This window comes from Lolium rigidum, chromosome 6 (assembly GCF_022539505.1).
Source record: "Lolium rigidum isolate FL_2022 chromosome 6, APGP_CSIRO_Lrig_0.1, whole genome shotgun sequence".
In the NCBI taxonomy this organism is placed as follows: Eukaryota; Viridiplantae; Streptophyta; class Magnoliopsida; order Poales; family Poaceae; genus Lolium; species Lolium rigidum.
The window spans coordinates 200246454-200318542 of record NC_061513.1 but is presented as its reverse complement, the minus strand read 5'-3'; the positions used below and the strand labels follow the sequence as shown (position 1 = coordinate 200318542).

The following is a 72089-nucleotide window of genomic DNA, read 5'->3' as shown; positions in this document are numbered from 1 at the left end:
CAAGAGTAGACTGACCTCAACCCCAATCCTGATCATGCCCGACATCACTAAGCCCTTTGACGTATATTGCGACGCCTCCAAGATTGGTCTTGGATGTGTGCTTATGCAAGAAGGCAAAGTCATATCCTACCTTTCAAGACAATTGAAGCAACATGAGCAAAATTATCCAACCCATGACCTCGAACTTGCAGCCGTTGTCTTAGCCCTGAAGGTTTGGCGTCATTACCTCATGGGTAATCGATGCGAGATCTACTCCGACCACAAAAGCCTGAAATATATCTTCACCCAGAAGGAGCTGAACATGAGGCAGCGCAGATGGATTGAATTGATCAAGGATTACGACATGGAGATTCACTACCACCCCGGCAAGGCCAATGTGGTAGCGGATGCTTTGAGTCGACTGCCGTGTCAGTTGAACTCCATGATCGCAATCGAGCAACCCAGCCTGTTTCAAGAGTTTGAACAGTTTAGACTTGAACTTGTTAGTGAAGGATTCCTAGCCAGCATTGAACTTCAACCCACCTTGATCAGCCAAATTAAGGAAGCCCAAATAGGAAATGCCAGCATCGATGGAATCAAGAAACAGATCGCCGCAGGAAAGGCACCAGGATTTACCATAGATGAAGCCGAAGTTCTTTGGTACAAAGGACGCCTCTGCGTACCATCGGACTCAGACTTAAAGCAAGTCATCCTGCAAGAAGCCCATGACACCCTTTACTCAATCCACCCCGGAGGTACCAAGATGTATCAAGACCCGAAGGAGCAATTCGGTGGCATGGAATGAAGAGGGAGATCGGAAGCTACATCGCCAAGTGTGATATCCGTCGAGAGTCAAGGCGGAACATCGGCGACCCGCAGGACTCGCTACAACCCTTGCGGATTCCAGAATGGAAGTGGGACTCGGTAGGAATGGACTTTATCACCGGACTGCCCAAATCCAGCAAAGGCAATGACTCCATATGGGTAGTTGTCGATAGACTGACCAAGGTAGCTCATTTCATCGCTGTCAAGACCACATACCAGGGCCCAAAGTTAGCTGAACTATACATCTCCAGAATAGTCGCCCTGCACGGAACCCCGAAGTCGATAGTGTCGGATAGAGGATCACAATTCACCTCAAGATTCCGGCGAGAAAGTGCACGAAGGACTAGGAACCCGTCCGAATTTCAGCACCGCCTATCACCCTCGGACCGATGGACAGACTGAGAGAGTCAACCAGATACTGGAAGACATGTTGAGAGCATGTGTACTGGAGTACGGATCCAAGTGGGAAGACTGCTTGCCTTATGCAGAATTCTCTTACAACAACAGCTACCAAGCCAGCCTGCAGATGGCCCCCTTTGAAGCCTTGTACGGAAGGAAATGCCGTACCCCTCGAATTGGTCGAAGTCGGAGAAAGCCAAGTCTTTGGCCCGGATGTTCTTCGTGAAGCCGAAGAGAAAGTGCACAAGATCCGCGAGTACCTCAAGACAGGCGCAATCAAGACAGAAGAGTTACGCCGACAAGAGACGTCGGGAGATGACCTTCGAGATCGAAGACTTCGTCTATCTCAAGGTATCCCCCTTGAAAGGAATGCAGAGATTCCAGCTGAAAGGAAAGCTCGCACCCCGATATGTCGGACCCTTCAAGGTTCTGAGTCGCCGAGGTGAAGTATCTTATCAACTGGAGTTGCCGGAAGAAATGTCAGCTGTGCACGACGTGTTTCACATCTCACTCCTCCGGAAATGCCTGGAAGTCCCTGAGAAGACCGAAGTGTTCAAGAACATCGACCATCGATCGGTGGATATCAACTAGGACTTGACATACCGCGAAGTGCCGATTCGCATCCTGGAAGAAGCTTACCGAACCACCCGCACCCGAAGCATCAAGTTCCTGAAGATTCAGTGGAGCAACCATACTGAGGATGAAGCTACTTGGGAACGCGAAGATGTCATGAAGAAGGAGTACCCAGATCTCTTTAGTACCTAACTTTCTTTTAGATCTCGGGACGAGATCTTTTGTAAGGGGGAAGGGTTTGTAACATCCCAAATTTCAATAAAAGAGAGAAACAAATATTCCAGAGATCAAAATTTCAAACCAACAAAAACTTTTCTTTTGCATATAGTACCCTGCATAGGACTTGTGCATTTGAGTGATATGCCATGATGATTGTTAATATGTGTTTGTGCTATGCTCTAAAACCCTAAGGTGATCATGTGAAGATCACCAACCAAATAAATCAAAAAGAGAAAGAAATCAAATAAAAGAAAAACCCTAAAACCCTCACATATGCTCTATGGCATTTTTATAAATTTTGACCCTAGTCAAATTTGGTCTTCACCATTAGTTGAATAATGTTATTAAACACTTATTACAACTTTTGGAATCAAAGAATTACAATTCAAATGGTTTTTTAAATATAATTTTGGCTCACATATGATAATGGCCAAAACTGCCATTTACAATCTGGTCACCACTTTGAGCCCTTGCATTTCGAAATTTCCAACTAAACCTTGTCAACTCTTTGCACCTCATCCAAGTAAACATCAAGGTGAACACTTTTTGTAAAGATCACCATGCCAAATTCTTTCTTGATCAATAGCTATGCTCAACCAAAGTTGCAACTTTTTATTAAGTTCAACAATCCCACACTTGTCAAATTTTGCAAATCTTTGAATTCAAAATTTCCACCACCACACTTCACCACCTCTGGTCATTTCTAACTCATTGAGATGATCACAACTCAACACTTGCAACCTTGTGAATTGAATCAAATTTAAATAAATTTCACAAATAGCCTCTATGTAACTATTTGACACTATTTCAAATAGTGCTCTAACCTAACCCTAACCACACCATTTTCACCCTACTGTAACCACCGCCTCGAGCACCCCCTGGACCCCCTGCGAGCACGTTGAGCACCTGCGTGACACCGCTATGCCGCCAGACACGCACGCAGCCCAGACCCGTGCCCGCCGCCGCCGGAGACGGCGACACGATCCCGTGAACAACGCGCCAGACACGGACGCAATGCGTCGCCCACAGACGCCGCCCGACCACGCCGTTGCCACCTACAGACTCGCCTAGACGAGGAGAACGTCGTAGCACCCTCGCCTAGCCCAACCACTCGCCGGAATCGCCGCGCCTCGGTCGACTTCTTCACGGCCCCGCAGCACCCTTGGCCATCTATAAATACGGCGTTCCTCGGACGAAGCCGAGCACACCATCTCGTTCCCCATCCTCCACTGCCTCTCCTCCACCCCACCACTCGCTCGATTGTCGCCGGAGCTGCTCCAATTTGAAGACCGGAGCCCGCCAGTACCTCATCTCGCCGCCGTCGATTGGGGCCGTTCCAGGAGGAGCCGCCGGTGCCAGGAGCTTCCTCATCGACCACATCTACCCCGAGCACACTGCCAACCACCGCGGGAGCCCTGGTTCGCCCTCCGACCCCCTAGCGCCGCCGTGCCCGTAACCAATTCTCGTCGGAGAAGACGACGACGGTGAGCCGTTGGATTGCCTTCTAATCCAACGAGCCGCGTCGCTCGTACCGATTCGGCGTGTAACAGCCGCTGACTGGTGGCCCCTACACTGTCAGCAGGCCCACTCGCACGAGTTGCGCTGCTGGGCCGTTTTTCCCTTTTTCAAACCGTTTCGGCCCAACTCAGTTTCCCGCCGGCCCTATTAATTCAAATTCTGTTTAATCAAATCCAAATAAATTTCAATACTGCCCAAACTTTGAATTTGAATAGATTCATTTTGGCTTAACCAAATTCAATGAATTTTATATGGTTGGAAAGCTAGTAAAACGATCTACAAAATGGCACTGGTCCCATGACCAGATTTGCTGTAGAAATAATGTGGCAAAAAGAACAAGCCAGGGACTTTTGCACATTCAAATAATTCTAAAAAATCAACCAAAATAGATATTTAGTTAATTCCAACTCCACTAGCTCACATTTGACTTACACTAATTGTTTATGCAAGAAAATGGTGTGGTCACTTTGCATGATCATGCCCTAGTTTAATTAGTGGACAATATGGCTATTTTCTCTAAGTGATATTGTCCAAAACTATTATGCAAATTATATGAGGTGTTATACTTCATTTAAATCTTGTCCCAAATGAATTCATGTGATGTTTGGACCCCTGGCCAAACTCACCTATATGAAATACTTGGAGATTTAAATCATGTGTAGGATTGATAAATAGTATGAGGTGGTCTACCTCATTTAAATCATTTTCTCAAATGATGATAATGAATGGTTGACTTAGGTCAATACAAATTCATGTATGATTGTTTGAGAAATTAAATCTTAAGAAGATTTCAATGAGAGGAAATTATTTCTCAAGAACAACATGGAAACTATCATTTACATATATAATGAGAGGAAATCATTTTTTCCTCAAGCAACACAACCAATGCACCTTAATTGAATTACTTGTGTGCTTAGAATAGTTGTGTGCATATATGTGATGTTTGGAATAGCCATTGAATTAGTGAGTGATTATACTCGTATTCAAATTTAGACGCTAGCACCGGAGAATACCAAGAGGAGGAGGGATTCTACCAAGAGGAGGAGGAGGAGCCCCTTGAGAACTATCAAGGCAAGCTAATACTCTTGCAAAGTGCAAAGCCCCTTGGGGCATGGCACCATGATTCTTACCTTTCTTACCATAAGCCTATCCCAAGTTTCTACCTTACAAGTTTTTACTTGTTTATTTAAAGAGTTGCTTTTATAGTTAACTTTGGTCAAAGTTAAAGAAGGTTACTAGAGTAGCAAAGTGAGTCTCAAACTAGCCAAGCAAGATTAGCACCCCTAATGATTAGTGCTAGTGCTAAATAGTAAAATTTGACTACTCTAGATGGGAGCATATGATTTTGAACAAGTTTGAAACCTTGGAATGATGAAGTCATTCCATTGAATGATTTTTGAAGGTGAATATGACCAAGAGAATATAAAACTGATATTGGTTTGAATGCGATACCTTTCCAATTTTGAGTACCCCCACAATACCTGATTATGGGTAGGGCTTAACTGGAAGTTTATGCATCTTAGTATGGGTTCCCTCTGAACACACATCATAGGGGTTATGCCGAGGCTGCCTCCGTTGTTGAGAAATGATGTGAATTGAGGTGAATTGTACGGCCAAGCCCCGTGCAGTTCCCAAGTTGACAGTTGGTCTTCACTGGGAGGCCAAGCTCATGGGGAGAGGTGCTCATACTAGGGTTTGTAAGTGAAAGGTTATGGTTGATGATCTGCGTATCGTGTTACGATGATTCGGGAAATCCCGACGGATGAAATCAAATGTTGTGGCACAAGTGTGCAACCTCTCGCAGAGTGTAAATCTATTCGAATAGCCGCGTCCACGGTTACGGACGGTTGGAAAGGCCATACTGTGTCCAATGTCAAATCTTTGAAAATGTTGGTGAAATGAATGGTGAATTGGTGACTTGACTTTGAATCGCAACAATGTTGTGGGAATGACACTAATGTTCCCACTTGAGTTAGTCTAGCACTGGAATAAGTTTTCTCAAATACTTATGAACCAAAATTGGCTTTATGCAAATAAACTAGAGCTTAGCACCCCCTTACTAGAAATGTCTAGCACTTACACTAGTATTAGTTTGCAAGTACGTGAAGTACTTACGGCTTTGTCCCTGGCTATTCAAATGGCCAGAGTATGAAGATGAACAGATTTACCAAGGTGATGACCAGCAGGACGCCTATGACAACTAGGAGTCTTCCAACGTCAAGCGTTGGCCTGTGGACTAGAGAGTCCTTGTATCTTACGCTTCCGCTATGAACTGGTGTTTGTTCGTTGATCAATAGATCAACTATTTGTGTAATATGGATCATGTGATTCAAGTTGTAAGACAATATGGTTTGTAATAAATGATGACTATGATATTCAGCTATTATGCCTCGCAACAACAATATTCCTGGGATTGCGATGAATGACATAATAGGCATCCGGACTTAAAAATCCGGGTGTATTTCAGATGTAAAGAATGGACCGGGGTCCACAGTTCACTAGAGGTGTCTCTCCCATAAGATAAATAGCATGTTGGGTGAACAAATTACAGTCGGGCAATTGACAAATAAAGAGAGCATGACAATGCACATACATGATATGATGAGTATTGTGAGATTTAATTGGGAATTACGACAAAGTACATAGACCGCTATCCAAGCATGCATCTATGCCTAAAAAGTCCACCTTCAGGTTATCATCCGAACCTCTTCCAGTATTAAGTTGCAAACAACGTACAATTGCATTAAGTATGGTGCGTAATGTAATCAATAACTACATCCTCGGACATAGCATCAATGTTTTATCCCTAGTGGCAACATCACATCCACAACCTTAGAACTTTCTTTCACTCGTCCCGCATTTAATGGAGGCATGAACCCACTATCGAGCATAAATACTCCCTCTTGGAGTTAAGAGTAAAAACTTGGCCGGAGCCTCTACTAATAACGGAGAGCATGCAAGATCATAAACAACACATAGGTAATAGATTGATAATCAACATAACATAGTATTCTCTATCCATCGGATCCCGACAAACACAACATATAGAATTACAGATAGATGATCTTGATCATGTTAGGCAGCTCACAAGATCCGACAATGAAGCACATGAGGAGAAGACAACCATCTAGCTACCGCTATGGACCCATAGTCCAGGGGTGAACTACTCACTCATCACTCCGGAGGCGACCATGGCGGTGAAGAGTCCTCCGGGAGATGATTCCCCTCTCCGGCAGGGTGCCGGAGGTGATCTCCGAATCCCCCGAGATGGGATTAGCGGCGGCGGCGTCTCGGTAAGGTTTTCCGTATCGTGGCTCTCGGTACCGAGGGTTTCGCGACGAAGGCTTTAAGTAGGCGGAAGGGCAACGCGGGGGCCACACGAGGGCCCCACACGCCGGGGCCGCACGGCCAAGGGCCGAGCCGCGCCGCCTCGTTGTGTCGGCGCCTCGTGGCCCCACTTCCTTTCCCCCTCGGTCTTCCGGAAGCTTCGTGCAAAAATAGGACCCCGGGCGTTGATTTCATCCAATTCCGAGAATATTTCCTTTGTAGGATTTCCGAAACCAAAAACAGCAGAAAACAAGAATCGGCTCTTCGGCATCTCGTTAATAGGTTAGTGCCGGAAAATGCATAAATACGACATATAATGTGTATAAAACATGTAGATATCATCAATAATGTGGCATGGAACATAAGAAATTATCGATACGTCGGAGACGTATTAGCTGCCTATCATGATCAAGATCATCTATTTGTAATGTTACATGTTGTGTTTGTTGGGATCCATTGAATATGGAATACTATGTCAAGTTGATTATTGATCTATCATATATGTGTTGTTTATGATCTTGCATGCTCTCCGTTGCTAGTAGAGGCTCTGGCCAAGTTGATACTTGTAACTCCAAGAGGGAGTATTTATGCTCGATAGTGGGTTCATGTCTCCATTGAATGGGAGGGGGGGGAAAGCAACCCCTAAGGTTGTGGATGTGCTGTTGCCACTAGGGATAAAACATCAATGCTTTGTCTAAGGATATTTGTATTGTTTACATTACGCACGTACTTAATGCAATTGTCTGTTGTTTGCAACTTAATACTGGAAGGGGTGCGGATGCTAACCCGAAGGTGGACTTTTTAGGCATAGATGCATGCTGCATAGCGGTCTATGTTCTTTGTCGTAATGCCCTAAGTAAATCTCATAGTAGTCATCATGATATGTATGTGCATTGTTATGCCCTCTCTATTTGTCAATTGCCCAACTGTAATTTGTTCACCCGACATGTTATTTATCTTATTGGAGAGACACCACTAGTGAACTGTGGACCCCGGTCCATTCTTTTACATCTGAAATACAACCTACTGCAACCATTGTTCTCTGTTGTTTTTTGCAAGCAAACATCATTCTCCACACCATACGTTTAATCCTTCGTTTACAGCAAGCCGGTGAGATTGACAACCTCACTGTTAAGTTGGGGCAAAGTATTTTGATTGTGTTGTGCAAGTTCCACGTTGGCGCCGGAATCCCCGGTGTTGCGCCGCACTACACTCCTTCACCAACAACCTTCACGTGGTCTTCATCTCCTACTGGTTCGATAACCTTGGTTTCTTAGTGAGGGAAAACTTGCTGCTGTACGCATCACACCTTCCTCTTGGGGTTCCCAACGGACGTGTGCTTCACGCGTCATCAAGCCATTTTTCTGGCGCCGTTCCCGGGGAGATCAAGACACGCTGCAAGGGGAGTCTTTCACACCCAATCTCTTTACTTTGTTTATTATCTTGCTTTATTTTATTTTCTGTCTTGTTTGCTTTCTTTATATTAAAAACACACAAAAATAGTTACTTGCATTTAATTTATTTTGTTATCATGTCTAGCCCTGTACTTGTTACTCTGCCACCTGAGGAATTTATCTTTACTTTTAAACAAGGGGGTGAGGAGAGTTTTAAAGAAGCTTGGTCTAGAATTTTTGATTCTTATGGTAAAACTGAACCTAAAATGACTCTAAGTTTGCTTCTTAGTAACTTTTATTTTGGGCTTATTGTTCGCTATAGATATGCGTTGGATGCTGTAGTGGGAGGAGATTTCCTTCACTACGATGGGGATCAAGCTTTTAATGCCATAAAAAAATTGGTTACATCATCTAGCTCCGCTAATAATTTTGATTCATCTCTTGCTAGCATTCATAATAGATTAAACACTCTCGAAACAAATATATCTTGTTTAAAAGAAGGGTACAACCAGATTCGTGAATATTATGATTATGTTCCAGTAAGCTTTGAACCTTCAATGTGGGTCCCTACTATTAAGGTTGCTATTTGTGGTGAAACTTTTTATGCCCGTTGTGATATTATGTCTGAGTTTTGCCTTATGCCTAAAAGTATTTATGAATCTTTGACACTTTGGGGACTTACTGAAGGTGGAGAAGGAATAACTCTTACTGATAATTCTGTTATAATTCCTAAGGGGATAGTTGAAGGTGTGTTCACAACCTTTCTTGGAAGAACGGTATCCACTGATTATCTCGTTATTGAATGTGTAGGGACAGGACAAATCACACTTGGAAGATCCCTGCTGAAACTCTTGGGAGCAATCGTAGATGTGGGAAAAGGCACTCTAAATTTTACCTCTACACCCGGATGCGGTCATGTATTCCCTAGACCAAAGAGTAAGAATAAGAGTTGATGCTTCTTCTCTTGATGTTACTTGATTTACACTTACTGCGACTAGTGATGTCTACGCACGCTTCTATTCCTGTAGGCAGTGTTGGGCCTCCAAGAGCAGAGGTTTGTAGAACAGCAGCAAGTTTCCCTTAAGTGAATCACCCAAGGTTTATCGAACTCGGGGAGGTAGAGGTCAAAGATATCCCTATCAAGCAACCCTGCAATTACGATACAAGAAGTCTCTTGCGTCCCCAACACACCTAATACACTTATCAGATGTATAGGTGCACTAGTTCGGCGAAGACATAGTAAAATGCAAGTGATATGGATGAATATGAGTGGTAATAACAATCTGAAATAAATATGGCAGCAAGTAAACATGCAGTAGAACAGTAAATAAACGGAGTTTCGATATTCGGAAACAAGGCCTAGCGATCATACTTTCACTAGTGGACACTCTCAACAATGATCACATAAATAAATAAGCTCTCTTCTCTTATGCTACTTCAACACTCTCTTGTTGGATAACAAACTCCATTCATTGTGTAGGGCTACAAGAGCACACCTCAAGTCGGAGTAAACAAGCTCCACAACCTCCGGAGTTCATATTTAAGTAACCTCTAGAGTGCATAATAGACCATTGCAATTTAGACCGAGTACTAACATAGCATACACACTGTCAACAATAGCTATGAAAGGGGGAATAGATCGCATCAATACTATCATAGTAATAGTTAACTTCATAATCTACAAGAGATTACAATCATAACCTACGCCAAGTACTACATGATGCACACACTTGTCAACATTACATCATGGAGGAGGAATAGACTACTTTAATAACATCACTAGAGTAGCACATAGATTAATAGTGATACAAAGCTCATGATCACATAAAGATCACATGGGAGAGAGAGATGAACCACATAGCTACGGTACAGCCCTTAGCCTCGGGGGAGAACTACTCCCTCCTCATCATAGGAGACATCAGCGTCGATGAAGATGGCGGTGGTGTCGATGGAGATGCCTTCCGGGGGCACTTCCCCGTCCCGGCGGCGTGCCGGAACAGAGACTTCTGTCCCCCGAATCTTGGCTTCGCGATGGCGGCGGCTCTGGAACTTTTCTCGTATCGTGGCTTATCGTCTTAGGGTTTTCGCGATGGAGAGGCTTTATAGGCGGAAGGGCGGCCTCGGAGGAGCCAGGGGGTGGCCCCCCATAGGCTGGCGCCCCCTGGCCGCGCCGCCATGTGGGGTGGGGCCCCCAGGGCTCCCCTCTGGTCCCTCTCTGGCTCTCTAGAAGCTTCCGTGAAATATAAGATCGTGGGCATTAATTTTGTCCAATTCCGAGAATATTTCCTGTGTAAGATTTCTGAAACCAAAAACAGCAGAAAACAGGAACTGGCACTTCAGCATCTTGTTAATAGGTTAGTTCCGGAAAATGCATCAAAACGATATTAAGTATGAATAAAACATATAGGTATTGTCATAAAACTAGCATGGAACATAAGAAATTATAGATACGTTGGAGACGTATCACCTAGCTGAAAGGCGTTAAAGAAAAGCGCTTATGGGAGACAACCCATTATTTTATTTCTGCAATTTTTGTTTTATATTTGAGTCAAGGTGCTTGTTACTACTGTAGCAATACCTTTGTATCTTTACTTTATTGCACTGTTGTGCCAAATAAAGTCTTTGATAGAAGGTTGATACTAGATTTGGATTTCTGCGCAGAGATAGATTTTTAGCTGTCACGAATTTGAGCTGTTCTCTCTGTAGGAGAATCTAAAAATTCTGTAAAAATTCATGAGTAATCCACAGATATGTACGCAACTTTCATTCAATTTGAGCTTCTTCATCTGAGCATGCTAAGTGCCTCGAAAAAATTCGTCTTTACGGACTGTTCTGTTTTGACAGATTCCGCCTTTTATTTCACATTGCCTCCTTTACTGTGTTTGAGTGGATTTCTTTGCTCCATTAAATTTCAGTAGCCTTGGGTAATGTTCAGAAGTGTTGGGAATGATTGTGTCCTCGCTGAACATGTGGATTTTTGATTATGCACTAACCCTCTAATGAGATTGTTTTGAGTTTGGTGTGGAGGAAGTTTTCAAGGATCAAGAGAGGAGGATGATATAATATGATCAAGAAGAGTGAAAAGTATAAGCTTGGGGATGCTCCCGTGGTTCATCCCTGCATATTTCAAGAAGACTCAAGCATCTAAGCTTGGGGATGCCCAAGGCATCCCCTTCTTCATCAATAACTTATCAGGTCACCTCTAGTGAAACTATATTTTTATTCCGTCACATCTTATGTGCTTTACTTGGAGCGTCTGTGTGCTTTTATTTTTGTTTATGTTTGAATAAAATCGGATCCTAGCATTCCTTGTGTGGGAGAGAGACACGCTCCGCTTTTTCATATTGAACACTGGTGTTCTTAGTTTTACTTCTAATGTTCATGGCGAAAGTTGAAAGCCGCTTCATTTATTGCTATTTGGTTGGAAACAGAAAATGCTTCATGTGGTAATTGGTATATTGTCTTGAATAATTTGATACTTGGCAATTGTTTTGAGCTCTCAGGTAGATAATGTTTAAGCTATTGCATCATGTGGTTTAAACCTATTAGTGGAGAACTACCGTAGAGCTTGTTGAAATTTGGTTTGCATGACTGGTCTCTCTAAAGTCTAGATATTTTCTGGTAAAAGTGTTTGAGCAACAAGGAAGACAGTGTCTTATAATGCTTGCAATATGTTCTTATGTAAGTTTTGTTGTACCGGTTCATACTTGTGTTTGCTTCAAACAACCTTGCTAGCCAAAGCCTTGTACTGAGAGGAAATGCTTCTCGTGCATCCAAAACCTTGAGCCAAAACCTATGCCATTTGTGTCCACCATAACTACCTACTATGTGGTATTTTTCTGCCATTCCAAGTAAATTGCTTCCGTGCTACCTTTAAAAAAATTCATTCCTTATCTTTGCAATACATAGCTCATGGGAAAGTAGCCTAAAAAACTATTGTAGTAAAGAATATGTCGCTTATGTATCTTAGTTCTTATAAGTTGCTTGTTGAGCGGTAACCATGTTTCTGGGGACGCCATCAACCTCGTCACACCTTTGTTGAATATCATGTGAGTTGCTATGCATGTTCGTCTTGTCTCGAAGTAAGGGAGATTTGCCATGAGTTAAATGGTTTGAGTATGCATATTGTTAGAGAAGAACATTGGGCCGCCAACCAAAGCCATGTATCATGGTGGAAGTTTCAGCTTGGACATTAATCCTCAAATCTCTTATGAGAATATTATCTGTTGTTGAATGCTTAAAGCATAAAAGAGGAGTCCATTATCTGTTTTCTATGTTGTCCCGGTATGGATGTCCTCAAGTTGAGATCTATCAAAATTGAGAGATCAAATGTGATCTATCTCCTTGGACCTTTGTACAGGTGGCATAGAGGTACCCCTTTGTGGAACTTGGTTGAAACATATGTAATGCAATGATAATCCATGGAAATCCGAGCTAATTAGGACAAGGAGCGGGCACTATTAGTATTCGATGCATGAGGCTTGCAACTTATAGGAGGTTTTATGCATAACACATATGAATTATTACTACCGTTGACAAAATTGTTTCCATGTTTTCAAAATAAAAAGCTCTAGCACATGAGTAATCCTTGCTTCCCTCTGCGAATGGCCTTTCTTTTACTTTATGTTGAGTCAGTTTACCTACTTCTTTCTATCTTAGAAGCAAACACTTGTGTCAACTGTGTGCATTCATTCTTACATACTTGCTTATATGCACTCATCATATTACTCTGTGTTGACAATTATCCATGAGATATACATGTTGAAAGTTGAAAGTAACTGCTGAAACTTAAATCTTCCTTTGTGTTGCTTCAAAACCTTCTATTAAGATTCTATTGCTTTATGAGTTAACTCTTATGCAAGACTTGTTGATGCTCATCTTGAAAGTACTATTCATGAAAAGTCTTTGCTATATGATTCAGTTGTTTAGTCATTATCTATTTATTAACAAACTATAGACCATTGCTTTGAATCACTTCATTCATCTCATATGCTTTACAATAGTATTGATCAAGATTATGATGGTAGCATGTCACTTCGAAATTATCCTTTTTATCGTTTACCTACTCGAGGGCGAGTAGGAACTAAGCTTGGGATGCTTGATACGTCTCAAACGTATCTATAATTTCTTATGTTCCATGCTAGTTTTATGACAATACTCACATGTTTTATATACACTTTATATCATTTTTATGCATTTTCCGGCACTAACCTATTAACAAGATGCCGAAGCGTCAGTTCCTGTTTTCTCCTGTTTTTGGTTTCATAAATCCTACACAGGAAATATTCTCGGAATTGGACGAAACAAAAGCCCACGGTCTTATTTTCCACGGAGTCTTCCAGAACACCGAAGAGGAGACGAAGAGGGGCCACGAGGCGGCCACACCATAGGGGGGCGCGGCCCCACCCCTGGCCGCGCCGCCATATGGGGTGGGCCCCTCGGGCGTCCCCCGACTCGCCCCTTCGCCTATATAATCCTTCCTTCGCGAAAACCCTAGTACCGAGAGCCACGATACGAGAAAAGTTACCGAGACGCCGCCGCCGTCAACCCCATCTCGGGGGTTCCGAAGATCGCCTACGGCACCCCGCCGGAGAGGGGAATCATCACCGGAGGGCTCTACATCACCATGCCCGCCTCCGGACCGATGCGTGAGTAGTTCATCCTTGGACTATGGGTCCATAGCAGTAGCTAGATGGTTGTCTTCTCCTCTTGTGCTATCATGTTTAGATCTTGTGAGCTGCCTATCATGATCAAGATCATCTATTTGTAATGCTACATGTCGTGTTTGTTGGGATCCGATGAATATGGAATACTATGTCAAAGTTGATTATTGATCTATCATATATGTGTTGTTTATGATCTTGCATGCTCTCCGTTGCTAGTAGAGGCTCTGGCCAAGTTGATACTTGTAACTCCAAGAGGGAGTATTTATGCTCGATAGTGGGTTCATGTCTCCATTGAATCTGGGACTGACAAGCAACCCCTAAGGTTGTGGATGTGCTCGTTGCCACTAGGGATAAAACATCAATGCTTTGTCTAAGGATATTTGTATTGTTTACATTACGCACGTACTTAATGCAATTGTCTCGTTGTTTGCAACTTAATACCGGAAGGGGTGCGGATGCTAACCCGAAGGTGGACTTTTTAGGCATAGATGCATGCTGGATAGCGGTCTATGTTCTTTGTCGTAATGCCCTAAGTAAATCTCATAGTAGTCATCATGATATGTATGTGCATTGTTATGCCCTCTCTATTTGTCAATTGCCCAACTGTAATTTGTTCACCCGACATGTTATTTATCTTATTGGAGAGACACCACTAGTGAACTGTGGACCCCGGTCCATTCTTTTACATCTGAAATACAACCTACTGCAATCATTGTTCTCTGTTGTTTTTTGCAAGCAAACTGTGGTGACCCGGCATACCACTACATGGTGTAGTATGCAAGTCTGATATAACACCAATGAAACACTGTTCCACTAGTATTATATCGCTCAGAGTGGTACAACAGAAATATATGCGAGTCCAAGGCATGTCTATAGAATTACAACATTGACTCTGTTACATAAGATCATCACAACCTCCTACTTTACAATGAGGTAAAACTGCAAATAAACTCCAGAAGAACGACTCGTAGTCTAGTCTTATCACAAACTCTATTTGTAGAGTGTTTAACTAGCTATAGAGGCTATGAATAGATTCTAGCTAAATAGGAGCTAGGTTTAGGAAACTAGTTCCTTTCTATTGCTAAGCTAGGTTTTATCCTTGTTGGATGTGTTGTTTGACTCTTCTGTCAGGTTCCTGTCCCTTGAAGTAATTGTTGATTCCTCGGTCTTCGAGTTGTACTGTAGATCCTCCTTCGATGCCTCCATATCTAAGCAGGGGATTTAAGAGTGGGATGAGTACGAGCGTACTCAACAAGTTCATTATAGGAAAGAGGTGTTTAATGCACTAGCTACGGCATTAGACCGTAAAGTCTAATACCAATGCAGGTTTTCATAACCATTTCTTCAAAAGGTTTCTTTTATTCAGAAGAACTATGTCCGTCAGCCTTCACCGGTTTACTAGAACTTCATGGAGTTCCTTTCCGGCAGCGTTCGCAGTTCCATATCCAGGAACAGGGAGTGACAGGTCACGATTCATTACACTCTGCAGAGGTGTGTTGCTTTACCCATAAGAGATCTTAACCTTGGTGCCAACCGAGCAATTTCCCCGTCCACACTTCCTTTGGTGTGAGGCCCGGTATAAGGTCTAGCCAATCATGTTCTTCCGCTACCTCGAACACCCACCCTTTGTTGCAATTCCGACCTTGGGTCCTTGCCGGCCAGCGTATCCAAAGGATACCATCCGACCTCGACTAATATCAGGCATCACGGCCTGATACCTTCGCCGGTCGTTGCAACCCATCATAGACCGCATTACCGTGGGGACTTTATTGGGACCCCCACCCTACCGCTTGTCCCTCAGGATTCAAGTGTCTACGGTAAGCGCATCCGTTGATGAACCAGAGGTGGAAACACTTTTGACTACTCTGTCCCACTCCAGATCTTATGGTTAACACGGGTATTACGGCACAAGAATCACTGGACGACATTTGTTGTTTAATCCTAGATGGATATAAACCCATTGCAATGGAACCTCCACCATATCAACACATACCATGGTTCCATTGCCCACCACATAGTCATATTCATAGTTATGAAAATAATACTTTTGCTTTTCATGCAAGAGTGATAAGTATAGTACTTTGCAAGTAATTTGGTAAAAATACTCAAATGACATGAGCAAGTGATGAACTTGCCTTTCTTGACTGCAAGGTTATGCAGGCAAAAGCTTCGATGCGGGATAACTCCAAATTCTGAAATACCATCATTGTCCGGTAAGGACAATGTTTAAAGAACTGACCAAGATGCTATAATGCAGAGTATGAGATGCAATCGCCCCGAGCGTAACATAACCCCGATGATTTAGGATAGGGTGAGTTGTAGAGATTTCTTTAGGGTGTGTTGCACTTTTAGAATGGTTCTCGAACAAGGTTCTTATTAGGGTTTGGTTATATTAGTATCATAACAAGTGATATAATGCATCATAACAATCATGCACACAAAGGAATGGTGGTTGCATATATAACAAGCCAACAGTAGTTGTCAGTTTTAAGTTCTACAGGACATGGTTGATGATTACTTATATTATACTTCAAAAGAATAACTTTTGAAGAACATGTTTCTTAATATCAAGAAGTGCTACAAATAGGAGCTATGTGCTTCTAGGGTTTAATATGATCTCCAATTTAGTTACTTAGGTAGGTATTAGATGGATCTTAACGAGGTTAGATTCATTGAGTAAGGAATAGTTGGTTCTTGAACGAAGTGGTTCAATATCCTCTAGTTATGGTAGGGTTTAGTGGAATATGAGCATATAAGGTAAGTAACTCTACATGGATGCTACTTTAGTTGATCAAGGTGGTGTGATGCTAATTATTAGTGATGATTAATGGTGATGACCTGAAACTAACAAGTTAAGGTTCCCCTGTATTAGGTACTACTTTAGGCCTTAGAGTTCATTAGAATTGTCACATGAAATGAACAATTATACTTGCACTTGTGGTTGTGTTGTTTTAGTAGAAAATGGGCATGTATTTACTTTCTTAGTATTGATCCATGAGTAAGGTTAAGTTCATATGATCAAATTTCATAAGCTCCTAGGGTTTTAGAGTGTTACATAAAATGATGGATAATGGTTATTTGGTTAGGTATCATTCTCATAATTGGTGTCTACAAGTAACACATCACTCTACCTATAACCTTCTACTTAATATCCAACCATAAAGATCCTACTTGTAAGTATCAAACATGTTCATGCAAAGTAAGTCAAACAATTTCATTTGGCTCAAAGATGTTTAAGAGTATGACTTAAAGTGTTGTTAAAGTTTTGTGTCTTTTAGATGAGAGTACCAACTTCTAATATTTTTTTATAACAGAATAAAGTTATAATACTTGATGTCATATTTAGGTTTAAGGACTTTATTTTTAAGGTTTTAAGAATTTTCTAAAGTATCTTGGATTTAATTTACTAACTTGGGTGAAGGGAAACATTCCTTACAAATATAATTCGGTACTAGAATATAATTTAAAACTAATTAGTATTTACGTTTGATTTTATGGAATTTCTTATATGCCATTTTTAATAAAAATCACATTCTAAGTTTAAACCATGTTTAAATTATTTGGAAAGTATTTATTACAGATTAAGGTCGAAATAATATTTTAAGCATTTTAGAAATTCAATTTAATACTAACATGAATAATGTTCCCAATTCAATTTAATACAACATATATTTAGTTTTAAATACTTGTTTGGTATTTGTGTAGAGAAACTTTTATAGTTTTAAATTTGTGACCAAATAATGATACTAGCTTACATTAATATAGGTATGATGCATATTATAATTTAATTAACTTAGTTAAGACACGAATATAAACACACTAATGGATTAATTATTAGGATTATAATTAATTGCCCAATTAGTATTCACGTATGAATACTAGACTAGTTCATTGGACCAGAGCTAATTTGGGTTAGTATCACACATACACGCAATGACCCACATGAGTACATGACTCGGTCATACCAGCCCATACACGAACGAGTCCAACACAATGCAACGCCTCACGGTCTCTCTCACGCTCTCATTCCTATCTCCTTTCTCCTCCACGAGCACGAACGCGACCTGGCCTCCTCCTAGCGATGCTGCGATCCAGGCCGCCGACGGCCGCATATGCCGCCGCCGGCCGCCGATTCGGCCTCACCGCGGTATCATCTACCGATTCTCGCCCGCCTTGCTGCCTCCCCGCTCAAACGCGGCCGCCCGCGAGGAAACCCTAGCCATGGCTCGGGCTCGTTGTTGCGGGCATGGTGGTTGCCGGTCCCGGCTATCGCGCCTTCTGCTGCTCCGCCAAGACGCCTCCTCGTCGATCCCTACATCGATTATCCCGACGCCGACGACCATCTCCTGGTCCCCTGCGTCGATCTGCTCGGTGTGGTGATGGTGGTGTGGTACTGTGATGCTGCTATGGTGCCTGCTGATGCGTTTACCTCGACTCCGACCTTGACGCCGGCTGGACAGCAATGGCTGCAACCTCGGCGCCTCGGTCCGCTGCCTCGTGATCTTGCTGTTGTGGTACTGGGTGTTGGTTTGCGCTGGTCATGATGGAGCTTATGCTGCTGCAACACGTACATCTCCTAGGCGCCGATGAGATGGCGCTGAAGGCGCTACCTCGGCGTCGACTACTTCTCCGATACGGCACTGTGAACTAAATCCTCCCCACTCAGCCTATGGTATGTGCTATATTCATAAACTAGATCATGAAAGCGCGCGTTGCCGCGCCCGCCCATATTTATAGAAATGATAGCTATAGCTATGGTGTACAAACATATGAAAAGTTCACCTTTTTCTGAAAAAAATGGAAAATAAATTATTTTTATTTGGGTACAATCAGGTACATCTATATTGCAGACGGGGCCTCAATCGTGTGGGCTGCCAACATACATACTTTTATACAGGGCATATAAATGTTTTATTGTGGTTGAATTCCATCAGATTATTGTTTAGTATGATTTCATCGCGTTCGCCGAAGGTGATTAGTGGAAAGATAGTGACACGTTATGCCATTCGGTTACCACTGGTTATATTCTTCAATTAAAAACAATCAATTCAGTCACAAAGTGGAAAGTATATAGTGCATTGGTTGGCTTTTCATAAAGAACATACGGCACACATTTTAAGGAGAAAAACGACGTATATTGAAGATATGGACAAAGCTGAATCTTTACATAACAGAACATCATTATTTGGCACATACCCTTGGCAAAATATTAAAGAAACTGACTAAACACGAACAACCACTTCTAACCAGTCCAATTTCGCCCTTCAGTTGGATGCATGTCTTTAACAAAGTTGCATCATGCCAAATTTAATTTTCCTTTCTTTTGAAGAGGAACATTAGATGCAAAATACATTAAAAAAATGAGCACACAAATGCAATCTTGTAAATCATGATGGCTCGAGAATTGAATCGGCCGATCCAAAATATTACACCAACTGAAAATCAATATGTATGACATTTGAAGAAAGTTCAAAACAATGGACATGCAGTCTAGGATATAATTAGTAGTGTACAACTCTTGAAGAACCAACAACTAAATAAAATCAAATGGATCTAGAAATTGACTATGTTGAAAAACATTGTTTTCGAGCAGCCAACTTAAAGTTCATTCTTAACTCAGGAACACATGACATTTAATTTTGTATGTATACTCAATATGCTGATATAAAACTAAAAGAATAATATCCGGTGCAATGTAAACCTGAAATTTGAAAAATCATCATCACCTACAGGCTATACTCAAGTGAGTTCCCCATGGTTCTGCCTGGCTAATTTAGTTGATCATACTTTTATGTATAAAAGTGGTAGGAACATACACAAAAGATATCTAGTATTTTTACATCGTTGTGGTGGAGGCTCACAATGATGCTTATTTAGTTAGTAAGTATAATATATTCACGTTAACTTGGTACTACTAATCTCTGATCAGGTCATCTCACCAAGCAAAACACAAAATGGTAAGTAGCTGACCAAGGCTGGTGTAATGCTTTGTTGGTAGATATCTTACCAAGGTTCCTATTAGGTTGAGCAAAAAATATGCTAATATGAGGGTAAGAAAACTGACTTACCTATATTAGTCAAGCTGTACTAATTTCAACTCTTACCACCAGAACCACGCCATAAGAATGCCTGCAGTAACCTGCAATGAATAGTACTACCTCTGTCCATTTTTAGATGTCAAAATTTTGTCTAAATTCGAATGTATCTAGACATTTTTTAGGCATAGATACATCCAAATTTAGACGAACCACTGGTCATCTATTAATGGACGGAGGGAGTAATTAGCTACCAACTGTAACAGTAAGAAAGAAGGATAATAAGTTGTTGGAGACTGTCCTAGGAGAGTCCAGAATATTCCAGGGAGTAATAGTATATTAGTGTTGTCCTAGGAGTGCCTGGAACATTCCAGTGAATGTTGTAGTCTAGGCTAGTGTCCTACCAGATTCTAGAGTATTCCACTGTACTAGTTAACATGTACCTAGTTCAGCTATATATATATGAGGGTGTGGAGGACCTGAAGGGGTCCGCCCAACCGTAAACTATTTTCTCCCAAAAACTACATGGTATCGTAGCCGGAGGCAACGCCGGGTGGCTGCTGGTGGTGAATCGGCGCTCGCCGGCACAAGTGTATGAGCTGGAGCTGGGGCGTGTGCTGGCCGGAAGCGAGGAGGAGGAAGGAGAAGCCCGATGCGAAGTTCTCGCAGGTGAAGTATCGACTGGTGGAGCCCCGGTAAAGAGAATCGTTAGGAGAAACGACGACCGAGCACCGTCCCGGGAGCGGAGTAGAAGAGGAGAGAAGAGCTGATTGGAGCTAGTGTGTGTGCGGCCGTGGCTAGGAGAGGAAGCAGAGGGGCATTATCCGGAAGAGGAACCCGAGTGGTAGCCGCAGGTGGTTGCGGGGAATAGGTGTGCACCCGATTTGCATTTCTCCGAGGCGTTGTGATTGTTCGGATCATGGGGGAAAATCAAGGATTGGAGAAGACACTTGAGAAACCGGCCGAGCTTCTCACGGCCAAGGCAGTGGTGTATTATCATCACATAGTACAGCTTCAGAGCGGACCCGTAAGATTGAACTGCCATCCAATGAGATCAAGTTGGAAGGCGTAAAAAACTATTTGAGCTGGTCAAGAAGGGCTTTGCTCATCTTAAGGACTAAAGACTTGGAGAGCTATGTTGAGGGTAAAGCAGTACGAGCCAGGGGACAAGACATCTCCAAAATGGAAGGTGTGGAGTACTACTAATTCGCTGATTTTTGCGTGGCTGTTAAATTCCTTATCCCCAACAATTGCAACATCTGTGGAGATCCTCTCTAGTGCAGCTGAAGTATGGAAGACCTTAAAGAAATTGTATTCAGGTGAAGGGAATGTAATGTTGATGGCTGAAACAGAGGAGAGACTGAGTGAACCGAGACAAGAGGACAAGTCCGTGATGGAGTATGTCGCCGAACCGCAGCATTTGTGGGCTGATTTAGATCACTATGATCCTCCGGAGCTCCATCATGCGGATTGCATTGCTCGCTACTAGAAAGTGGATTGAACGCAGGCGAGTGATGAAATTTCGAAAGGCCTAAACTCCGAGTTCGAGGGAAGACGTGCCGCATTGTACCATCGGCCTTCACTTCCCACTCTAGAGGATGCCATAGCAGCGATCGCACGAGAAGAGGTCGGATTGAAGTTGACAAAGAGCAACACAACAACTCCATCTCGTCCAGCCTTCGTTGTAACCCAAAGCTTGGAGACTAGGGACTGCTTCAACTGTGGTGAGAATGGTCATTTGAGCCGAAATTGCACAGCCCCACGCAGGGGAATTCGGAGTAGAGGAAGAGGATATAATAGAGACGGATTAAGCAGAGGCAGAGGCCGAGGCCGAGGATACTCAAGTGGCCCTAGAGCAAATGTGGCATTCTCCGAAGAAGAATCCTCGGGCACATCTCATGAAGAGCTAAAGAAGGAAGCAAATGTGACTAATGATGGCGGTTATGGGGACTTCGGCTTCGACAAGTTCGCTCACCTTGCCTACACCGATGAAGGTAATTATGCCCATGCATCTACATCTTTGCATAAGTCTTGTTCAAATTGGATATTAGATTCCGGTGCATCAAAGCATGTTACGGGCACATTCAAAGAGTTCGATTCTTACACCCAATATCCACCCTCACATAAAGAAACTATTCAAACCGCCGATGGAACCTCTCAGCCCATCATAGGAGTGGGAACAGTTCGAGTGCACTCCCGCAATTAAGTTATCTTCTGTCCTTCACGTTCCTCGCCTTCCCGTAAGCCTTATTTCATTGAGTGCCTTGGTTGATGATATAGATTGTCGTGTAATGCTTGACCGCAAGATGTGTTTAATTCGAGAAAGGCCGATCGGAGAGAGGCTTGGGACCGGAACCGGGCATAAGGGACTCGTGGTATATGGACCGGGAGGTGACAAACGATGCAAGTATGTACTCGTACTAGCGAAGAATCGCGGGAGAGAAGGAAGCCATGGTGATGCTTCAACATTGTAGAATGGGACATTTGTCTTTTGAGGTTGTGCCTGATGTGATGTGTGGGGTGGATAAAAACAAATTAGTGTGTGATGCTTGTGAGTTTGGGAAACACACTAGAACATCCTATGTGAGTAGGGGACTCCGGAGTATCTCGCCTTTTGTGCTTATTCATTCGGATGTCGGGACATGCCCTATTATCTCTATCGGTGGAATGAAGTACTTCGTGACATTCATTGACTCGTTATTCTCGCATGACATGGGTGTATCTTATGAAGCATAGAAATGAGGTATTTAGATGTTTCCAGGACTTTTATGCTTATGTGAAAAATCGGTTTCATACACAAGTGCGAGTAATTAGGACAGGACAATGGGACCGAGTATGTGAATAAAGAGTTTGGTGCATTCTTGTCGGCAGAAGGTATATTGCACCAAACCTCCTCGTCCGGATACGCCCTCAAAATGGAGTAGCGAGAAAGGAAAAACCGTCATATTTTGGAGGTTGCTCGGTCGTCGATGTACACAATGAATGTGCCAAAATTCTTATGGAGTGAGGCGGTGATGACGACCACATATCTCATCAACCGCATGCCATCAAGGGTGATTGGGATGAAGTCACCATGTGAAATGTTGCTAGGTGAGAACAATTTTTTAGTTGCTCCTAAAGTATTTGGGTGCACGTGCTTTGTTAGAGATCATAGACCCTTGGTGGGGAAGTTGGACCCACGAGCGGTTAAGTGTATATTTATAGGATACCCATCTGGACAAAAGGGCTACAAGTGTTGGAGTCCTATCGAGCGAAGGACATTTGTGAGCATGGATGTGACATTTAGGGAGTCCGAGCCGTTCTATGGAGAGAAGACCGATCTCGACTCATTATTTGACATTGACTTTGACTCTCCTAACACAGGTGAGGCTAGTCGAGAGTGGGAGAGTGAGGTGTTGAGGACAAATGAAGATGAACCTTTGAGAGTTATGGTTGATTCGAGTCCCATATCCTATGGGTGAGGAGAGATGGAGAAAGCCAAACGAGGAAGAGAACTTGAAAGTGTATACACGGAGAAAATCGCGAGCATGAGCAAGCAGCAACAACGAGGCTCCCACGACAAGTGACACACGAGTGCAGGGGAGCAACATGTGCAACAACGAGGCTCCCACGACAAGTGACACACGAGTGCGGGGGAGCAACATGCTCCAACAGGTGTTGAAACCGATGAATTGTCCGATGACGCGAGTCCATCTATTACGAGGGATTCAATGGACTTGCCCATTGCCTTAAGAAAAGGAACCCGAGCTGCAGGCTAGAAAACCTCCAAATTGGTACCGGGAGGAGCATGCCATTGCTAATTATGTATCATATGCATCTCTATCTACGAACTACGGGGCCTTCATCGCATCATTGCAATCGTGGTGATCCCAAGTGACTCGGAAAGTAGCAAAGCAAGACCCCAAGTGGCGTGAGGCCATGATAGGAGTTAAATGCTCTCGAAAGGAATTAAACTTGGGAACTTGTACATCTTCCAGCGAGAAAGAGAGCCGTTGGGTGTAAATGGATCTACACCGTGAAACAAAATCCGAAGGGAAAATTGAAAGGTACAAGGCAAGACTAGTTGCGAGAGGATATAGTCGGACATATGGGATTGACTATGATGAGACTTTTGCGCCGGTGGCAAAGATGAACACGGTGAGGATCCTAATCTCATGTGCAACTAACTTCGGGTGGCCTTTGCATCGGTTGGATGTCAAGAATGCATTCTTGCATGGAGATTTAAAGGAGGAAGTATACATGGATATCCCACCTGGTTTCTCCACTCCTAGAACATCCGGAAAGGTATGCGAGTTGAGAAAATCTTTATACGGCCTTAAGCAATCTCCACGGGCATGGTTTGATAGATTTAGACGAGTTATATGTGCTATGAGATATAAGCGAGTGTAATGGGGATCATACGGTATTCTATCGGCACTCAAATAGCAAGATTACAATCCTTGCCGTATATGTTGATGATATCACAATCACCGGAGATGATGAGGTGGAGATATCACGATTGAAAGACAGACCTACGCAAGGAATTTGAGGTAAAGGATCTTGGCCAACTCAAGTACTTTCTTGGCATAGAAATTGCTAGATCCCCCAAAGGGATTGTTCTCTCCCAATGAAAGTATGTATTGGACTTGCTTAGTGACACAGGCATGCTTGGGTGTCGGGTTGCATCAACACCTATTGATCAAAACCACAAATTATGCGCCGAATCTGGGAACCGGTGAACAAAGAGAAGTACCGTAAGCTTGTTGGAAGGCTCATCTATCTATGTCACACGAGACCCGATATTTCATATGCTCGTGAGTGTAGTGAGCGAGATACATGCATGATCCTAGAAGCGAGACACTTAGATGCGATCAACCAAATCCTCCAGGTACTTGAAAGGTAGTCCAAGAAAGGGACTATGGTTCAAAAGGAATGGTCATCTAAATGTGGATGGGTATTGTGATGCTCGATCGGGCAAGTTGCTTGGATGATAGGAGATCAACATCCGGTTATTGTGTGTTTGTCTGGGGAAATTTAGTGTCATGGCGAAGTAAGAAGCGACCAGTGGTTTCAAAGTCAACAGCTGAAGCTGAATACAGAGCTATGTCGCAAGGTTTGAGTGAGATGTTATGGGTGAGGAATCTTCTTTCAGAACTGAAACCGTTGAGGAAAGGCCCTTTAAATTTGTGGTGTGACAACAAGTCGTCGCAAACAATCCTGTTCAACATGATAGAACCAAGCATGTGGAGATTGATCGCTTCTTCATAAAGGAGAAGTTGGATGATGGTATAATTAAGATAAGTCATGTAACCTCTAGCAAACAAATTGCAGACTGTTTAACTAAAGGATTAGGAAATAAAGAGTGTAGTTCAGCTTGTAACAGGATGGGAATGATAGATATCTATCATCCATCTTGAGGGGGAGTGTTGGAGACTGTCCTAGGAGAGCCCAGAATATTCCAGGGAGTAATAGTATATTAGTGTTGTCCTAGGAGTGCCTGGAACATTCCAGTGAATGTTGTAGTCTAGGCTAGTGTCCTACCAGATTCTAGAGTATTTCACTGTACTAGTTAACATGTACCTAGTTCAGCTATATATATATGAGGGTGTGGAGGACCTGAAGGGGTCTGCCCAACCAGAAACTATTTTCTCCCAAAAACTACATAAGTTGATAAGGTGCGCAAAAGATGGGACAAAAACAGTTGCATCGAGCATACAAATTGAAAAATAGTATTAAGTTGTGACATAAAAAAGGATGTTATTATAAACAGTAAAATCTAAACAAATAAAAAGTTTGACTACTGCAATAGCGTTCTCTTCCAACTATCAGTTGTTGGTAAGATGTATTACCAAGGAGATAGTGATGGGGCATGTTTCTTATTTCGAATGATTAATTACTGACATTGGGCATATATGAAATAGGTCAGTATATACCTGCAAGTTTGGCACTTGCTTGAGAGCATGATGCTGTCAGCTGAACCTGATAAGCTGATATGAAGATGGACCACGGGCGGCAACTACAGCCCTAAGTCGGCTTACCTCGCATCCTTCCAGGGATCAGTTGACTGTAGCACTTGGAAGCCTATATAGAAGACATGGGAGCCACCGCGAGTGAAGGTTTTCCATTGTCTTGGACTGCTGCTGGACGGCTGATCGCCTCGCACGCCACGGACCGCAGCACCACCTACGATGCCCACTCTACGACCAAGAAACACAGACCATGTGTCACCTGATCCTGCACTGCCCATTCTCCCGGCAAGTGTAGCATGAGGTACTGCCATGGCTGCGCTTGACCATCCAATGAAGCTTCGCTGCTTGATTGGTGGATCAGTGCTAGACAGAGGACTCCCAACACAATGCACAAAGGCTTTAGCTTCTTCAGCATTGCTCACGCCAGACATATGGAAGCACATAAACAACTGCATTTTCAACAATATAAGACCATCTGTGAGCACTCTAGTTAGCAAAATCAAGGATGAAGCTGTGCATTGGGCCAAGGCAGGTGCATAGGACTTGGTGTGGTGCTACCAGCGACCTGGGATGTCCATTGATTTTTGTTTTTTGTTTTTTTGCAGCTGTTTTACCTCCTAGGAGGCTTGTAACAAAGACCCTACCTTTCCAATGGAATGAAACACAAAGGGTCCTTAGCGTTTCCTCGAAAAATTACTGACATTGCCAAAAATTAAGTTGTTTCTTTTGATAGGGAAAGTCGGACAGTACTACTGAGGAATCATGAAACAACCAGTTAGTCTATGAGTCCAAAGCATACCACATAAAGCTCAAACACAAGAGAGTATTTTGTTCTCAAGTGCAAGGATTTGAGTTTTTAGGGTGTCAAGTTCATCTATTATATGTCTGCTTGTCTTCGAAGCTATATGAATAAACAATAATATAGATACTTACTTTGGTTGTAGTTTAAAGACATTCATGCTTGAACCAATAATCAAGATGAACGAAGTAGAAATATGAAAACACAAATGTAAAATTATCCCCTCAATTATCAAATTTCGCCCGATATAAAACATAGATAAAGAATAATGAGGTAAGCCCCTAATTAACATTTGAACAGGGCTAAGCCCCTAAGTAATATTTGAACACAAAGTTGTAACATGCAATCATGTAAGACTATAAACATGAGTAATTTGGCACTTTAACAGTTTCAAACATTTCTTGCTTATCAATTAGATTGTTAGCTTTGAAACACATCTCTTCCAGTTCCACAACAAATGCTTGCTCGTCATAAGAAAATAAGTTTAGAACAAAAATAAGTTCAAAACTATTTGAGAAAATCTTCGAAAATAGAAACATTTGTTAAGAAAAATGAACAATTTGAATTATAATTCAACAACACAGGTTGTGGGATATATTTATAAGTTATAACTAATACACTCAGATAACTACTTTACTTTTTAAATTTATCTATTGATGATAGTCATGAGAAAAGCATAAAATGGTCATTACAGCGCAACCTTGAATCATCTAGAGGCTAGCACCTCCTACTGTTGCACATAATTCAACTCTAAGAGGATGGTCACCTTATCGAAGAATTCAACTTGATCCTGCATTGGTGCGCAAGAATGCAAGTTATTTATTTGATAAACCTATCAATGTGACTTCCTGTCAATATCAAGGGCAAAACTAAAACTGAAGCACCCTAAAGCCAAGCGTAAACCATCATCTCAGTTATATACACAAGAATATGAACCGTCATCATAGAAATAGCAATAGATAACGTCTTGTTATTATGCAAATAACTAATATCCACCATCCATGTATTTTATATGAAAAATAGCAATACAATTGACTTCATGAACGGGATCAGCTGTGCAAGATCAAAATAAGCTTACTGAACCTGCTGACATACCGAACCAGTAAAATATAAGCTAACCTCTTTCTGACATCGAACTCATCTGTGGCATTACATCAACTGGTTTCTTATCCTGGCATTGTGTAGCAGAGAAATTTTCATATGCAACTGAAATAGGTGTCAATTTACACATTTTGTCCAAGAGAAACGCAAACAAAGTTTGTCAATCTGAAACTTGAGGTTGGCTGAGAGATGGAATGTCGGTGTCATGCTTGTATGATTCTGTATTTCTGAAATAAATGCATTAGTTTACGGTAAGAAAAAGCGTAGTAATTAAAATGACAAGTGGAGAATAAACAAATAAATCTGACTGGTGTGACATGCTAGGCTGGTAGCTGAACCGGACCTGTTTTATTTTGCAAGATCAAAGAGATAAAATATATGCTGGGGAATACAAAAACCAAGGATCGGCTAAAGAAAAGCTAACCTGAAAAATTCGAATTTTAATGAACAAGCAGCGAATTGATATCATATTACGCTGAAATCACTACAAGCACGATGCATAAGACAATTGCATGTAATAAAAAGGTAACAGATGCTAGCGAACATGTATGTAAAACTGCAAATGTTTCCATGCTGCTCATCCCTTGAGCGAAAATATGTATTTTATCTCTTTGTTTTCAGTCAACTGAATTTCAATTGCAATGCTGCACAAATATTATCTCGGTATGAGTCAGAAGCAAGAAAAGATCAGCTGATACCAACTTAACAACCTAATGGGTCCAGCGCACCTTTGGTATGGAGCAACAGCAGCACAAGCCACCTCCTCTTTCATCACTGCTAATTAATCAGTTGTGACTACAACTTTACAAAACCAATTTATCGTCCTAACCAAGCAGAACACACAAGGATTAAACGACAAGCTATTTTAGAACTATGTATAGCATAAACTAATACATATGCCCCCGACTGACCAAATTAACCTGTCCATTTTTTTCCTCTAAGAATTTATTATGGAGATGATGACACACACACCACAATGACCAACTACAGAAGTCAAAACCCTGACATGCAAAGTCAATAAATCTGGCAATAAAAATACTGAATGTCATGTTAATAGACAAATTATTAACCTCGAAAAAAAATAGACAAATTATTTTCAGTCCATTCTTTCCATTCCCTGAGTAATATCACGTCCATCAACAATATCAAGAACAAATCATTAGACATACCGATGCCAGATTTCGTGCAGAAGAGCGCCCAATTCCAGCAGCAACAATTAACCCCCTCCGATTTAAACCCAAAATATCAAGTAGTGATTCCCGTAGCATGTGGACGAACCATAGGAGGAAAGATGAATAGGCGAGGGAACTTACCATGAGGCGACCGGTGGAGGATAGGCTCTGCTCGACGGAGAGTTGGGGAGGGAGAGATTTAGGTCGCGGACGAGGACGAGGAGTACATAAGCGGCATCGCGCCCGCTCATCTTCGTCTCCACCAGGTCCCCCGCGCGACTGGACATGGCGGCGAGGGCGCAAGCGCAACCCAAACGCCTCGGGGGCGACCAGGCGAGGATCGGGAAGACAAGAGGCCCTCAAGCTGCCGGCCCGTTCGTAATCCGTCGGCCCGCTTCACGACAAGACACCGAGGTCCATTTCTACAGTAGCAGCCCTCTACATTGGGCCAACCAGGATTCGTGCTGCGGTACGGTGAAGTGAGCGCAGCAACTCTCGCTGAGACGGCCGTTGATCCGAACCATTGGATGACCGAATCGGACGGGTTAGGAGCTCAAAGCGCTGAGAAGGCTTCTAGGTAGTTACGTTTTACTGTTACTCAATGTCTTCAGTGGTCAATATGCTTTATACTAGTGTGACTTGGAATGCTACTGTTAGTGTTCCAGATTCAGTTCTTGTTCTTTATGTGCTCTGTCCGTATCCTATATGTTGCTGAAATGGTGCAGTGCATACTTTTGATAAGAACAGATACATATACTTGGAAGTACTGTACATGTTTCTTTAACTCTTGAGTGTTGTAGGTGGTGTGCAAAATATTGAGGTATACTTTACTTGTGAGCTGGTTTCTGGCAAATTGGTTATGCAATTCATGATATATATAGGTGCTGCGCTGGAACACAAGCAATGATGCCTTTATTTGGGAATGATTTATTTATCCTAGGCATGAATGACTTGTTGTAGTATCTTAAGATTCTGTTTAACTCCCAATTGGGTTGAACAACGAAATAAAAATGACTGCCTGATGATTTACTTGATAGCTTCTAGTGAGCTGATAATTGGAGGTAGTACCATAAGTTGGTTGACTAGAACATGGCTACTATTATTTCTTGGATCCCAAGTTGATCCCTGTAGTATGTTGATTAAGTATTGGCGGCTCTACTGGTTTGCTATATATTGGTGGTGCCCCTGTTTGAATGATTTAATCATTCATATGTGTTTGGCTTGTTCAAGATTAAAGTATTGTGGCTAGCAGATGCGTTTGGCTTAAATGGTGGCCTTATATGTATTGTGCTTCAGTTGGAGGCTTCTAGTATTATTTCCTAGATCATGTGCATACATGATCTGATCATGTACTTGTTTTTATGTGGTGCCAGGTGATGCTTTTTAACTTATGGTGGCATTTCCTTTGCCTGTACCATCAAGTGATTTTCATTGGATGGTATAGTCTTTGGAAAATCTTGCCTAGGTTCAAAGATCGATTTAAAAGTGAGCTTGATCTATTTGGATGTACTGTAGTAGGTGGTCTCTCTGATTGCCACTGCAGTACTGTTGTGACTCCAAAAACGTGTAGAATAATTTGTTGGTTCAGATATTAACCTTTTTAGGTTATAGAACCGATAGCTGATGGTTTAGCTTAAAGAGTTACTTGGTAGCTTCTATTGCTCTAGTTGTCCATGTGCCAATCTTGACTATAGCTGATTTCTGTCGTGATGTCTTGGTGATAAGAATCATAAGTATGATTTCCTTTTATCAAGGTTGGGTGCTAGGATATCTATACCTTTTATGAGTTGCTAGTGTTCTTTAAGTTTTTTACCAAATGATGTTAAACCTTTAAAAGCTTTATTTTGGATTCTGAATTCAAACTGATTGATATGATGTTGTTTAAAGCCTATGGAGTCAGATCCCATATGATGTGATCTAAGACAAAGTGTATACCTCACTTCAGCTCCTAGACAGGGTGTATGTGGATTTTGATAAGCTTGTGGTCTTGATGAATCTTCACCTCTTCGAGCTGGGCCTGCTCCTCCTGGTCGTAGCTATGCCACCATGGCTCTTATTGCTTCTTCTGAGTTCTGATTTGGTTTTTCCTACTGATTTCCTGGCTTATTTCTTGAGGATGATCTGGTGGTCTAGATGAAGAACATATGCTGTTCTTAGGTGTTCTTGGGCTGGGTGATGGGCGTGAGAGGAAAGGTGGTGCTTAGACAGTGTGTGGGCTGCAGGCAGAGGCTTTGCCTGCCTGCTGGTTTGCCCAGCCGACAGCACAGCCATGCAAGCCTATGTGTGTGCTGCTAGCTAGCTTGCTTGGCTGGTGTATGTGGCCGGGTGCAGACCCCCTTGAGGATCAGCTCAGCCACCAAAATATCTATACTGTTTATTATCTTATTCAAACCTTGCCATTTGGCAATCACTTTTCTTTTTGTGCTTTGTTTGTTTTGCAGGTGATCGAGTTGTATAAGAAGATGATGTTGATCTTCTAGATTTAGTTTAGGATTTAGTTTTCATTTTCTCATACTTGTAATTGTAATTAAATTATTTTCCTTATTCACTTTGTAAAGACTTTGTATTATTGTGTTAATATTAATAAGGAAATAATTTACTTATTGTGTAATGTCTTCTTTTGTGAATCACTTGACTTGTTTTATAATTCAACTTCATTTGTAACTTTATTTCTCTTGATGAGAACCGGAAACAATTGAATGGTACAAATTTTAATAGGATTTGAATTCTTTATTTATTTTCAATTTCATACTCCCTCCGATTCATATTAATTGACTTCAATATGGATGTATCTAGAACTAAAATATGTCTAGATACATTCATTTTAGAGTCAATTAATATGAACCGGAGGGAGTATTATATTTGATTTAACATATTGTAATTTATAAATGGTAAGGAATACCATGTTATGATCTTTTATAAGATCAAACAATTGATCATTGATTAAAGTGTTGTTGTGTTGGTTTTAGTTCCATTTGATCTAACCCTTTAGATCAAATCATCTTGACCCAAGACTAGGTTTTAACAAAGGTCACACTGAGGTTTATAGCACTTGACTTGATGAGCTACTTCAATTCCACCACGGTCAAGTGAAACTTCAGTTAGTGTGACTGTTTTACTTTAAAGCGCGAAAATTTCCCAGATTTTCTATGCATGAATGCAATGCACACATCTGTTTCCTCTATTTTTTTGTAACCCCAAATCCTGGGATATTACACAAACATCATTCTCCACACCATACGTTTAATCCTTGGTTTACAGCAAGCCGGTGAGATTGACAACCTCACTGTTAAGTTGGGGAAAGTATTTTGATTGTGTTGTGCAGGTTCCACGTTGGCGCCGGAATCCCTGGTGTTGCGCCGCACTACACTCCTTCACCAAGAACCTTCACGTGGCCTTCATCTCCTACTGGTTCGATAACCTTGGTTTCTTGCTGAGGGAAAACTTGCTGCTGTACGCATCACACCTTCCTTTTGGGGTTCCCAACGGACGTGTGCTTCACGCGTCATCACTCCTCCGCGGCAGCGACCTCCTTCTTCCGGTGTTCGTGCGCCCTGCGCCGGTCGGGCCGCTTCTTGCTCTCGATCGTCCTCTGCTCCGTGGTGACCTCGGGCTTCGCCTTGTTCGTCGTCGGCGCGGGCTACGGGACCACTAGAGCATCCAGGATAGGAGCCTCCTCCACGGCAGGAGCGACAACGGCCGCGAGCTGGGCCTCATCTCCGATGGTGGCGGTGGCGGCGACAAGAGTTTCGTCGGCCATCTCTAGGTTTTGGGAGTGGAGTGAGTGTGTTTTGGGAGGCAGACAGGCAGGTCAGGGAAGGACAAGGGGAGAGGACGCGAGAGGGCAGTCCTCCATGTCCGCGGGCACACAAACAAGACCGGCTTTGGATCGTTCCGGACGCCGCGGCCATCCGTTTTAGAGATGGATATGTGCGCTGGCCGTGTTTTTATCCGATTCGATCCATCCGGACGCGCGCCTGCACCGGCACCCGGCACTACTAATGAGTGACCGGTTAGGTTTTGGCAAGATCCATGTACAGACCGGCTTCACCTGACTCAGTAGAACCCCGTCCACAACTTCCCCAATCGGCCGTTACGAGAGATGGGGAGGCGCCGCCGGTTCACGCAGCAGCCCACCAGCGACGATGACGACGACGACAGAGCCGCCCCACAGGTGCCTAAAGCCACCAAGCCCGCAGCCCCTGCCTCCTCGGGAACCAAGAAACAGCAGCGTCATATTGCCGACGAGGACGATGACGAGGATGACCTGGAACTCGAGGAGGAGGAGGAGGATGAGAAGGACCTGGAGGAGATGAGGAGGAACGAGGAGGAGGAGAGGAGGGAGGAGACGCAGACGCGCCGCCGCCGGGGCCGCAAGCCCAAGCGCCCAGCCGAGGAGAGCGAAGAAGAGGCGGAATCGGAGGAGGAGGAGGCTCGCGAGGAGGAAAGCACGGAGGCGGTACCCATCGGGGAGCCTGTGAAGGTGACCGGCAAGGGGAAGAAGCAGCGGAAGCACTACTACTCCTTCGAGTACGAGGGCAACACCTTCGAGCTTGTAAGCCGCCGCCCTGCTATCCTTACCCCCTCTTTTTGCTTATTCGACATTATAGGTTTTTGGCGGTTGAGAATATGTTTGTTATGGATTTCTGTAGGAGGACCCAGTGCTTCTCACGCCAGAGCAACAGAACGAGAAGCCCTATGTCGCCATCATCAAGGTCTGTGACGAGTGATACAATATTGTGATTTCTTAGTACACTACCATGCATATATCTTGCTGATTGATATGTTTGACATATTACAGTCAGTTGTTGATAATGAACTTCATAGTATACAACTCTACATACATATTACTCACTAGGCCCTTTGTTGTAGGCTTGGTTTTGGCTGCACTGACCCTGTGATGTTATTTCCATGGTTGGACAACGGTTTTTTGGACTGATCCTAGGCTTAGGTCATGATTTGTGTTAAGCTGTTTCTTGTTAGGCCTAGATTGCACTATATAGTTGTGGCTATTGCCATTCCCAGTAGCTGTGGAATGAGAATGCTTCGTCCCTCATGAATGCATAAATGTAATGACCCTTAATCGGTTACCTCTTTCTGTTATCCATCAATCTCTGGTATAGTCCGATCTATGCTGATTTATCTTATTTATCATTGATCAGGATATAACAGAAAATGATGGGAGCTTATCGGTAACCGGTCAATGGTTTTATAGGCCAGAAGAAGCTGACAAAAAGGGTGGTGGGAACTGGATAGCAAGTGACACAAGGGAGCTATTTTATAGTTTTCATATTGATGATGTGCCAGCAGAGTCAGTTATGCACAAATGTGTGGTCCATTTCATTCCTCTGAACAAGAAGATTCCAAGTCGAAAGGAACACCCTGGATTCATTGTCCAAAAAGTGTATGACACAGTTGCGAAGAAATTGTGGAACTTAACAGATAAAGATTACGAGGATAACAAGCAACACGAAATTGATCTCCTTGTAAAGAAAACAGTGGACCGTATAGGGGAGCTTCCAGACCGTGAACCTACACCTACAGATATACCTGGTGAGAGTGCTGATCAGTTCTCAAATAAAAGAGGCCTACGAAAGAGACCTCTGAACCCTATAGATGTCTCGAGAGATGCAACAGGCAAACCTGAGCAATTCGTAAAAGCAGATACGCCTGGTAGTGATAATCTGAAGCACTACGCAATCCTTGCCAAATATAAAGTAGTTACTGCTGACACCTATCGTGATAGGTGGCTTGATAAATTAGTAGACACTATTCCGTTAACATCAAAGGAAGGTGCTGAGACTTCTCATGTTGATCCTGGTAGTGTGGCCAAAATTTCAAATAACGGTTCATCTACAAGGGATACTGGTTCTGGTGTAAGTTACCCCTTTTTTGCAGTTTGAATGGCTTAAACTCTTGCACCTCAAATTAATAGTAGTAGAAAGTAGTATTGAAATCGCACGGAGTATGACATGAAACTTGTATGTTCTCCAGAAATTTCATATTGTATCAATAGAAAACCATTTCATTGGTTAGGTGTGAAGCCTAGGTAAAGTACCTAATTTACTTCCATAAGTTCTCTAAATAAGTTATCCGAGATAAGAGGAGTTAACGAGAGGATTAGGTTGCTCTGCTGGGCTGCTAGTACTGCGAAATTACTTCTTTTTATGTTGTTGAACTGTTCATATATGTGGTAATTTAAAGATAAAAAAAGGAAAATTGGAAAGATCTCCCTGCGTGTACATGCTCCAAACAAGGTTGAGTTTGAGGCCGTGGCCTTTGAGGCATGACTTTTAAGTACGAAGTAGCCTGCTATTTCTTCATTTGGTCTTCCACGGTCCAGTATGACTTCTTTCATTATGGTTCATACCAAATGGTCTTTTATGTACTTATCATTTATGGCACCGGTTTAAATCATTAACCAATGAGGAATAACTGAGTATGGTCTCTTCGAGCAGTGTGTTCACAAATTGCATGGTCCTTGAACTGTACATGGATTATAAAATTGGGATACTATATTGTGCATAATACAAAGTGTTCATGCTACATTGTGAATTGTATCTTCCATGCTATTTTCTATGATTTAATTTTGGCATGCCAAACTTGGGTCCATCCTGTTGGCTGACGTTTACTTGTCGACAAAATGGTGCATACATGCATCTACAATCATTTGTTAACCTCCTTTTCAAGTTCTAGACTCAGTATGCTTGCTGTTGTAAACTGAGCTGTTCTGAACTAGTTTTATAGTCTGCTGTGGGAAAATAGCCACAGAGGTAAATATAATTTGTTAGCCAAAGCAAAAAGTAGTCAAAAAATTATTGGAAAAGCTAGATACTTGTACCTCAATTCTGAATGCAATCTTAGAATATGATATATGTGTTGTTAATTTTTCATGTTGGTTTACTGTCTTATCTTATTGCATTTCATAAAAGATATATAAGAACCTTCTACCTGTTTCTTTGATCCCTGTTTTTCGTTCCTTTATCTTTCCTCCTCAGACGATTTGTGATGACTGTTTTCAGGATAATGAAAATTCTTATCCACCAGATGTGGTTGTTTCAATAATGGCCTCCTTAGAAAGGGCTACATATGAGGCTTTTCCTTCTGACTTCCAGAAGTATAATCAGAAAATGAGAAAATTAGAATTCAACATCAAGGTACATATGTTTTATCCAGATCTTTTTTTGGGCTTATTTTTCTTGGCAATATCTTTTCAACGCTAACTCATACTACTATGCTACTGAATAACTGTCTTACTAGCTCATTACTCCCTCCATTCCAAATACATGTCATATTTTGTTTTGTTAGGACAATCAGTGACTAAAATTACACTGCTGTAATTTAGGTGATACGAAATCATAACCACAAGTAAGAAAATTCACTATGTGTACCAATCTAATGATATAAATTTCATGTCACATAAAATACATAACAAGAAATTACTGTTACCAAAAGTCCTGTCATATTGAAACAAAATGTGCTATGTATTTTCAAACTGAGGGGAGTGAGTTATAATGAGGACTGAAACATACTGCATCAACTAAGCCAAGAATTCCGCCACCCTCATTCGTTGTGACCTTGACATGGCTGCGCCCGCCGTCGCGCAACTGGGTTGACTTGTTGTTGAGCTACCCCTAATCTACCTGGACATCGACCTCACTATTAGAGCTTCTCCAATAGTGGCGCTATATCAGGGCACGCTAAAAGATCTCATCGAGTGGTGGAAATGGAATGGCAAACAATAGTTGCATGTTTGTTCATTTGTTGAAAAACAATTTGTTGTAGTGGTGATGAAAAACTTGTTGTATTTGTTGTATTACTCATGTACTATTTGCTTGTGTTGTAATAATAACTAGACAATTTATTGTTGAATTATTTGGGTTTGTTTGATCTTGTTGATTCTGTAGTTGCTTGTGAAATCTGTTTGCGCCGGCGCTAGCGCGCTGCATTTTAGCGCGCCTGCTGGGGGGGGGGGGGGGCGACTTTGGCTATTTTTGGCGCACCGCTTTTTAGCGCTGCCGGTGGAGGACAAACCGGCGCCGCACGCTATACTAGGATGAAATGTGCTGCAAAGTGGTTTTAGCCACTCTGTTCTCTTCTATGCACTTGCACAGGAACCCGCATCAAGTCAAAAAGGGAGTACACCACATCTTTGCCACGATTGTCCTCTATGATCATGTTATGCATGATGACACAAGCGGTCATGATGTACCAAAGGCAATCTTCGTCCCAAAATCTAGCCGGTCCTCTCACGATAGCAAATTGGGCTTACAAAATCCCAAATGCTCTCTCCACATCTTTCCTAGCCGCCGGTTGTGCATTGTGAAATTGAATATGTTTCTTACCTTTGGGTTTGACCACCGGCTTCACAAATGTTGCCACCTTGGGTAGATGCCGTCGGCAAGATAATAGCCATAGTTGTACTTGTGGCCATTTGCTTCAAACTCTACTTGTGGCCCTTCACGCAATGCAATCTTGTTCATAACTGGTGACTGTTGAACAACATTGATGTCATTGCACAACCCAAGCATTCCAAAGAATGCATGCCAAATCCAAGTCTCGTAATCTGCCACGGCTTCAAGGATGATAGTGGAATCCTTCTTGTGCCCTTTGAATTGTCCATGCCAAGTTGCTAGACAATTTTTCCAACTCCAGTGCATACAATCAATAGAGCCAAGCATTCCTGGAAACCCACGAGCCTTGTTCTCCTCCAAAAGCCTTGGTGTGTCTTCAGCATTGGGGGATCTCAGGTAGTTGGTGCTGAACACGCGCACAATTGCAACGGCAAAGTGCTTGACACACACTCGATGGCTTGACTCTCACCCATAGCCAAATGGTCATCAACTAGATCTGCCGGTATACCGTATGCCACCATACGCAAGGCGGCGGTCACCTTTTGGTAGGTGCTATGCCCAAGTTTTCTGGCGGCATTCCTCCTTTGCTCAAAAAGCCGATCAAACTTGGCCACCTCCGCGGCGATGCGCTTGAACAAGTTGATGCTCATCCTAAAACGCCAACGGAAGTAGTGCTCGGGAAATGTCGGATTTTCGTTGAAATAGATCCGCATCAACCTATTGTGGCCTTTGATTCTTTCCCTCCACAACTTCCGTCTACCAAAAACCGAGCCACCTCGCTTCGGTTGTTTGTTGGCGCGCCAAGACAATAGCATCAAGATGTTCTCTTCTTCCTCAATCTCAAATTCATCGTCGGATGAATCGTAGGACCTCTACAAACACACAAACGTTGAACTCATTTCATCTACCTTGGGAAAAAATAGCGCGGCAGAGGCGGAAACATACCTTTCGGCGATTTCGCCGAGCACCTTGCGTGTGCCATGTTGCGTCGCGGCATGAGGAGGACATAGTGGCCGTGGAGGCAGCGCGGCTGCACCTAACTGGCCGACGCACGGCGGCGGCAGCTCGCTAGACGCGCCTGGGAAAAAGAGGCGCGACGGCGGCGTCTTGCTCGCGGCGTCCTCGGGGAAGCCTTATCGAGGCGCGCCGCCGGCAGATCTACCGCGGGGGAGCGGAGAGAAGCGCCGCTGGCGACGAATCGGTGCGGCGGCGACAGAATCGCAGTCCTGAAATGGGGAAGGAGAAGCGCGGGCGTGGGTGAAGTTTTCAACGCGGCGGTTGGCTGTTTGTGCGCGAGCCGCAGCGATAGCGCGCTCGACCAGAAGCGCTATTTTTTGGGGCGTTGGAGGGCGTAGAATGCCGCGCGTGGAAAAAGATTTAGAGCGCGCTCAACTTTAGCGCGTCAGCTGGAGGGCGCAAATCAGCTGCGCGCGCGGTATATCAGCTGTTATTTTAGCATAGGCGCGATATAGCGCCACTGTTCGAGATGCTCTTAGGAAGCCCGAGATGCTCTTAGGAAGCCCACAGGCACCCAAATGCAGCTATTGGTCGACAGGGTTGCCGGAAAACTCCCAAAGGCAGGGCTCATGAACAAAGCCAGCCGGCTCACCCTAGTCAAATCTGTCCTCGGGGCGATCCCCATCCATCAACTCCCCGTCTTCGCTCCTGCAAAGACGATCAAGTTGATCTAGAAAATTTAGAGAGGGTTTCTGTGGGCTGGACGCGCTGCCGCCAATGGAGAATTGGTGCTGTGTGGCCAGCCCCATCGCCCTCGGTGGCCTCGGAGTACATGACCTATAGTGCACTGGCCTTGCCCTCCGCTTGCGCTTGCGCTGGCTCTGGCTCAATCACACTGATGAATGGCGCGCATGCTGGGCCTCAACCTGCAATTCTCCGTGGAGGAACACACCTTCTTCGCCTCCACCACCATGCTTGTGGGTAATGGCCTCACTGCCAAGTTCTGGGAAGACCGCTGGATCAACGGGCACTCCACCAGCGAGATTGCTCCGTTCCTCCATGCCTGCATCCCCAAATGGCGCCGGAGATCGAGAACCGTCGCTGAAGCCTGCAGGATCACCAGCTGGGCACAGGACATCCACGGAACCCTGGGCATCCATGAAAAATCGGCATATATCTGCAGGTTTGGCATGTGGTCGAGGGCATGACCCTCTTTGAAGAACCTGACCGCCTTCTCTGGAAGTGGACCGCCAGTAGCACGTAATCTGGCCGCTCTGCATACCTTGTCTCTTTCCACGGCTTGTCATCCTGCTCAGCCTGGAAGCACATTTAGAAGCCTTGGACACCATCTCGCGTCAAGTTCTTCCACTGGTTGGCCAACCAGGACTGCTGCTGAATGGCCGATCACCTCGCGTTTCGTGGCCTTCAGCTCCACCTGCGATGTCTCCGCGACCGCGACCAGGATCCAGAGACCATGCCCCACCTGCTACTCGAGTGCCCCTTCTCCAAGCAGATCTGCCATGAAACACTATCTTGCCTTGTGATGACCTGCATAATTCCAAACAATGATACCTCCCCCCTTGACTGGTTGACCGATGCAAAGCTTGCCACCCCAAAGCCGCTGTGCAAGAGATTTGCCACTGTGGCACTTCTCCTGCCATGGATGATTTGGAAACATCGGAATGACTGCATCTTCGAAGAAGCACAACCCTCAGCCAGCCACCTGATGGCCAGAATTAAGGAGGAAACAGCACTATGGGCTCAAGCCGGCGCCATTGGCCCAAGGGCGGCACTGCCGACCACCTGGGATGTTCACTAGGATTCTCACTTTCATGCTGTAACCCACCTCCTTGGAGGCTTGTAAACCTAAACGGTAAAACCCTATATTTTCAATGAATTAAACACAAAGGTCCTTTGTGTTTTATCAAAAAAAAAAAGAGAGTTTGCCATTGTTCCCTCAAGATTGATAGTTCATTACTTTAGATATGCATGTGTGCGTTTGATGAGCATCATATATCTGCTCAAGCATGGCTCTTCTACATAAAGACAAAATATTCCAGATTATTCCTATGGCTATAAAAGTAAATTTTACACATATCTTCATGTGCAGTAACGCTAAGATCCAGTAGCTAGGAAAGTTACGTAAGTTAAAGTTATCCAGCTTCTCATATAACAGAGGATGTGTACCCCGTGGCAATCAGGGTCAAAGTAAGTGTGTTATATTTCTTAATAGGGGTGTGTACCCAGTGCCGGAAACTCCGACACATTGTGGGGTCTGGGGAAGGGAATTTCTAGGCAGCCTTTCCTTTGGTATTTAGGCAAGGAGGTTGATTTGAACCCAGGACCTCCAGGACCAGCACACAAGTGGAGATACTCTACCACTGCACCAGGCCCGCCCTTCATAGGTCCAAATATAGGAATCGTAGAAAATGAGCTGGTCATTTTGACCAGTAATCAGCCTCGTAAAAACCTTGAAGGAACTGAAGGTTTACCGAACTATGTGGCAGAACTACAGATTTGACTCCTGCCTGTCCTGACATCTGTATATCCTATGGCTACTGAGCCATGCTTGTTCCAATCGCCACTTGCTTTCAGCACATCCACAATATCTATATATCTATACCTAATAATAAAGGAGCTAAGGTTTCTGCCAAAAAGTTTCGTCAACGCTTTTTTTTTGACCGTTTTGCCCTCCCACCAAATTACATACTACAGCAGAAAGCCATGTACCAGTTCGTTTTTTTCTTTCCCCACCGCAGTCTGACCCCCAACTCTGCCTGCAGCCCCGTATGCTCCTTCCCTCTCGGCTCTGGCCACCTCGGTATCTTCGTGAGCCTGGTCCGCATCAATGGGCCAAAACCAAAAAGCCCCTTATGAAGTTCCGTCTACCAGACACGTCTAGATGTTCTGTGCTAAATAATCCCACCTCGCTTCATTACAACAATTTTAGCCGATTTATATACGTTGAATTAGCTGAAATCAACGAGCCTCGATACTAAGATATGATTCGAAAAGTGCTGGGTAGCCGCAGTGGCAGATAGAGGGCAGAGCACTCTGAGGATATGAAAACGAAAATGTGTGGAAAAATCTCAGAAATTGACCGGAAGGAAGAGAGGAAAAGAGGAATCGCTCAGCGGCGCGTAGGAGCTTCGTCGAGCCAGAAGGTAAGTAAGGAGGGGGTCCCCAGGCGGCGTAGGTGAGGGAAGGACGGGTGGTCTCCAAGGATCTGGAGGGGGAGGAGCGTCGGCGAGGCTGTGTGTCGAAAGATCGGAGCATTGAGCCGGGCGCCGGCCCTCCAGCTCTCGCCGCGTATAATGGGATGGGGAGTCAGAAGGCAAAGCAAAGACGCACGACTCCCTCTTCAATATGGCCCACATCCTACAAAAAAAATTATAATTATTTTTCATGTTTCACACTTGTTACATGAATCTAAACACAGCGCCACAGCGCAAACTTCAATTAGACTGATTACACCTGCTGTGCGATAAGCCTGAAATAATATTTTGAAAGTTAAATACTCGCTCTGGTGTAGATACATCTATTTTTAAGCAATTATTTTAAACTTGGGGGTATACCATTCTTGGCTGTTTGTTTATGCTGGTCACACACATCTGGCACGACACCTAGGCTGCACCGGCTTATAATGGGACGCGGCGTTAACGTGTACATGTAGTGCTAGCGCTAGCTCGGCAAATTATCATGTGTCGAGCGGAAAAAAAAACTCCTATGCACTCTCCCGACGAAGTTAATTCTAACGAATTTTTAGCCAAACTAGCGCAAGCGTGACTATTAGATGTGTGCATCGGTGTTTATAACCGCCAAGTGCTGCATCCCGTGTCGTAATGTCGTCAAAGAAGTTAAATCCTACGCATGCCGCTCTATGTGGATGAAAACCACCAATTCTCGATGGTGGAGGAGAACGGCCAAAGGAAACTTTTTTAGGGTGACACGAACCCAATCAAAAGAACAAGCTAATTATTTATAATATAGTTGCACCTCCATTACCACATTGAAAATAAACTCATATCCAATAGTATAATTATTTTTTTACTACATAATATTTATTAATAAATGAAACCAATCACTAGCAACATAACAACATATTTACCTATTTAAAAAATATCAACATGCCACCGGTTGATGGTGGCCGTGGAAGATAAGGGCATCACTTGCTACTATGAAGGCACTAGCCGGCGTGAGAAATACAAGGGACACTAGGTTACACGAAGTAGTTGAATCTTAAAATAAACCCGTAGCAACGCACGGGCTTTTGTGCTAGTCATATACTATACCACTAAGTTACATATATAAAAGGTGTTCTTTATGTACATTAACGATAAATATTGTTGATTTAACTCCTGTGAAGGAACAAACTGAAAAAATAAGCTGGCATCTTGATCTTGTGCAACCACTGTCAGTTCAAGACCATTCACGCTTCCAGTTTGTCCAATAAGACTTTCAATTCTGGATATATATTCATCAAAATTTGTGCAATTATCTTCTAATGAATAGTCATAGATTCCTGTTGAAAATGTTAGCTTGATGACCAACTCTGTTCTATTTGAATGAGACTGCATTTTTTCATAAGAAGTTTTTAACTTTAACCATTCTCCTTCAGAGTAATGTTTAACACAAACTTTAGCTAGTAAAATAACATTTCTTAATTTTAGGGTGATTTTTGTTTCTATGGTTGCTGTAATTATGTTTCATAGTGATAATAATGATATGCGTTTCTTTAATTATATATCTTGGGGTCTTTGGCCGTACAGATCTTTAACTCATATACAGTGCTGCTCATATCACTGTTATTTTTGATGTGCAGAATAGCCCTGTATTGCGCAGGCGACTGATGAACAAGGAACTTGACCCTCCAGTTCTTTTAACAATGTCTCCTGATGAACTAAAGGTCTAATCATCATTTAAAGTACTTCACATTTTGGCTTTATGACAACCATTTTCCGTGCTTATAATGTGTTTGCTATAGTACTCTTGTAGGGTTCTAGTACAGTTGATAGGAAAAAGATTAACAACACTGAAATGTTTCTAAATAGGAAACATACTTAGTAAAAACAGTGTTGGTTCAAATGAAAATAAATACTGTAACAAGTTTCTGTAAATAATTCTGAAGTCTAATTTGTTTCGAGATAAATATCAGAAAAAATGAATTAGAAGGAAAAGAAAGGATTTATGTTATTACCTGTGGACATTTCTTTTTCCGTTTGGTTCTCCCACATACTGATTTTTCAACCTAAAATGCGAAGCCTACTAGTGAGTTGCACTTCACAATTTTGTGCACTTGCAACTAGCTAGTGATTTTCACTAGCTATGCCCCTTGCGTGTAAGCACCAGTAGACAGTGTACCATTTCGATAAAATTGGAAGCGGAGAAGGGTGAGAATAGAAGAATAGGTTGGCACTGAAGGTCGCACAGTGTGGAATCAGATAGGGTCCTCACCTATGCGAACAATCAGATTGATGCTGGCAGATTGTGCCGGGAAAGAAAAGTTTGGTGGTAATGCTCCGGCAATGGTAACCTGAATTTGATTGAGGCAGAAACACTGATGGTGCTAGAGGGAGGTATTTCTCAAAGGAATTTAGAAATGGTTTCCCTCTGGGAAGGACTGATGGGGTGGCAAAGAAGTTTTAAGGCCAGACTTGGAGAAGATGGAGCAGGGAGGCAGCTTTGCCAACAAAGGGAATAGAGGACGCCGAGCAGAATGATGATCGTCGCTTGCTCTTGGCGTGTGGAGCTTGCCATGGTAGTGGGCAAAAGTTCTGCTGTTGAAAGCACGTAGTACAACAGGAGTAGGAGGAACTAACCCTGATGATTTCAATATTTTTATACTATCTGCTGAGCCATCCGCCATTCCATGTTGGACATTGTCAGCGACTCATTTGCCATATTTGCAAAAATTTGGGGGTGGGGGGAGTACAATCGAATGGGTTAAGTAGACACATGCCTAAACTCTGGGGGTCAAACCGATGTTTTCCAGTGCTAATTGTAGCTGTTTAAGAATTTCAGGCTGGATCGACACCAGCAGAGAAAACATCTGAACCCGAAGAATCAAGGCGACTGCAGGTATTGCACGCCATACTGCCTTTAAATTCATTAATTTGTGAAAACTGGCTCAAAAAGAATATTCAGTACAATTACTATTTTTTTCATGTTGAGTTGTTTACTTTGCGATTCTCATACGTATGCTTATTTTAACTAGATGACTGATGCACGATGCGAAAGATGCACAGAAAAGAAAGTAGGCATTGCTGATATTATTCATGCTGGTCATGGAGATCGATATCAGGTATTTAAATGTTGTTCTTTCCTGTACCAAGATGAGTTTGCTTTAGTTATTAATTTATCTGGATGCCACATTGGACTTTTTGGCTTTCCTTGTACTACATGTATTTCATTATTAAAATAAGATACTTCCGTATGTCGACAAAATGAGGTGCTAATTTTATTATTCCAGTTGCGGGAATGCGATTCAACTACCAAAACTTAAGATCTGCCTCTAAACTCCTGTTCGGTTGGTGCCTTTGTGGGCTTCCAGTTTTCTTTGAAACTGCTGGGTCGTGCTAACTTGTTACTTGTTAGCGCCATTGTTGACTGATCTGCTTGATGCTCTTGTTGCAAACATGATATTCTATATGTTTATTCAAATAATCTGCACTGACTTGATGAAAATAAGAAAATACATAAGTTGATGCCTTTGAGTCAATTCTTGGTAATTTACAGTAGGTCTAGGACTACTTTCTGGGGATTTTTAATGGGTATTTTACATCCGTGCACTGCAAACTGTTGCTTGTTCCCAGGAGCTTGTTTTCAGTTATATAATTTCACACATAGAAGTTGCCTTAGGTTAGTCTAATGTGCCAAAACGTTAGTCAAACCACCTAGGTTGTGTTTGTGCCTGATCCCGAAGTTTAGAATAAAAGGGGGTTTGATGGTATTATAAGAACTTTGTGAACATTTGGCTTAATTTTGAAAAGTTGACATGATCTGGTCATGTGATAAGTGCATATTGCCCCCGATAACGTATGACCGAGTGTAATGTTCAACCCGGGATAGCACACAATGTCACCGTACGTCCACCTCGAGTTAGAGGAGGGCTTCCAGCGTCTTGGGTGGTATCCCCTAAAATTAACTATTGCATACATGGTTTTGGAGGAATAAACTCCTTTGGACTCACATTGCCAGATAAGCTGGTCATCATTATCTGAAAAGATGATTTCCTAGCAATCTCTAGGATTTCATGCCATCGAGACATCATATCATCTATGAAAGTTCTCTAAGGTACACCTAAGTTGAAAACCATCCCAGAGTTCAGCAACGTTTTTGTTTGCTGATTGGACACGAAGTAGATTTCCTAGAATTGTGTAGCCAAGGGAGAATTACCCAAACCAAATGTCCCCCAAAATTTGATTGATTTTCCATTATCTACACGCCATGTACTTCTAAATCATTATTGAATTTCCATTAATTTTGTTTTCAAAACTTTTGTTTTTTTCTTAATTTATGTGAATTTTCTGATGCTGATTGTCCTATTTGAAGTTTTGTAATGATTTTGAACGTTCATTTTAAAATGATTTCCTGTTTTCCCCAAATTTTATAAATTTCCTTGTATTCTCTGATTTTCTTGAATTAAAATTCCCTGAAATCTAGATGAAGCAGAGTTGCTGACTCAGCTACTTTTGTTCCGTGTGTAGCAAAAGTGAAAACGTTGACACCTACGCACCATGAGAGCCCAAACCACTCTTATTTGTGTATATAGACTAAAGTAAATGGTTTTAAGAGTTCAGGGTGGTGTTCCAATCGATTTTAGACCAAAGGTTTGAACTTTAAACTTGGACGTAAGTTAGAGGGTAATGTGCACTTATCTTGTTAGTTGACTTTTTAAAAGATGCTATAGCAACTTTGTTGATGTTGCTGCCCGCTGCTGCCATCACGGAGAGAAATTGAGAGATATGGAGGGTAAATGAAGGATGCAGTGGGAGCTTAATGGGCAATTGGGCATCATATTAGTAGCCTACCATCCTGTCACTTTCTTGTCTCTGTCTCTTCTACTTAAATCTGGGAATCAGGCTGGATTGGCCCGTTTTCTCTTTTTCTCTTTTACTCTTTTTCCTAGGTTTCCTGTTTTTTCTCTTGAAATGTGGCTGGATCATACTCCATCGATTCCGAAATACATGTGACTGTACCTTACAATGTAAACATGGATAGCCTCCAACATGCAAATTTGACCATTATTCTGATGTGAATATGTTAGCAAAAGAAGTAGAAATCACAGAATTGTGATAGAATCGTGATTTTTTTGGTAGTCAAACATATAATTTCCATTTGACCAATCTCAGTGATTGTTTCATACATTAATAGTCAATGTTAGAGAAGTTGGATGGCATGCCTTCTAAGACATCATCTATTTTGGAACAGAGGTAGTATTAAGCTATAGTTAGAAGCTTGGTAGTTGAATGGTTGTCGATGACCCAAGTCCTGCAATCCCCATTCCTTGATCTGGCTTACCGGGGTTCCTCGTAAATATGGGCCCCCTACCTGTCGGGAAATCTTTCAGCAGATGATAATGAATTTCATTCTTTTACATTCAATGACTCAGTGTTATGATTATATTTTTCTTAAGTTGCATGCGCATGTTATGTTTCCCCAATAAAATTGCAATCGTCCCACATGGTGGCAGTCTGGGTGAATGTCTCCAGAGTAAATAAAATACTACCTATGTCATCCGTATTAGGTGGTGGATCAATTGGTTATATTGCTGAATTTATGCTATTGATGCCACCAACATGCATGATCAAATCCTAGAACAAGTGGTAAACAATAGGTATATTTACGATGTTCTTATTAGCGAATGGTTAATAAGTACTTCTAGCAGTCTGATAATAAGTACTCCCTCCTATCCATAATAAGTGTCAGAGGTTTAGTTCAAGAGTAGTTTTTTCATACAAGAGTGTAATAACCCTGAATCTAGGACATGCATGTCTCATATAATTTTCCCCCTCTTCTTTTTCAGCTCGAGTGCATTTCCTGTGGCCACACGTGGTTTTCGTCAAGAGATGCAATATCATCGCTGACAGTTGATGCTCCAAGTACTGGTGGGAATGTAGGCACCGCTCCATGGGCAACTGCAAAGTTTGATGTCCTCCAGAAGCAGCTAGCGAGCCCGCGCGATCAGCCAGACAAGCAGCCAGGTACTGATGCCCTCCAGAAGAGCACGGTTGCAGCCATGCCTAAACTCGAGAAGCAGAAATCATTCATCAGGCCGAAGCCGGATGAACCCTCTTCCATGTCTACTACACTACAGAAGCAGAAATCGTTCACCAGACCGAAATTGGAGGAACCCGCGGCACCTTCAACTAGTCATGAGTGAAAGTCGGATGCGCGTTAGGACAGGGAACTTTGTGTTGGTGTTCAGCCTCTACTGCTGCTCCAGCTTTTTCAGTGTTGTGCACGTAGCCGTTCCTTGGGAATGAGTTGGCATTGCTAGTTTGGCTGGAACATTTCTGACAAAAATATTTCTTCAGTTGTCAATAGGAGAAAGAGATAGAGAAACGTCATGCAGTTTTTTAGCCTTATTGCTAACATTCTCAATTTTACCAATAAAGTTTTGGTGCCTCACTTGAGAAACAAGTATACAACAAATTCATCATTTTTTAGCGGTTTGCTAACAAAGTAATTTCTCGCATGGACTATTGCAGCAGCTCTTGGAGGAAGTCTAGTTTAGTCCCTTGGCACGGCTAACTTTGTTGTCACAATATTCGTCGGCATGTGTTTGATTTATTGCACACTTTAGTAGCCAACATGGTTGACATGTCATAGGATAAGTTTTTGGTCCACCTTTGGTTAGTCATCAGCCATACGTTCTCTTTGTTTTTCGGTGTTTGTATTTCTTATTCCAATCATCCTCAAAAAAGAAATCTGGTATTTGTATTTCTGTTTTTTTTTGAACATTTTGTATTTCTTATTTCAATTATCCTCAAAAAAGAAATCCGCTGCAGTAACCATATTACAGCGTATGAACGTTCCTTTCATAGACTAGTGTCCAGTGGTACAGGTGCAATGCATGTTTTCTCTAGTAGACATACATCGCAGACGCATAGCTTAGGTAAACTTTAAAATAATATATGCACTCAAGATCGTGCACCCGTGTCGCTCTTGAGCGACCTGGGGGTGACCTCGAAACCCTAGCTGCCGGGGCTCCTTCCGGCCATCCTCGCTGCTGGATCCTGCCGCGGTGGCGGCAGCGCTCGTCTCCTGAAGGGAGCGGGCACCACGCTGGGCCCCTGAGCGGAGGAGCTTGCGGTCTGCTGGCGCGGGAATGCCGGGGCGGCGGCCCCGAAAACCTGCTCATCGACGGTGTTCTCTCGGGGCGGCGGCGATGGCAATTGGTCTCGGCGGCGGTGCCTCGGCCGCTCAGGCGGTGAGGTGACGTCGCGGTGCGGTGCATTGGGGTGCGGCCCAATGGCGCGTCGTCCGATGGCCGGTGCTGGCGCGCGGGTGGTCAGCGGCTGGCTGCGGCGTGCGACGGCGGCCTGTTCTGCGGCGAGCGGTGCTGGCCTGCGTCGACGAGGTGCAGCGGCGCTGCTGGTTGCAGCAGGCATGGTGGTTTGGCAGCGCTCGGGCCCAGGTCCAAATCTGGCCCCTGCGGTTTGGCTTCACCAGGTGGATGCCGGGGCGGCAGCCTCGGGATGGGTGGCTGCCGGCGTGGTGCTGCGGTGGATGGCCATGGTCGTCGCCGGCTAGTTGTGGTGGTTGTGGCCGTTGGAGCTTGAGGTGCTTCAGCTGACGCGTGCCAGGGTGTTGTTCGGTGGAGATTGATGTTGGGAACCCGTGCTTGCCGCGCCCTTGGTGGTGTGTTGGAGTTCCGAGCGAAAGCTCTAGCATTGACTTTGTCGGTACCGGCTGCGGCGACACATTCGTCGTGTCGTCTTCCTTGTTGGAGGCATTGGCCGTGGAGCTCCATTCATACACTTATGGGTTTCGCCTCTCCGGGAGAAATCCTAGCTCCGGTTTCTCGGGCGGGCAATGGCATCGGCTACGTTGCGACCTCCTTGGAGGCATCGTCTAGGAGGGCTTGTTCAGTTGCTGGCTTGTGGTTCTCTCATCGTCGGATTGGTGGATGTCGGGGCGGCGGCTCCGAGTGGAGGATGTTTGCAAGTCGAGGCGGCGGCCTCGGAATCCACAACAGGTGGCAGCTTCATGGGGCAAAGTTGTTGTCCTTTGTGGCTTGGGCGACGATCTGGTGTCGCTGGTGCGGCGAGATTGTCGGCCCAGTCAACGCGTCTCAGCGGAGGCGGTTCGACTTTATGTCGAGCGGTGGCCCTGGATGTTGGTGCGGCGTTCGTGGTCTGCGAGCGGTGTGCTCTGTGCAGCTTGGGCTGCGGGTTGCCGAGTCGTGCGGCGTCGTGGCTCCGAGTGCGAGCGGCGGTATGTCGGGATGGCGGTCCCGGAAGGTGGTGTTGGTGGTCTCTGCGCCGGGCGTGGTGGGTTAGTTGGATGTCGGGGCGGCGTCCCCGAGAGCTTGACAGTGTTGAGGACATCGACCTTGTGTCGTGAGGGTGACAAGGTCGTTTTGGCGCAGTTCTCTGGGAGGTTCGTCTTCAGCTATGTTGGAGTGTCCGATGTCTGCTCCTCCCATAGTAGCCACGACGGTCTTCTCTCCAGCTTGGTTTGAAGGCAAGCTAGTCTTGGCGAGTGTGTCGTCTGCTTGTATCAGTGGTGGGTTTGAGTGGGCATAGCCCCATGGTGTCTTGTTGTATGGTTTTCGCCCGGTTTTCTCCTAAAAACTATGCACTTTCTGCTTAATTAATGGATAAGGTTCTTTTGCCTCTGTTTCAAAAAAAAATTCTAAGAATACTTTTTTTTAAATAAGACAGGCACAAAGAGTCTATTAACCTGAAATTCGATCTCATTAGGAAATTATCACTTGGAAATATCTCGAGTCGTGGCTGTGAGCTTGTATATTTATACTTACAAGTTGGAGGCTAGCCACACTGACCACGATCCTGTACATCTGTTCTTCAGGAGGACTGTTTGTGTGCTAAACACGGATTCAGAGAACAGTTTCACATGGCGCAGATTCGAACAGAGATCATAGTCAAACAAATACAAACAAAACGGCTAAGCTCAACTTTATTCCAAATGCAAAATATTATCGTATACTGTAGACAGCATTAGTTTCACAACAAAACAGCCGTCTATCACAGCGCAATCCATTATAGGCCAGAAAGAATGGCAAACGGCATTGTGAAAACAAGTTGGCAGAGTGGTCTTGCAGCAATCTTGCATGGGACTAGGGAGATCGGTCCTCATATCCTCTCAGAAATGTAGGCCGCCAGTCTTTCAGCAGGCCTCTGGCCTTCAATTTTCACTTCTCCATGGCACCTGAGCTTTATCCGCACCAAGTAATCCACCGCCACCCATGCAAAGCTAAGCTTTACCGGCATTTCTTCACCATCTGGATCCAGCATTGCCCTCGATTTCTCGATCCATTTTGGGTGATAGGTTACCTGGTACCACGCCGATGCCTTCATCTCGTACACATGTTTCTTCTCATCATCAGAGATTTCACACTCATCTGATGTGATGCTTTCAAAAATAGATCGGTACTCCTTCTTGAATGCATTGTACGCATTCTTGAGCTTCTCCTTTATCTCCCCCTGCTTCCTGCTGTTGGTCTTGGTAAGGGACCACATATGCCCTGTCACAAGCTCTGCTTCGGTGCGGACCCTGTATTGGTTAAGCAATGCGTTCAGCTGTGCTTCATACGAGCACTTGCATTGCCATGCATCTACAAGGAAATCTGATGCACCCGGAACTTCCAGATCAGTGTCATAAGGCACATCATTTGAGGTGCAAGCTTCTTCTGACACAAAATCACCACCAGAGGCGTCCCGAATAGACCGATAAAGCCTTCCAAGAATCTTCTCCGATTTATACGATTTTGAATCTTCCTTCAACATGAAGTCAGGGTAGATTTTTGGTCGAAGTTCTGATGGCATCACCACAAGTTTCCCCGTCTTGGGGAAGTCCACAGCAGTCGCAGCTAGTTCAGCTAAGCGAATGCACTTCTCATCCTTTGCTCCATACTCACTAAGGTCAGCATGAACAACATGAGCGTTGCAGATCAAACCAAGATTCTCACTTACCATGTTCTTCAAGAAGAAATCAACAATATCCTGTTACAAACACATGATATTATTAACACAATGAATTACAACACGGATTATTTCTTCACAAATCAACAAAGCTGTTTGCAGATACAAGACCCAAGGAGTTTTGGCTCCCACGAATCAGTACAATCATCTTCAAACAAATTATAAGTGCGTTCTCAAGTTATTAATAAATAAAAAAATATCTCAACTGTACATGTGGGAATACCAAAATATGCTCCGAACCTGCAGATAATTCATAATTTGTAGGCTGCGCCCAAATTGTGAGGAGCTAAGAGCATCTCCAGTCGCGTCCCCCAAAGCGTCCCCCAAAGCAATTTGGAGCGCGCCGGACCAAAAAACGATTCCAGCCGCATCCCGAGAGCCCATTTTTGTCCGGCGCGCCCCAATACAGTGTCCGGCGCCCCGAGCCCGTCCCCGCCCCACAGGGGACGCACCGGGGACGCCGGACACACCGAAAAGCGAGGCGGGGAGTGGCGGGGCCGACCCGTCAGCGGCACAATAAATTTTAACCTAACCGTCGTCTACCTCGCGATGGAAGTTATTGGCGCGCAGCGACGGTGCAATGCCCGTAGCGACGGTGTAGTTCCCGCAGAGGCGCAGCGCTCGTCGCGCCTAGCTCTGCGTGCCGGCGTTAATGAGCGCCACCGCTCCCCCGCCTCCCTCCGGCCTATAAAAATGGCCGCCTCTCGTCGTCCCTCTCACACAAAAACCCTAGCGCCTCTCTCCCCAACCCTAGCCGCCACCATCTCAACAAGAGACGACGCCATGTATGGTAGAGGCGGAGGCCGAGCTCGCGGCCGTGGTCGTGGCCGTGGTCGTGGTCGTGGCCGCGGAAGAGCGTCACGCTCGCCGTCGCCTGCCACGCCGTCGTCTTCACCGTCGGAGATGGACGTGGAGCCGGGCGTGCTGTTCGAGTTCGTCCTCGTCCTCAAGGGCGACCCACGCGGCATCCAGAGGCTGCCGGACTCCTTCGCCGAGTACGTCGCCGGCGACAACCGCCCGCGCACGATGCATCTGCTGAGACTGCGTGCGGCTACTACCGGTGGATCCTCGACGTGATCTACGACGCGCGCGGCAAGATGTACCTCAACATCGGCTGGGAGAAGTTCGCGCGCCACCACATCCTCGAAGCCCCGGCTTCATCCTCATGTTCTCCTACTTCGGCTTCTACTTCGGCGACAGGGACATGAGCGTCAAGGTCTTCGACGAGACGCGCTGCCGCCGGGACTACCACGACGACAGCACCGACGAGGAGGACGACTGATGATGAAGAGTGTTGTTTCTTCGCAGCGAATACGTGCACGGAAGTTTCTGGATGTCCATCTCATCGGTAGAACCAACAAGGGCACGATCCTCCCGCTGGATTTTCCAGTTTGAGTGACTGGGTGTGCCCTCGAGTGTTCTTTCTTAGCAGCGAACACAGGAAACTTTCGATGCACGGCCTAGTTAGGTTTAGTTTTTTTGCAAAATTTTATATTTGTGTCCGCCATGGTTCAAACTATGTATTAGTTTGTGGAAAACCATGTTCCAAACTGTGTCTTCCTGTAAACCACGTTCCCAATTATGTATTAGTTTGTGGAAATTGAAATAAAAATGCCAAAAAGAAGTATTTTTAATGTTTGGGGGCGGCGTTTGGGGGACGCGGCTGGGGAGTGACGTCCCCCAAACGCGGCATGAACAAAACACGTCCCCCAAACGCTCAATCCGGCGCGGTTTGGGGGACGCTTTGGGGGACGCGACTGGAGATGCTCTAAATACAAAATAGTAGTGCCCCAAAGCAACATATAAAAATGTGTCTTTTCCCACACAAAAAAATGCAGGTGTACCTAGTGTTGCACCATTGACATTTCCGATTTTTTTGAGACTTCTTTCGCATTGCACAATCTATTCATTTTCACCCAGGAGGACGGAGCTTGGGAGCTATAAAGAATTTTCGTACAACATATACTTCTATTTTCTGTCAGTATATGCACCTCATCAAGGACCCGGCTATGCAAACATTCAAATCCAAATAAAAAATCTAATTGATAAAGGATTGAGTAAGTGTTTATCTAGTATTAAGTAGAGCTTAGCCATACAAAATGTCAAGAGTTATGAATTATTTTTCAACAAAGGGAAAAAAAACTGGCAGGTGGCAACATAACCAAATAAAACAAAAGAACCGACTCTAGCTGAACAGCTAATTTGATTATACTCAATAGCTGCACTTCTATAACCAGGTTCCGATCGTTGAACATGTTAGCCTTGTTGACATCCACAGTAAGAACTGACTTCATGCCAAAAAGTATTCAGACCTTGTCAGGTAATAGCTGCACTTCTATAACCAGGTTCCGATCGTTGAACATGTTAGCCTTGTTGACATCCACAGTAAGAACTGACTTCATGCCAAAAATTATTCAGACCTTGTCAGGTAGACCGACAGTTCCATCTAAAGATTTGGTTATATGTAGTTCAGTCCGCATCAATACATGTAACTGCTCTTTTCCCCTACTAGCTCTGTTGAGTAACTAAATTTGGCATGTGTGGGGATTACAAGAATTCTCAGTTTTCCTGTTCTCCAAGGCGTCGCACAATAGGTGCAGGCCTGGCACACAGCCTTACGCGAAGTATGGTCGTAGCATGACGATCACCAACGGCACTATTTTGTCGGGATCCCCTACGACGACCTCGGCTAAGGTTTACTGTTGTTACTCAGCAACATTCACCAAGGTGATGGGCTGATGGCTGCAGATGGAGAAAGGATGGGCTGATGCGCTGTTTCTGTTTTGGAAACAGAGGCCGGGAGTGGATTTTGATGTACTAAAAACCCATGTATCAACAATACCGCCTTTTTTTGTAAAAATACGGTACTTGTTGGGACCAAACACATCAAAGTGTTCAACGCAGCACTTTATCAGAAACCATGGTATTACCAAAAAACTTTAAAATAAAATGCTTCCAACAGACTAACTTTTTTTTATCAGGGTACCAATTGAATGTTGATATCACTTGATATGTTCTCCCCTATGGTCATACCAACCGATCTACTCCCTCTGGTCGTGTTTAATCAACGCGGACATAGTACGTACATAAGCTGTTCTCTATTCACACTTCTCGTCAATTTTATCCAACTGGAGGGAGTACTTGTTAACGAACAGTTGAAATTGAGATGGGAAGCCACTTAATACTTTGCAAAAACGTCCTGGACTACCATGAATTTGCGGGTTGCCAAGCAGCTCCTAAATTCAATAAAGGACCTAGTCTTGCTAACATGTATTGTGCCTTCTTTTGGTCCGTCGCAACACACATGTTTCTTGCAAGTAGGAGAAAGAGCAGGAGAAGGAGCATGAGAAAGAGTAGAAAGAGCATGGGAAAGAGGAGAAGGAGAAACAGAAGAAGGAGAAGGAGAAGGATACATGGACAACAACACATCAAATAGCAAATACAAACAGCACTAGAGACATCTAGATATAGACCATATATCTATGTAAAGAAATAATAGCATGCCACAAACTGTACAACTTACTTTTTGAGATACTTGCCGTGGCAGCTGTTTAGCTTCAGGTGGGGAGTAGTCCATGGGGTTCCAGCTCTTCTTTCCTGGAGGTATAAGTTTCTCGTCCCATGTCACGAAGTAGAGATCCCCATCAAGATCACTTCCTGATGCTTCATTGGGATGTGGCCTCTCACCATTTTGTGGGAAAACCAAGCAATCAACCAGGTGATGCAGCTCAGGCACATCAACCGCTTCAAGGATTCGGATATCCCCTGGATGAAGGCATGGGTTTTTTGCTACCACCACTGTACCTACGACTGTGCTTTTGTTTGCTGCAGAGAATCTTGAACCATGCTTCATAAAACATTGATCAAGAGATGGAGCTGACGCCTGAATAAAGCACTGCCCTTGTTCAAGGACAGCAAGCTCATCAAGGCAGCCCATCAACCACCGACCCTTTGGCACAAAGATCCTTGTTTTTTCTAAAAGATCCATCAACTGTGCAGACCTTATTGCCAAGAGCATTGCTCTCAAGTGTGGCTCAGTTCCAGGACCAAAGCCGGCCCTCAGCATCAGCGCTGCGGTGTTTCCATTCTCGGCACAAGAGGTTGTTACAACCTCAAAGGCAACATCACTATCTGACAAAATCTTGTTGAGATTACAAAGCATGGACTCCTGCATCTGTGAAAAGATATCATCTGAGACTTCCAAGGATGACAGCAACAGTATAATCTGACGGTTCAAGAATCCTGGCTGGAACCTTGTCCAGCCAACCACCTCCAAGACAGAATGGTTAGACTCAAACTTCCTCATACTTGGCCTTAGGGAGAGTCGTATCCCATCGTCGCCATGTCCTTGCCAGACTGCTATAACACCCTTGAAGCCTGCATACCTGATCTGATAAGCAGATGGGGGAGTATCTGTAAGCTGCAGCCTCTCGGCGACTTCCATTGCAAGGTCGGGTGTAATCTTGCCAATGCCATCAGAAAAAGTATATGAATTACGCTCAACATCCTCAAGATTCTCATTGACCTCGTGCGGCTTCACCATTACCGTGGCATATGTAGATGAGAAGCACTGGCCCATTCGAGCGGCGTGCTTTGCTACGTTCTTGCTCGTAAAGCGTCCCATCCACTTCCTAATGCTCTCCACCGTTGTCTTGCTGTCGTCAGCGAAAAACCAAGCTGACCTATCCCTTAGCTGGTTCGATGAGAATGCAAGAAATGAATACTTCCTGCCACACAAGTGGAAACCTTCTGTTAGAAACGTCTTGACACGCTTGTACACTGTTGTCTTCTGCTGGAATGAGTTTGACATCAAGTCCCTGACGATAGGCGCCGCATAGAAGTTGAGCACATTGTTGTTCAACGGCTGCATCCCCTCATCCATAAAAGTGACTCTCAGGAATCTATCAGCTACCTGGTAGTAGTGCCGTATGACACGGTTTGAGAGCTCTACTTCTGGTGGTAAACAATAAGCCCTTGTCGGCGTGATGACGAGCCGCCGCACCTCCACATTGACTACATCCCCAGCCCTCCCACTGCGGAGAAGTTTAGGGTTCCTGACGACCCTATCATGCGCCTTGCTCAGCCTCCGGCACGCATCAAACACTGGGAACCTGTCCCCCCAAAAATCCTTCAATGCGGCGACATTGACCTGATCATCTCTTGCCCTCAGCAAATTGAGAAACTCGGGAGTGAGCTGGTGCTCACTAATGATCCCCTTGTGCACCAAAGTATTGACGAGGAATAGCACGGGAAAGTTGAGGCCGTGGGCATGCTGTAAACAGAAGAAGAGGTCCTGCATTGGCTCCTCGAACTCTGGCTCATCGCGTACCTTGAGACCCCGCCTGGGCCCTGACCACTCGGTGCAGTCCATGACCGGCACCCTCCGTCCCTTGAGGTATTCAAGTGCCTTGTCCATCTTTGTGAGCTTCCGTGGCGAGATTTTGATTCTGTACACCACACAGCGGCCAATGGCACCGCTTGGGGTGATGTCGCCGGTCCGTATCCACGGGTCATCATCATCGAGCAAGTCGAAGGGCACCGAGACGTGGATGTCATCATCAGCCGTGCGATAGTACACCATGGGCGCGGCCGCCAGGCGGAGGAGCAGCGAACAGTCGTTCCTGTACACCCTGACCTGGGAGATGTCGCGTAGGGAGAACTCGAGCTTAACATCGCAGTGCATGACAGCGACCTCGCGGTATCCGGGGAAGGCGAAGGCGATGTGACGGGAGAAGACGAGCCGGCAGCAGGCATCGAAGGGGTCGACCATAAAGTCGAGGCCTTGGGCCGGTCCGCGCCAGGCGGCGAGGAAGGTGTCGTGCGCGGGGAGCGCGCCAATCTCCAGGCGCGCGTCGGGGAAACGGAAGGGATCGGTGGTGTGGCGGCGGAAGGCACGGAGGGAGCTGTCGAGCGCGGTGGCGATGCGGAGGGGCTTCCCGGCGAGGATAAGCTCAGATTTGCCCACCGCGTTGGTGGCGCGGCGCGCGGCCTCCGGGCGCGCGAAGTGGACGAAGGCGTGAGGGGGCACGCGGTCGTAGGGCGGCGTCGCGGAAGCGGAAGCGGAAGTGGCGGTGGGGTGGAGGAAGTCGGGGTAGGAGTCCGGCGGGGTCCAGGAACTCTTGACGCGGCATCGCCAGACCAGGCCGGCCTCGCCCTCGAGGAAAGCAGCAAGTTGGGGCGCGGTGACGCTGCCGTCGAAGCCGCCGAGGCTGACCTGGGTCGTCACCAGGTCGCGCGGCGCCGGCGGCGGGACGGACGCACCGTCGCTCAGCGATCCCATGGCGCCGCCGGTTGTGGGGGTTAATGTTTGGTTAAGGATCTGGAGACTGGAGGGGTTTAGAGAGGGGAATTCGTCGATGGATGTGTTTGCGGTTGGGAGATGTTGGTCCAACGCTTCCCAAACAAGAAGAAAAGGAACCAATGCTATGTGTAGTAAATGAACTCGATATTGGTGCCAATGCTGTGATTTTGTTGGTACCGATGCTGGCTGTGATGTTGGAGACTTGATTTTTTGATAAATGCTTCATTCAAGTTATGCGCATTTTTCTTCCTTGGTGTATTGCCTTGATTTGCTGCTCACACAAATATTAGTACAAGGAGATGGGCAGATGGCTCTTGGATTAGACTTGCAACCTTTATTGATTACTGATAGCAGTACAATCACTCGTAAGAAGACTGTCTTTTTTTTTTCTTCTCGAAATAGGCTTTTTATAAAGAAAACCACACTTTTCTAGAGAATGTATTCTCGTCTCTTACTACAGTAGAAGAAATGCGAGGGGCATGATCAGCAACCAACAAATGTCAGCAGCTACTGGAATCACCACATCCACATGCATGTACTTGTATGAACTATTTGTTGTACAGTACAATTTAGGTGGGGAGGCCCATCATATCTATCCTGCCTAACTCAACTTCCCCCGGGAAGGTGTGTGCTCACGTGTTGGGACATCTCGCGTGACCGGAAGAGCTTTCTTTCTTTTTTCTCAAAATTACGTATTTAATGAGCAGATTTTGAGGACAATAACACATTGAATTTTTTTTTTCAAAATTACAGATACACTAGTCGTTCCAAAATAGATGACTGCTATAGCATATCTATCTTCAAAAAACAGTCAGACTTCAGCGGAGGAAACCATAGTACGGGAGTTTTAACTAGTGTAGCACAGGTATAGAAGCGCTGTTGGGGCAGTAACTCACACGCAGTTTCCTGGACTACTCCATTACTCAAGAAACAAAGTTATGCAACTGATAAATACGACATATGACCACCTAGAGAGAAAGCATATGCCCTGCCTCGCCCAATTTACAGCAACGTGCAACGTGTATTATTCTCACCTACATAAACAAATAAGAACTAAATGTACACGTTGCTTACAGACAGACGTGTATCAGTCCATCAAGGTAATATCAAGTGAGGAATATATAAATATATCAATTTTACACTGCTCAATTTTGTGTTCTAAATAAATAAACTGTGTGTCCATTATTCTCAGATTTTAAAAATACAAAGAACAACATGTCCCCTGAGCAGGAATATTTCCTGTTAACAGACAAAAAGGAATTCCTGATAGCAAACAAAAAGGAAGACCGAGAGATATGAACGCATTGCGATGGCCCATATCACAGCCTGGATGCTGGGAGAAGGCTTTCATAACTCGTGACCTTGCGTAGAGACGTAAACGGGTACAGGTAAGAAGGGGAATGGAGCTACAGAAGCATAGGCAACTGGAGGGCGTGACTGAACACGAGAATGTTTCTTCTGGTCTTCCCGTTTCTGTCTAGCTCTTTCTTCATCCCGCAATTCGGAATCATAGAGAACCCCAGCCATCTCACTAGTCTGGTGGATGTTTTGCTCCTTTTGTTCGTTAGGCAACCGATGCAATATAAGTCCAGCCATTAAAGCAGGGAGATACAAAAGGCTCCCATGGAACATCCTTCTTGCACTTTTTCTAGTAGGATCCAGGACAAATGATAATGCTCCAATTGTAAGGCCCATTGTTAGAAGTGATGCTTCAAAACTGAACCACTCAGATGTTAGACCACCTACAAAACATTAGTTCCATGAGAAGATCTTCAGTTAGCCAAAGTTTATACAAGTAAAAGAAAATGAAAACTAGAAAATATATATGATTAGTACTCACAGTTATATGCAAATAACCCCAACGGCAGCATGTACAGACAATTTCTGAGTGATACCCATGCAGTTCTTTTACCAGTAGGATCAGCAAAAGAGAGCATTCGGTACCTGAATCAAGCAGCCAATCACATGTAAAGGATACAAGTCAGGTTGGTTTCACACCTGTAACATTTTCCTGTAACTTCTACAGTAGATCTGCTAATGACCAGTTGGATAAGTGAGTTACCCTCCAGCAAGGTAGTCTTCACGGCATAGGTACGCAAGGGCCATGAAATGCGGTAACTGCCAGAAGTACAATGCAGCAGGCAGTATCATAGAATTGAGTGACACTTCAGATGCTGCTGCTGCCCACCTGTATGAAGATAAATAAGGACCACATGTCTAGTAAACATATTGAACAGCTCCCTTGATATCAATACACAAAATAGTAGATGCCTATATAGGATATGCTCGTCAGGTTATTAAGCATCATACACAACACCATGTGCAGGTATTCTATTAGACCAATGCTACATATACTGAAGGGTTTACGGAATAAAAATGTAGGGACGGAGGATAGGTGTAAAGACTTCTTCACAAGTATATTAGCCTGGATAGATTGAAAAGCCATATGTCCAGTTACTTCAATATGTGTGTTCAGGTGGTACGTCTAGATGGTTCTATGCTGCATATGTTGCTTTATTCTGACAACTATGAGTGGTTGTCTGTACTGTCTGTAGGTGCACAACTGCACAAGGCAGCAGGGAAAATAGGCATATCTGTGAAGGCATTAGATAGGTTTTGTTGGAGATAGTTAAGTTAAGAAAAGGAATAGCTCAAGTAGTAAGTATCCTTGTTCGATATGGTTGGATCTATTAGAAAGCGTCCGGTTAAATTAGGAAGAGTTCAACTAAACTAGGAAGGTAGAGTTATGGTTTGGTCCCGAGTTTGAACTGAAGCCGGTCCGAGGATCAAGTTAGTCCTCCTATCAATCTCTCATCGACCTAGTTCATCCTCCCTACCATATGCTTATTACCCAATTCGCCATGCCATCCAGTGATCTTCATGGCGGTAGTTACTCAGGTTGTTCAGTGGACAAGCCATTAAATTATTAAAGCAGGGAGCACAATAAGAACTTAAACTAGGAGGTGAAGAACATACACCTCCATAATTCAACATATAAAATGCCCCCTTCAGCATGCCAGAAATGTGTGTTCAGCAGTGGCATACCCTAGAAGTGGCGGAATGGCACCAACAACTGCTCCCACCCATGTATTGATAGGGTGTATTTGCTTCAACGGAGTGTATACAAATGCATACAGAACGAGATTGGATGCTGCAAGCCCAGCAGCTAAGCCATTAGCCTGCACAGACCTTGCCAAAAATTTGCAATATTTAGTTCCAATAACAGAATTATAGCAACTAGAGAGGCAGTGCACATTTAAAACAAAAGTGTAATACAAGTACAGGTAAACAAAGAAGAGCCGAACCTTGCAAGCCAACAATGCTGTTCCTGCAGCTCCAACACTTGTAGCCCACATGGCAGCATGCACAGGACTAATGCGCCCTGATGGTAGGGGCCGTCGCATTGTCCTTTTCATTTTAGCATCATTCTTTATCTCGAACACCTGAAAAGGATGTAGATGCATCAAGTTCATTATTTCTAAGTGTAATAACCAGGTGTAAAATGATATTTACAAATCCTGATATAATGTAACTATGCAGGAAGGTAGGAATAAAATTTAAAAGGTTGAGATTGTGCTACAATAAACGTTAAAGGATTAAAAAAATGTGAACACAATGAATATTAGTTTAGTTAATCATCATGCTAATGGCAAAATCTGCCCCAAAAGAAGCGCATACCTGGTTGAGAGTATTGGCAGATGCTGCGACCATCATGGTACCAGTGCATGTGTAACAAAGCCCAGCAATATCTACAATGCTTCCACTCCCGAGCACATATCCAGCCCCCGATGTTGCCACAACAAGTGCGCTAAAACATAAAAATGGAGCAGATGATCAAATAACGAATTGCAAAAAAAGACAAACAATTTGTCAGTTATAAGGGGTTCCAAGATGCAAGACACAGACCATGGCAAATTCAAAACCAGAAGATTGTCCAAATATATTCCAAGGGACAGATATTAATCCATACAACCATCTCCAGAGCCCACTCCCACAAAACATTTCCATCAAAAAGGCATAAAACTAGCAGTTCTGATGCTACAAAATGAGAAAGTGAGGCATCATTTTGCTTAGGCAGAAATGGAGAATGGATGATTATGCCTACTGTCCAAGCAATTCTCACCTTGTTTTCAGATAATGTATCAAACTCATTATACAATCAAAAAAAAAAACATAACTACTGTTAGCTAGTGCAGCCAACTTTCAATTGCATCAGAGTTGTGTTCAATGTTCTAAATAGGGGTCATTTATAAATGATGTACGTGCACTATTAATTCTATAAAAAACAAACAACTAAAATTGGATTAAATACATATGGGATATAGTTTCATATGTGAGGACAGATAACTAGAAGTTGAGTGTAATTTTAGAGGATCTGATGGCTGGAAAGAACAATGGAGACAAAACACCTTCGGACCAAGACAAAAATGAAACAATGAAATTATAGCTCATTTTTTTCTGCTATAAAGTTTAGTTTAGCTTTTCCAAGGAAGACAAAACCCCTACTTGTCCACTATGCATCAAGGTGGATCAACCAAGACAGCAATGATTTGTCAGAGGCCGCTGTCTCGATTGGAACATTGATACATATTTCAAAAGATGGATCTTCACCACGTGGAGAAGTTCTGGCCAACCCATAAAACTTCAGGACATGGGTCCAAAAGAACTGAATGGTGAAGCAAAAAGAAGAGAAAAAAAGAGGTCATGTGCCTACCGAACCTCCAGCGGCCTGTTTGATTCAAAGAAAAAGTGAAGGGAATATATAGAAATAGGAATTTTTCCTATGGTGACACTATTCATCCATTTGATTCAAAAGAATGGAGAATAGGAAAAATGGAGGAAATTTTCCTTTGGTATAGATTTCAAAGAAAAAACAAAGGAGTTCTGCAATCCACTCAACTATTCAAGCCTCTTGTTTAAATTCCTATGCACAAAGAACAAGGTAAAGGCTATAAGTTGCATAATAATGACAGTCTTACCTTTGCATTTGTTTTGACCATGATTTGGTTATGCATTTTAGGTTTCCTGTGTTTTTCTTATTCCCGTGAATCAAACATTCACTTTCGCAGAATTCCTGTGTTTTCCCAATCCTACCCAATTCCTAAATCTATAATATCTATAAAGTTGATCCCCACTATCTTCATTTAATGTTTGCAAGCTCTTTCCACATTGAGCCACATCATCCCTATTATTTCTAGCCTTCAGATCATCATCTAACCATTCATGCGTCCTGCAAACTCATCCAAATCATGGGTCTAAAAGTGGCACGGAATAGTCCCACTTATCTCTTCACATGGCCGATGGCGCCTCATCAGCCCCACCACATCACCCAGCTCACAGTCCACCTCATTCTATGCATGCAGCTGCCCAGTCCATGCCGAGAGTTTTTATGGCACCTTCATCCCAATAATCTTGCTTTATTTATGCGTGGGTTAATGTTTTGCTGTTCAGATACATAGAAGATCAACCATCGGTGGTCCTCTCCACTCCCTTTGCATGACCGAAACCACACTATATTAATTGCCTTGCCATTGTTTTATCTTCCCTTCCTAGAAAAATGATAGCCTCTGACATCCTTGCCTCGCTTTCCTTTCACACGCGTCACTTCGAGCCATCGTCTTCTCCATCTGCTAATCTACCAAATCACATGGGCCTCGAATCAGCTGACATGAGCTCAACTTAAGCATCGCTGTGGTGATCAGGAAGAGAAGCACCACCGCGTCGACGAGTTCTGCTATCATCTGGCATGAGGATAGACATCTATAACGTGGTTTGTTTCTAATACCGGGGTACTATGACGGTCGGGATGAGAAATTTCTTTCCTTTCGGCCGTGCGTGATGCTATTTTTGAATCCGATCTGCTCCATATATATATTCTCAACCCTGATTCTGAACCACTAGAGGATGGAGTTGCTATCCTCCATGGAGGTAACTAACTTTCCTACTCTTCTTTTGCAGGATTGGATTATTTTTGCTTGGTTTTTAATCCTGTAATTGTGAACACATCTCCATGGTCGTTCTGTTCTCTCGCACTCAGTTCGAATTGTGAACAAGCTGTAAGGATCTACATATTTTTGTTCCGTATTCTCTCTCTGGAATGCAAACAAATAAGATGGAGGGGTCACACAATCTGTAAGGATCTGCACATATTCTGTATTCTCTCAAAGGTCTCCACGTAAAAATGCACACCCTCTTGAAAATGTCCTACAAATGAAAGTCCGGCAGGATCATTTGGAGTTACAGTACTTAGTAGCTATTTTTTGTTCTAAAAATTTATACCACCTTCATTTTATAGGCGGCATGTATACCATCTCACACTTCACAGGTCTTTTGAACTTGGTTTAACCCACTACAGTTATGTGTCTTATTTGTTTTCTTCATTTGATCCAGAGGAATATATGTATATCTGTTTTCTATGAAAACCATCACAAACTTTATTTGCACGAGCAATCATAATTTTAATTTTTTATCTTAGTATTTTGCTAATTATTTAGGAGGAATCATTTTCAAAATAATGCAATAATCTTAAAAATATGTTCCGCTGCAACGCGCGGGGTATCATCTAGTTTCTCCTATTCCTACGTTTTGGAGATCCTGCGGATCAAAGAGGCCAAGTATAAAGGTGTCTACTGCATAACACCTCTGTTAAGTGTGTTTAGGTAACTTGAATAGCCTTTTGTTTATCAAGAAATCTGGGACTTCCATCCTTGCGGTTATAACAAATAGAGGTGTGGCTTTTCAGTCCGCAATACACTTACAATTCTATTTCTAGATCATACACAAAAGGCATCATATGTTTGCAGAAGAGCATCACAAGGTTAATTTCGCACAGCCAGTATCATAATTCATAAAGCCCGACGATTCACAATTTAGCACTATACACGGCACGAACCCTAAAGGGCACTAATGAGTTCGTGCTCAACCGTAATAGATCCTAAATCAAAAAGTTGGTGGTAAATATTCATTTCCTTGGAGTTTAACGTGAGAATCGAAGAGCTAATTTTATCCTTCAAGAAAATAAATTCATAGAACAGAAATGGTCATCTAAAAGGAAGCGGGAGCAAATCGCGCACCTGAGGCGGGCTTTGGAGAGCTCCCAGTAGCACCCCCCGTAGTGTCGCAGCACGTCTGAGGCAGATCCAGCTACCGAAGAGACAGTGGCCGCGGCGGCCGCCGCTTCAGCGACGGTGGGCGCAGGGGCAGCGGCAGAGGGTACGGAGCAGGCGGCGCGCGCCGAAGCGATGGGAGCGATAGCACCAGATGGGTGGTGGATGGGGTCTGCGAGCAGGCGCGAGCGGAGAGCCCTCGCGGCGGAGGCGGCCGTGGCGCCGCCTCTCCACATGGCGGCGGAGGGTACGACGACGAGGCCGGAAAGATTGGGGAATATTGATCTTTTGCCAAACTAGGGACTGATTTTGGGGAATTTTATTATTTGCCTCTGTTTACTTTGTCACTCTATTTTTTGCCCTCTTTTACTTGGTGCTTTATTTTTTGCCCTCCTTTACATGGGTACTTGATGATTTGCCCCTGCACACTCGGACCTACCGTCAAAAGACCAACATGCCCTTCTTCCTCAATCCTCAATTCCTCATCCCAGGAGCAGCTCGCCGGCAGCCCTGCATCATGCCTCCTATCCATCATCTTCCCCACCTCCCTACTCCTCCCCTCCCCACCGCCTCCGCTTCATGCCTCCATCCTTCCCAGACTCCTGCAAGTCCCATGCCCATCCGCCAGTGCCGCCGCTGGCCGCTACGGCGCGCGTCGTCGGGTACAGATGGTGAATGGAGGTCGGCGACCTGCACGGGAGGAGCAAGCCAGTAGTAGCCACGCGGCCGCCGGCGAGGAGCAGGTGCCATGGTCGTCCCTCTCTGTCATACCCGTACATGTATGCTTATTCACCGGATGGACCTGGGCCTAACTGGACATGGATCGATGGCCCAAGATAGTATCTACAAATAGAAGAAGAAGCAGCCACGGAGCAGTAAATTCCCGGTCTGAGATTTGGGGGTTTATTTCGATTTTCCCCTAATTTCTGTATGTAAAATTCGGGGGTGGGTTTTGTGACATCCTGGCCTAGGGCTTAATAGGATTGATATGATACTCATACCAACAAGTTGCAACTTCTTTTCCGGAAACTCATCAGCAAAGAACTCCGAGGTTAAGCGTGCTTGGCCCGGAGTAATTTGAGGATGGGTGACCGACCGGGAAGTAGTTCCCGGGTGCGCACGAGTGAGGACAAAGTGCGCAGAAAATACATGTGTTGGTCTGTGGGGCTAGTCTAGAGATCCTAGAGAGTTGCCAGGGGTGACATGCCCGGTCGGGGGGTGGCCGGGGTGTTACATTTGGTATCAGAACCGACCTTCGCGGTAACACGGGCGTGTGCGGGTCAGGCCCGCGGACATGTGGCCCGCCGTGGCACATGTGCCGGCACTGGACGCATGGGCGTGTGCCAAGAGGGGAAGTTCCTGGCCTGGGGCTGATCGACGAGGGCGTCGATCTTCTAAGGGGGGATGAGTGTGACATCTTGGCCTAGGGCTTAATATGATTGATAGGATACTCATACCAACAAGTTGCAACTTCGACCGGGAAGTAGTTCCCGGGTGCGCACGAGTGAGGACAAAGTGCGCAGAAAAGACATGTGTTGGTCTATGGAGCTAGTCTAGAGATCCTAGAGAGCTGCCAGGGGTGACATGCCCGGTTGGGGGGGTGGCCGGGGTGTTACAGGTTTGCTCGGATTCAACCACAACGCTCTCCATCTCGGCAGGCGCAGTTGGTGGAGGCGATGGTTGAGGCGGAAGCTGAAAGGATCGTATGCCGCACCTAGAGGGGGGTGAATAGGTGCTAACCAATTTTTAGTTCTTTTTCAATTTAGGCTTGACACAAAGGTAAATTCTCTAGATATGCAACTATGTGAATTTACCTATATGACAAGGTCAACGACTAAGCAAGATATAGCAATGCAATATAGAGGAGATAAAGGATAGAGGTAACCGAGAGTGGAGCACACGGAGACACGGAGTTGATTCCCATAGTTCCCTTCCTTTGCAAGAAGGTACGTCTACGTTCGGAGGAGTGTGGTCGCTACGAAAGCCAGACCAATAGTCACGAAGACTTCACTCAGGTCTCCTGTGAGCAACTCCACGAAGGCCTAGCCCACTTCCACTAAGGGATTTCCTCGAGGCGGAAACCGGGCCTTTACAAAGTTCTTGGGGCACACATCCACAACCAAATTAGAGGCTCCCAAATCTGAAACAACACAACAATCAACAACAATACATCAACAACAAACAACTAGGGATCCAAAGAGGAACACTAGCAAGAGGGCCCTCAAGCATATGAGGAGGAAATGTAAATCGCTTCGGTGAGGATGTAGATCGGTGTCTTCTCCTTCGAATCTCCAAAGATTAAGAGCTTTGGTTAGGTGAGGGAGGAGATCTTGCAAATCTTGTGTTCTTGAGGTGGCTCTAATGGTGGTGAAGCTTGGCAGATTTTTGTGCAGTGATTGAGCAACCTGTCCCATTGGAGAAGAGAGCTATTTATATGAGTGGGGCTCTCAGATCTGACCGTTGTGGACGTTTTTCAGTAACACCGGAAGTTCCGGCCAGGAGGGCCGGAAATTCCGGCTGGCACCGGAAGTTCCGGCCATGAGGACCGGAAGTTCTGGCTTGATTCTTTCGCATCAGACGAGTGATACGTCTCAAATGTATCTATAATTTCTTATGTTCCATGCTACTTTTATGATGATACTCACATGTTTTATACACACTTTATGTCATTTTTATGCATTTTCCGGCACTAACCTATTGACGAGATGCCGAAGAGCCAGTTGTTGTTTTCTGCTGTTTTTGGTTCCAGAAATCCTACAAAGGAAATATTCTCGGAATTGGACGAAATCAACGCCCAGGGTCTTATTTTTTCACGAAGCTTCCAGAAGACCGGAGGGAATACGAAGTGGGGCCACGAGGGCCCGTACCCATAGGCCGGCGCGGCCAGGGAGGGGCCCGCGCCGCCCTATGGTGTGGGTCCCTCGCGCCGCCTCCAACCCTACCCTTCCGCCTACTTAAAGCCTTCGTCGCGCAAGTCCCTGTACCGAGAGTCACGATACGGAAAACCTTACTGTGACGCCGCCGCCGCCAATCCCATCTCGGGGGATTCAGGAGATCGCCTCCGGCACCCTGCCGGAGAGGGGAATCATCTCCCGGAGGACTCTTCATCACCATGATCGCCTCCGGATGGATGTGTGAGTAGTTCATCCTTGGACTATGGGTCCATAGAAGTAGCTAGATGGTTGTCTTCTCCTCATTGTGCTATCATGTTAGATCTTGTGAGCTGCCTATCATGATCAAGATCATCTATTTGTAATGCTACATGTTGTGTTTGTTGGGATCCGATGAATATTGAATACTATGTCAAGTTGATTATCAATCTATCATATATGTGTTGTTTATGTTCTTGCATGCTCTCCGTTGCTAGTAGAGGCTCGGCCAAGTTGATACTTGTAACTCCAAGAGGGAGTATTTATGCTCGATAGTGGGTTCATGCCTCCATTGAATGCGGGACGATGACGAGAAAGTTCTAAGGTTGTGGATGTGCGGTTGCCACTAGGGATAAAACATCGATGCTTTGTCTAAGGATATTTGTGTTGATTACATTACGCACCATACTTAATGCAATTGTCTCGTTGTTTGCAACTTAATACTCGGAGGGTGCGGATGCTAACCCGAAGGTGGACTATTTAGGCATAGATGCATGCTTGGATAGCGGTCTATGTACTTTGTCGTAATGCCCCGATTAAATCTCATAGTAATTATCATGATATATGTATGTGCATCTCTATTTGTCAATTGCCCAACCGTAATTTGTTCACCCAACATGCTAGTTATCTTATCGGAGAGACACCACTAGTGAACTGTGGACCCCGGTCCACTCTTTTACATCCGAAATACAATCTACTCGCAATACTTGTTCTCTACTCGTTCTTCGCAAACAAACATCATCTTCCACACTATACGTTTAATCCTTTGTTTTCAGCAAGCCGGTGAGATTGACAACCTCACTGTTACGTTGGGGCAAAGTACTTTGATTGTGTTGTGCAGGTTCCACGTTGGCGCCGGAATCCCTGGTGTTGCGCCGCACTACACTCCTTCACCAACAACCTTCACGTGCTCCTTGACTCCTACTGGTTCGATAACCTTGGTTTCATACTGAGGGAAAACTTGCTACTGTACGCATCACACCTTCCTCTTGGGGTTCCCAACGGACGTGTGTCAATTGCACGTATCAACGAGCATGCAGATTGAGTTTGGGCGGAACTAGGGCGGAACTTCCGGTGACCGGAAGTTCCGGCCAAGTTCCGGAATTGCAGAAAAACTATACTGGACATACTGAGCCACAATTGTGATGTTTCCGGAACTTGCCCGGAAGTTGGGCGGAAGTTCCGCTGACCGGAACTTCCGGCCTTCTTCGCCGGAAGTTTTGGCCAGCTTTCAAAAACTTCAGTGTAAACGGCGCTGAGAAGCCTCTGCTTGGAGCATCTGGGCGGAAGTTCCGCCAGCTGGGGCCGGAACTTCCGCCGGAAGTGAAAAACCTGCAGAATCTTCAGAACTGACATACCATACCACTAGCCATGTATATATAATGAAATCTTGTACCTGTCTACATCAACACACATAAATATATACCTAGTGTTGACATCAAACACACAAAACCCAAAAGGGCGGGAAATGTTCTTTCAATCTCCCCCTTTTTGGTGTTTGATGACAACACAAGTATTTGCAAGGAATGATCAAAAAATAAACAACAAGTATGTGAGAGATATAGAGGAGCTCCCCCTATTTATGAGCATTAACATATAAGAAGCTCCCCCTATATCTTGCATCCATCTTCCATGGTTTAGCAATACAACATAGTGATAAGCATATATAAAGATAGATCATGCACACATAGATATCCATAGAAGACTCACATACGGAGTGTACCATACACATTGATAAGGTTCACAAAACACATAAACTAGGAACATAGTTCGACACCACATAGATAAATGGAATCACAAGCGATAAAAATCAAAGACAACCACGAGCTTGTAACTCCCCCATGCAAATACCCAACGGAGAGCAACCTAAAAAGGTCTCACTCTCCCCCTTTGGCACCAAGGCACCAAAAAGGGACAGGAGAAACTACGCGTCCCAAGGGTCGGCGTTAGCCCAGCCGGGAGGAAGATCCGATGGAGCGCCGGGGAAGGGTGGAGTGTGAGGAGGAGACTCGATCTCGAGACCATCTGGAGGGAGAGGGACGCCATGCTGAGAAACCCACTCAGCCTCCGGAGTGATATTCTCCTCGGTTCCGGGAGGAGACACGTCCACATTGAGAGCCCGCAAAATGCTCTTCTGATGAAACCGAGACTTCTTGGCCTCAACATGATGCTGATACTAACGGTGCTTGACCGCTGAGGTAAGACAAAAGATCTGTCGCATGCAGCGGGCAAGCTTAGAAGCCCAACTAGGTGGCTTCTCATCCATGGGGGAACATCTTCTATGGGCGTGTTGTGGTGTGATACGTCTCCGACGTATCGATAATTTCTTATGTTCCATGCCACATTATTGATGATATCTACATGTTTTATGCACACTTTATGTCATACTAGCAGGCTTTGGCACGGCGGCACGCCGCGCCCGTGGGGGCATTTTTTGTGTAATTTTTGAAAGTGCACTAAACATCCGCTTTGGTCCGTTAGCTCTAAATGGCGCAAATATACGGTAAACATATATTAAATTGTTGAACTTTTTTTTGTGTGGGAAGTTGTGTCAAACAATTACCGCGAGCGAGGGAAAAAAACCGCCGCGCCCGTGGTGGTATTTTTTGAGTTTTGTTTTAAATGCACTAAATATCCGTATTTGGTTGTTTGCTCTAAATGACGCGAATGTTTGCAAAATATATTAAATTGTCGAAATTCTATTTTTGTCGGAATTGCGTCGAAAAATTACCGAGAGAGGAAAAAAACCGTCGCGCTCGTGGCGGTATTTTTTGAGTTTTTTTAATGCACTAAATATTCGCATTTGAACGTTTGCTCTAAACGGCGCGAATGTTTGAAAAACATATTAGATTGTCAAAATTTTTTTGTCAAAAGTTGCGTTGAACAATTCATACGCATGTGCTGTTGGTAGCTGTTTACTGCCACTGTTCATCAAATATTGTTCATGGCAACCGGTACTGTTTATCAAATATTGTTTATCCACCGGCACTGTTTACCATCACTGTTCATCGGGAGCACTGTTCACCAGCTGTTTCTGTAGCATCCTGCTGATGTGTCACGGTTTGATTGGCAAAAAAATAGCTCGTGAACAGTGTCGTGTGAGGTTAAGTTGCTCAGAGGGCTTGAAATCTGCCAGCCTTTATATATAGTATAATTCATGCATTTTCTGGAACTAACCTATTAACAAGATGCCGAAGTGCCAGTTCCTGTTTTCTGTTGTTTTTGGTTTCAGAAATCCTAGTAACGAAATATTCTCGGAATTGGACGAAATCAACGCCCAGGTTCCTATTTTGCCCGGAAGCATCCGGAACACCCGAGAGTCGCCGGAGGGGGCCACACGGGCCCCGGATGATAGGCCGGCGCGGCCCGGGCCCTGGCCGCGCCGCCTTATGGTGTCGTCGCCCCGTTGACCCTCCGACTCCGCCTCTTCGCCTATATAAAGGTCCCAGACCTAAAACCTCGAGACGAAAAAACCACGGTACGAGAAACCTTCCAGAGCCGCCGCCATCGCGAAGCCAAGATCTGGGGGACAAGAGTCTCTGTTCCGGCACGCCGCCGGGACGGGGAAGTGCCCCCGGAAGGCTTCTCCATCGACACCACAGCCATCTCCATCAACGCTGCTGTCTCCCATGAGGAGGGAGTAGTTCTCCATCGAGGCTCGGGGCTGTACCGGTAGCTATGTGGTTAATCTCTCTCCTATGTACTTCAATACAATGATCTCATGAGCTGCCTTACATGATTGAGATTCATATGAGTTTTGTATCACAATTCATCTATGTGCTACTCTAGTGATGTTATTAAAGTATTCTATTCCTCCTGCATGGTGTAAAGTGGACAGGGTGTGCATCATGTAGTACTTGGCGTAGTTTATGATCATGATCTCTTGTAGATTGTGAAGTTAACTATTACTATGATGGTATTGATGCGATCTATTCCTCCTTTCATAGTGTGAAGGTTACGGTGTGCATGCTATGTTAGTACTTGGTTTAGTTGTGTTGATCTATCATGCACTCTAAGGTTATTTAAATATGAACATTGAATATTGTGGAGCTTGTTAACTCCAGCATTGAGGGTTCGTGTAATCCTACGCAATTAGTG

At 44.3% G+C, this 72089-nt stretch overlaps 3 protein-coding genes across 3 annotated transcripts; 1 reads left to right on the top strand and 2 right to left on the bottom strand.

The window, feature by feature from the left end:
• The first annotated feature begins 33007 nt into the window (after nucleotides 1-33007).
• On the top strand, nucleotides 33008-47911 carry LOC124659692. The gene is made up of 8 exons (XM_047197517.1): nucleotides 33008-33510; nucleotides 33608-33670; nucleotides 34118-34831; nucleotides 35978-36112; nucleotides 43089-43172; nucleotides 44288-44344; nucleotides 44481-44567; nucleotides 47292-47911. The coding sequence occupies exons 1-8, from the start codon at nucleotides 33058-33060 to the stop codon at nucleotides 47646-47648; spliced, it is 1950 nt and encodes a 649-aa protein (XP_047053473.1). The 5' UTR covers nucleotides 33008-33057; the 3' UTR covers nucleotides 47649-47911.
• A 2473-nt stretch (nucleotides 47912-50384) lies between these two features.
• LOC124659975 (probable RNA-dependent RNA polymerase SHL2) lies at nucleotides 50385-57715 on the bottom strand. Its single transcript, XM_047197780.1, has 2 exons — nucleotides 54959-57715; nucleotides 50385-51456 (listed from the first exon to the last, which is right to left on the bottom strand). Exons 1-2 carry the CDS (start codon nucleotides 57713-57715, stop codon nucleotides 50587-50589), a joined length of 3627 nt encoding a protein of 1208 aa, XP_047053736.1. The 3' UTR covers nucleotides 50385-50586.
• Nucleotides 57716-58837: 1122 nt separating this feature from the next.
• On the bottom strand, nucleotides 58838-65093 carry LOC124660473 (protoheme IX farnesyltransferase, mitochondrial). Its single transcript, XM_047198288.1, has 7 exons — nucleotides 64810-65093; nucleotides 61415-61544; nucleotides 61042-61179; nucleotides 60782-60915; nucleotides 59799-59924; nucleotides 59577-59680; nucleotides 58838-59478 (listed from the first exon to the last, which is right to left on the bottom strand). Exons 1-7 carry the CDS (start codon nucleotides 65076-65078, stop codon nucleotides 59084-59086), a joined length of 1296 nt encoding a protein of 431 aa, XP_047054244.1. The 5' UTR covers nucleotides 65079-65093; the 3' UTR covers nucleotides 58838-59083.
• Nucleotides 65094-72089: the final 6996 nt, after the last annotated feature.

Bases quoted from the DNA above. Each gene is read 5' to 3' on its own strand.
- LOC124659692 (XM_047197517.1), top strand. From the start codon at position 33,058: ATGGGGAGGCGCCGCCGGTTCACGCAGCAGCCCACCAGCGACGATGAC. The intron at 44,345-44,480 runs GTATTGCACGCC...TATTTTAACTAG, and splicing joins AAGAATCAAGGCGACTGCAG to ATGACTGATGCACGATGCGA. The intron at 44,568-47,291 runs GTATTTAAATGT...CTTCTTTTTCAG, and splicing joins GTCATGGAGATCGATATCAG to CTCGAGTGCATTTCCTGTGG.
- LOC124659975 (XM_047197780.1), bottom strand. From the start codon at position 57,715: ATGGGATCGCTGAGCGACGGTGCGTCCGTCCCGCCGCCGGCGCCGCGC. The intron at 51,457-54,958 runs GTAAGTTGTACA...TGTTTGTAACAG, and splicing joins CACGGCAAGTATCTCAAAAA to GATATTGTTGATTTCTTCTT.
- LOC124660473 (XM_047198288.1), bottom strand. From the start codon at position 65,078: ATGTGGAGAGGCGGCGCCACGGCCGCCTCCGCCGCGAGGGCTCTCCGC. The intron at 61,180-61,414 runs GTATGCGCTTCT...CATCCTTTTCAG, and splicing joins CTGCCAATACTCTCAACCAG to GTGTTCGAGATAAAGAATGA. The intron at 59,479-59,576 runs GTGAGTACTAAT...AATGTTTTGTAG, and splicing joins GGGGTTATTTGCATATAACT to GTGGTCTAACATCTGAGTGG.